The sequence below is a fragment of the Bidens hawaiensis genome, unplaced genomic scaffold, assembly GCF_021521415.1.
Source record: "Bidens hawaiensis isolate Kalapana, Puna unplaced genomic scaffold, B.hawaiensis_p1.1 tig00034587_1, whole genome shotgun sequence".
Classification (NCBI taxonomy): domain Eukaryota; kingdom Viridiplantae; phylum Streptophyta; class Magnoliopsida; order Asterales; family Asteraceae; genus Bidens; species Bidens hawaiensis.
Window position 1 is genome coordinate 1 of NW_027505327.1, and position 72089 is coordinate 72089.

The following is a 72089-nucleotide window of genomic DNA, read 5'->3' on the forward strand; positions in this document are numbered from 1 at the left end:
TAAGAACAATACATGTTGCTTATGTTGCACAAAGTATAAAGGAGCCTGATTGCTAGCTTTACACCGAAGATTGAAGCCCAATAACCCCTGTCAAATAACAACGCAACAAACGTAAGCGTTCCTGTCAAGAACATTCATTCATACAGAGAAATGTGAGCAACTGATCTTAATCATCTTTGAAGATGATTATCTGATTGGTTTAACCAACCCCTATCAGAACAACATAAAATCATCCGGATCACATTATATATGCTCAACTGAACTAATTTAGAAACTATCAGGGTTCGTTTTCAGATTGCTAGCATTAGTAAAGAGAAAGAGATGCAGATTAGTAAATTACCACAACCAACTCTAGCACCTGCATTTCCTGTTGTCTTGCTAAGTTCATGATTGCCTACAGCATCAAAATCACAGTCAAATTCCTAAAAAAACCCTTCACTAGCTTCAATATCATTCTAACTTAAAAACGTATAAAACAAATGAAATATTGCATAATCCATGGGTTGTTACCTCTCCCCAGATCATCAGTGTCAGCATGAATAACAACCGCCCTCCCCAATATCGAATGCTGTCCGCTTAATGGAATCTGGAAAGCATTTCAGATGATGAATACAGTAAAAGAAAACTACGAATTTCCAAAATAAAAATGATTAATTCTGTTATAACTTGTAACTACGATACATACATTTTTATCTTGAATTGATACCTCAGCAACCCCTGCAAAACACATAAAAACTGTTGTAACACTCGAATCGACTCGAGCCTAAATTAGAGAGTTTTAGGGCAATGAAGGAAGGAAGGACAGACCATCATTTCCAGCAAGAATGTTCCCCAAATCGCCTGCGTGGCGTACATCATCCCACGGAGCTCCATGATCTTTGTTAAACGGGTTAAAATGCGGCCCTAACAAATTGAGTAAAAAAGTTAGAAACCCTAGGTAAATTTAATTGATAAGTTAAAGAATACCGGTTGAGTTGCAGCCATTGGTGGTATCACCAAGAGCATGAATATGGAAACCGTGAAGACCTGGTTTCAGCCCTGATATCCTACCTTGCACTTGAGTTACCCCTGTTTTAACAAATGAATTAGGTTAGGGAAATTAAACAGCAAGTGAAACGAGAGAGTAAAGAGAGACCTTTGGTATCCTGAATGAATTGAAGATATCCTTTGACGGAGTTATCGCCGCCGGTGATGACTGCCACCGCTTTCAGACCACCCATTGATCTTATTCTTATTCTTATCTGCTTTCTTCAGTGTTTGCGGAGTATGACCTTAATGTTTTTTTGTCATACTTTCAACATTTACAGTAGGCACCTTATACTTTCAACTTTTACCATATATATATATATATATATATATATATATATATATATATATATATATATATATATATATATATATATAAACCAAAACCCTAAAATCCTACGTGTCGCGATGTGGTCGCTCCCCTCTTTTATGGAGCCACCAGATTGCTTAATTTTTAAATGAAGGTCTCTCATTGATTTAACCCAACTTCATGAGTATGGGTCTTACCAAAACCAGATAGCTCTTAAACGGGTTATAAAATCTCATTAAATTAAAAATTAATCTTACCAATTATTTAATGTGAAAATCCTATAAAATAGGAATATACTAAAATTTAATATCCAATTTAAAAAGAAAAAGATATTATTTATAATTAATAAACTATTTTATACTAAAAAACATAAGCGGGTCATGGGTCACCAAATCCAGATAGCTTTTAAATGGGCTATAACATATCATTTATTACAATTTATGAAAAATATAAAACAACCGTTCTCTCAAGCCATCAGATTGTTTTATTTGTAAATGAAGGCTTCTCACGCATTTGACCCGAATTCACAGGTAAAGGTCTCACCAAACCCAGATAGCTCTTAAACTGGTTATAACATCTCATTATATTAAAAATTAATCTCATAAAATATTTGATATGAAAATCCTATAAAACAGGGATATACTAAAAATTAATATTCTATTTTATTTATAAAAAGATATTATTTATAATTAAGAAATAATTTTATAATAAAGAAAATAAACGGGTAATGAGTATCACCAAACCCAGATAGCTTTTAAACCAGATTATAACATATCATCTATTTGTGAAATCATTTTATCATCAAACCTCAAGTATATTAATTATTAACTTTCTTACGATAAATAAAATTAAAATCCAAATAGACATATAAAATATTGAAAACGAAAATATAAAACAACCCCCGTAATACGAGGGATAAAATCTAGTATATATATATATAGGTTAATTAAGAGAACAGCTCAACCATTTTAAAAGTTTATAGCAAAGTAAAAATCTTTTTCTAAATCCATTGTTATTCTTATAAACACTATTGTTTACAAAAAAAAGTCATAATGCATTTGGAATAATAATAATAATAATAGTTAGATGACTATTCAAATCTCACTAAAGGGGCGTGATGGAATATACTAGGCCTGTAAATGAACCGAACGTTCGGTACACTTTCGTGAATCGTTCGGTGGGAAGTTCGTTTATGCTCGTTTATTTAATAAACGAACGAACATGAACAAAAAAATTGTGTTCATTTAATTAAACGAACGAACATGAACATATGTTCCATTCGTTCATTTATGTTCATGAACGTTCGTTTATGTTCGTTTTATTTAAGTTCGTTCATGTCTGTTTATTTATGTTCATTTATGTATTAATAGAATATAATTAAATATTATCTAGATAGGTCGTCTACTTAAAGGTTTTATATTTGTTAATTTGTGTTCATTTAAGTTCGTTTATGTTTGTTTGTGTTCATTTACATTTGTTCATGTATGTTCGTTTAGATTTTAAGCAAATGAACACAAATATCCCTTTTTAAATAAACGAAATTAACATAAATATTTGTTCGATTAAGTGTCCATGTTCTTTTAAAGTTAAATGAACGAACACGAACATGCCCTTGTTCGTGTTCATTCGATTCGTTTACAAGCTTTCATTATTTACATTGATGAATACATCGCTCTCAATATCTAGGCTCTGCTGATTTTATTTGTGTTTGTTTGTGTTCGTGAACCGTTCGTGAACACATTAATTTCCTTAATGAACGAACACAAACACAAAATCTCGTTCGGCAAGTGTTAGTGAACCGTTCGTGAACACATTATTTTCTTAACGAACAAACTTGAACAAGGCCTTGTTCGTGTTCGTTCGGTTCGTTTATAGCCCTAGAATATACTAATGTGGTAGCCGAAACGGTGGATTCTCCTGCTACATTACAATACCTCATTCCTTATACAGGAGCAGCTCTGGCTGAATATTTTATGTACCGTGAATGACCCACTTTAATCATTTATGATGATCTCTCTAAACAAACGCAAGCTTATCGTCAGATGTCTCTTATATTACAAAGACCGCCTGGGCGCGAGGCTTATCCAGGGGATGTTTTTTATTTACATTCATGCCTTTTGAAAAAAACTGCTAAATTAAGTTCTCTTTTAGGTGAAGGAAGTATGACCGCTTTACCAATAGTTGAAACCCAATTGAAAGACGTTTACTAAATACCTAATCTAGTCTTACCAAATGACCAAGAAGAATCTCAACAAATTCAGTCAATTAACGCTGTCAGGTGTCCCAAAATTGATAACCAAGTCTTGCCAAAAAATAATCAATTCACACAACCATACATTGAGAAATAAATATGATGATTTTTTTACTAACTTTCAAATTATTACTATATAACAAATAAGAAGTTGGGCGCCGCAAGTGTCCTATTGGGCCATTTGGCGGCACCAAACTGGTCCGTAAATTTTTTTTAGTTTAGTCACCGTGACGAACGTAACGAAAACCGACCAAACGCCAATTTTTTTTTAGTTCCAGTATAATAACAAACATGACGGAAACCGACTGAATTCCCGTAGACTCACCACCTCAAGCCCGGGATCGACAACGTTCGGGTTTTACCAGCCCTCTATTTACCGACTGACGCCACCACATTGGTCCACCTCAGTTTTTATAATTTTTCTGGTTTTATTTTTGATTTTAATTCCGGTACAATAACGCACGTCACCGAAACCGACTAAATTCGGGTCGACTTACCGGCTCAACGCTTAGGTTTTACCACCGACTGAGTTTTACCGACCAGTCCGATTAAAAGGTTATCAATAAAAGTTCACCGGCTGATCAGAAAGGTGAATACCTTAATCCTCCAAACTTTTAACAAAGTGATTTACTCTTACAAGACACACAGATCATTTGTCTTAACGAGTTTGAAGGCATTTACATGGGATAATTTTATATATAACTAGTTGGTTAACCCGCCACAATGCGACGGCTGAGTCTGATGTAATTTTTTTGTTTTGTTTGTAGAAAGAAAACAGTCACACCTATGTGGGCTGCATAACCTATGTTTTGCGGCGGATCAAGCATAGTTGATAATAACAAAGTTGTAGGTGCTATTTACCAAAAGAATAACAGTGATTATTTACAAAGATGGCGCTAACCTCCTCAAGAACAAACAATGTTTGTTGTTTTATCAAATCCATCTTCAAATAAATCTGAAGTGCTTCCTTCTTCAAGCTCTTCCACTTCGCCTACAATTTCACCCATTTTGAACCATCAACCAATTCCATTCCAGTGTTCATATTGTCATCCGGAAAAACCGACTAGTATCCATATTCTCAATGGGTTCTCCAAATTATGTGAGGGGGTTCTTCATTTTTTAGAGATGGTTAAAAGTGGTTGTGAGAGTAGGAAAGAGAAAATGTTACTGTTCATGGTTAAATTTGGAAAAACACAGTGTTCACCTCTATAATTTTTTAATGTTTTTTAAAATGGTTGTGAGTGAAGGAGAGAGAAAAGGTAATGATAAAAGTATAAAAAAATTTAATTGGAAATGAAAGAGAAAAGATGGTGTTTTTACTTTTTAGTCTAATTATAAAAATAAAGATAGAGAATCGACTGGGAATACTCTTATTGTCAACCATAATGGTGATCAAATTAGTCAATATAATTTAATAATTTGAATAAAACATATTCACTAATCGAAGTCAAAATCTAAAAATATAAAATACAAAATGACAACATATTGACAAACATTTAGGGGCTGTTTGGTAATTCTCGAACCATTAAGTGCTGAATCAATAAAACGTCTGAATGATTAAGAGACTCTGAATTAGTAAGTGCTGAACCAGTAAGTGTTGTTTGGTTGGACATCTGAATGACTGTGCAGAATGACTATTTTAGCCCTCTCAACTATTTAGTACTGAATGAAATATATCTATTTAGTCAGAGCTCTTAAATGTACTGAATAACCAAACTTTCGTTATAACAAACTAAAATACATCTTAAAACAAACTTTCATTATAACCAACCAATCATATGTCCGAACATACTGTGAGCACAATGAAAAAAAAACTAAACCAAATAAGATTCATGGTGCAACAATGATGAAAGACTTGTAGATGTGTGCCCGTGAACATGTCCGAGCGCTTAATCATCATCCACCTTCTTGTTTATGAACATTACCTAAGGCAAAACACCCATAAGTTAATATTATAACATATAAGAATCATAGTATAAAGGTATACATCAAAACGAAATCAAACACGACAAAAACTAGCCAAAAAAAAAGAGAAGGCTTAGACTTAAGCCCTTTGTAACATCAGCTTTTTCTAAGAATAATAAAAAACAGAAAGTTTATAATTAACCGTGTGTTGTTAGTTTAATTGTGTGCGTGTTTATGTTTGGATAAGGTTTTGGTTGGAAAAGGAAGTGGGTGGTGGGGCCCTTGGACCCCTATATATATACCCCAACCTCTTCTTCATTCAATTTCTTTCCACCATCACACACACTCAAGAACACACACTTTCTTTCCCACAAACCCGAATCTAAATCCGAGCCAAAGAAGGGTGGAATCTCGTGTTTAACATCTTCAAGCAACAAGAAACACTTCCAGATCTTCGGGTTTGTCCAGATCTGAACCGAACCAGAGAACCGAAGGTGAGTTTTGGTTAAAAAGGTTAAGTTTTATGGTCGGTTCCGACAAGCAAACTGATATCTTAGTAGACCGGGTGGTAAGATGTAAGAAAAACATAAAGTTGGTGAGTTATAACCTCACGGGTGTGTTGCATAACAAAAAGGTGATGTTCGGACCTCATAAACACGGGTATACAAAGTTGGTAAGACCCAAAACCCATAAAAAGAGTAGAATCGGTCCTAAAGAAGAAACAAGGAGAAAAAAATGGCTTTAAAATGGTAAAAACGACGAAAGGCAGGAATTTCGCATCGCACAGCCATGCGAAGCGAAATCAATAATTCCGCATCGCACAACCATGCGAAGCGAAATCAATATCTTCGCATCGCACAGCCTTGCAAAGCAAAATCAATAATTTCGCATCGCACAGCCATGCGAAGCGAAATCGATATTTTCGCATCGCACAGTCATGCGAAGCGAAATTCCATGCAAAGCGAAATTCTTCCATGCAAAATTCTTCCATGCGAAATTTCATGAAATTCATTTTTTGATGCATTTTTGTTAGTGAAATTCTTCCAGCTTAACCCAGCCAGGGGCTCTGCCCCTTGGACCCTGCTAGGGGCTGCCGCCCCTAGACCCCGCTTCCAGGGGCGCTGCCCCGGACCCCCGTTAGTTGAGGGTTTCGTTAATCTAGAAGGACGACTTAGAAGTAGTTGATTAATACTTATAATTGTTACACAGTTAGCCAGGCTCAGCTAAGGAAAGGTATTGCACTTAACTCAGAGAGAAACAGGACCCGGGTGAGTTTCTAGCCCAATTTCTGTGTTATGTTTTCGGGGGCTGTGTGCATACTCAATGTGATTAGTTAATACACTTACCTTAAGTGGTAAGTGTATGCCATATGAATGTTTATAAATATACCTGATTGGTATAGAAAGAGTTAAACGTATGTGCGAAAAGGTGTATGAGAATAAATATAACTAATGAAGAAATGATATGTATGATGTGTATAATGTATAAATGGTATGTATGATATGTATAGTTTAATGGATAAAAGGGTTGCATACCCTAATAATATATGCGAAGAATGAAAGGGTTGCAGACCCTAATAATATTTGCGAAGGTTATAGGGCGAAAGACTCTTTAAAATATAGCATGATATGTACGTATAAAAGAACTGAAGTAAGGAAAAGTATGAATGTATGGAAGTAAGAAAGTAAGAACGAATGTAATATGTGTCTTCGGATATGTGTATATAAATGAGTAAGAATGAAATGTATGTTACCTGCTTAACTAGAACTCACTCAGCGTAGCTGACTTTTAGTATGCACACAGGTAAATAGGTTGAAGGAGCTGGCTTGAGGATGGCACATGGCAGGGACTAGAAGACTGGCATCTCGAGATGAAAGTATTTTGAATTATATGATATGTATTAAGACAAGACTTGATGTTTTGTGATGTGATGCATAAAAATTTGAGTATTCCGCGGAAAGTTTTAGTTAACTCTGATTTTAAAACTATGTTTATGAGTAAAATCAACGCCAAAGTAGGGTTACCGGGAACGGGGCCTTACACCCTTGGGCTTTAAGCTTTAAAACTGAGAGGGGTGTAGGGTAGAAGTGTACAAAAAAACCAGTTTGGGACCGGTTTCAGGTAAACCAAACCGAACCGAACCGGTTTGGGTTTAAACCTCATTTTATTTATCTTAAAACTCCCATTCACCCCCGGACGTCTCGGATTTGTTTCTAATCAGCATAATCATAGCCCAATAAAGTTAACCATGATACAAAGTAACAACTTGTCACACCCCGACTCAGGGCCTAGGCATGTGACCTGCAGTTGGTACCTATTTTGTAAATAAATCAGAGTAGTGGGTTTATTTTAGCAGAAGTCTTAAAGATTAAATATTAATTTACATTATCAAAAATTACCCGGGAATTAAATACCCAAGTATCCAGTTTACAAACAGTGTTATATTATTATACAAGGATTTATATTTTCATAATAGAGCCATCTCGAGTAAGCTTCTAACGTCATGACTCCAACCCTTGTATATCCAATACTAACATCTAATTACCTGCATGGGTGGGAAAAACACGTTAGCTATATGCTGGTGAAACGTTGACTCGATAAAACGGTTTATAACTGTCGTTAACTACAAATATAGTTTTCTGTTCACAATCTCAGTAGGAATGCCTGTCCATTCCCGGGATTTGTACCACTGCCCTACACACAAAATTTAAAGGTTCCCTGAGTACATAGCCCCTATTCGGAGACAACCTTCCCCTAGGCTATGTTACTCTGTTGGAGAACTGGTTATGACTGACTTGGTTTTGTATGGCAATTATCAGTTATGTTTGGATCCAGACACATGTGTATTCGGTCTAAGTTGCTTTTTATTATCTATTTTGTATTCTAACGATTTTAGAGATAATATCTCATGTAAACATTTATCAGACTCTTTGCAACAAACAACCTGTCTATTACAAGAGTAGAATTAGTTCAGGCCATAAAAGGTTAACGTGTTCACCTTGTATTATCAGTTGACAATATCAGAACTTCTCTTCTCAGTATGCTATCAACCTATATTTGTAATAGGCATGCATAAGTACTTGGTATATCTTATTCATTCAGCAGTCTTTTAAGTCTGATTCAGTTCAGCAGACTCGAGGTCTGATCAGCAGACTTGAAGTCTGATTCAGTTCAGCAGACTCGAGGTTTGATCAGCAGACTCTTAGGTCTGATCTAACCTTAGTATAGTTATAGTCGTTTTATGAAAATACTTTTAAATTTATATATGACGTTTGGATTAGCACGCTTTGGCCTAATAAAGGATATCACGTTGGTAAACTTCTCCAGGTAAGCAAACGGGTCCCGCGGTTGATTGGGATGTGTACGAATTACTTTCCTTAGGCAAGAAGAGTCTACTAATGATATCCCCTTTCCAATTACTACGTACCCGTCAAAATAATAGTTTTGATAACATTACTTCACATAGAAGTAACGTCTTTGATTTGTAACACATTACTTGGAAAACTTTACAATTTAACGACTATACCTTTAATTAGGTTCTAGTAACTATATAATAAATTAACAAGTAAAGTAACTTAACCTTAATCCTACCTTAGTTGGCTAGACGGAAGTAAAAACAAGAAAACAGCAGCAGTTCAGCCTACGGCGGTTCGCGATACGCGAAGTTGCATGACGGCGCCGCAATTTTGCATGTCAACCCGGTGTTGACACGTGTCGCCACGTCACTGGATAAGCTTTAAATTGTGTGCCAACATCTTCGCGATACGCGAAGATGCATGATGTGTAAATTTTTCATTTTTAGTCCCCCTACTTCCAGACTTGGCATTTTTACCCCTTTAACTTCTAAAATTTACATTTTTGGCCCAAAATTAGATGGGGTATTTTCACGATGTTACATCCTCCCCACCTTTAGAAAAATCTAGTCCTTAAGATTTATGTAAAGAGATGTGGATACTTTCTTTTCATCTCAGATTCAAGTTCCCAAGTAAATTCCGGACCGCGTCGGGAATTCCATCTTACTTTTACCAACTTCAATCTTTTACGCTTAAGGAACTTGGTCTGACTATCTTCAATTCGTATCGGCTCCTCTACAAACTTGAGTTTTTCATTTACTTGTACATCTTTTAAAGGCATAGTGAGTGTTTTGTCGGCTAAACATTTACGTAGGTTTGATACGTGAAACACATCGTGGATTCCTTGCATTTCCTCAGGCAACTCTAATAGATAGGCTACAGGACCTATTCTTTCAATAATCTTAAAGGGTCCAACGAAAAGCGGACTCAATTTACCCTTCTTCCCAAAACGAACCACGCCTTTCCAAGGTGATACTTTAAGTAATACTTTATCTCCTTCTTTAAACTCTAGCGGTTTTCGTCTCACGTCACCATAACTCTTTTGTCTATCACGTGCTGCTTTTAGTCTTTCCCAGATTTGAATTACTTGATCAGTTGTTCGTTACACAATTTCAGGACCAGACAATTGGTTACCACCGATCTTGGACCAACATACAGGCGTTCTACACTTTCGTTCGTATAATGCTTCGTAGGGTGCCATCTGTATGCTTGTGTGATAACTATTATTGTATGAAAATTCCATCAATGATAGGTGAGTGTCCCAACTACCACCTAAATATATAACACAAGCACGAAGCATATCTTCTAAAGTTTGAATCGTCATCTCGCTTTGTCCGTTAGTTTGTGGGTGATAAGCAGTACTTAAATTTAAATGTGTACCCATTGCCTTTTGAAAACTTCTCCAAAAATTAGAGGTAAAACGACTGTCTCGGTCAGAAATAATAGATAATGGTACGCCGTGTAATGATACAATACTTTCCACATACAGTTGTGCCAACTTACCCATGCTAAATGTTTCTTGGATAGGAATGAAATGAGCGGATTTGGTCAATCTATCAACAATAACCCAAATTGCATCATTTTTTCGTGACGTCTTTGGTAATCTCATTATGAAATCCATAGTAATCATGTCCCATTTCCATATCGGTATCTCAGGTTGTGTCAACAAACCTAGCGGCTTTTGATAGGCTTTGACCTTTGAACATGTTAAACATTTGGCCACATACAGTGCAATTTCTTTCTTCATCCCAATCCACCAATAATCGTCCTTAAGATTATGATACATCTTGTCATTTCCCGGATGCATCATATACTTAGATTTGTGAGCTTCTTTCAATATTTTCTCCCGTAAGTTCCCAACCATCTATACCCAGATTCTTTTTCCTAACCTGAGTATTTCATCGTTATCTTTAACTAATTGATCTATTGTTCCATTTTCTTTTTCAGCCTTTATATTATTTTCTTCTATTGCGAACTTCTGAGCTTCTTTAATTTCGGTTAATAGATCAATCTTAAGCTCTAACCTCAGAGCTCGTACTCTTTTCGGCTTATCATGTTCCTTTCTGCTCAAAGCATCAGCCAAAACATTAGCTTTTCCTTCATGATAGATGATTTCACAATCATAATCATTTAATATTTCCATCCATCGCCTTTGCCTCATGTTTAACTCTTTCTGATCAAATATATGCTTTAAACTTTTATGATCAGTATAAACAGTAAACTTTACACCATATAAATAATGTCCCCATAATTTTAACGCGAAAATTATAGCTCCAAGTTCAAGATCATGAGTGGTGTAATTTTTCTCATGAACTTTTAACTGCCTTGAAGCATAAGCTATAACTTTCTTTCCTTGCATCAAAACACACCCCATACCTGTATGTGAAGCATCATAGTATACAGTAAAGTTATCTTGCCCTTCGGGTAAGGCTAAAATAGGTGCATTTGTCAGTTTCTGCTTAAGGGTTTCAAATGCTTCTTTTTGTTTTGGTCCCCATTCAAATTTTACTGATTTTCGGGTTAATGAAGTCAATGGAACTGCTATTCTTGAAAAATTCTGAATAAACCTTCTATAATAACCTGCTAACCCCAGAAAAATTCTAACTTGTGTCGGGGTCTTGGGTTTCTCCCATTTCGTAATGGCTTCAATCTTGGCCAGATCAACTTGAATTCCTTTTTTATTCACAATATGACCAAGGAATTGCACTTCAGATAACCAGAACTCACACTTTAAAAATTTTGCATACAACTTCTCCTTCCTCAATGTTTCAAGTATGGTTCTAAGATGAGTTTGATGATCTTCCTTTGTTTTTGAATAGATAAGATTGTCATCAATAAAGACTATAACAAACTTATCTAAGTACGGTTTGCAAACTCGGTTCATCATATCCATAGAAGCAGCTGGAGCATTAGTGAGTCCGAACGGCATAACGGTGAAATCATAGCGTCTGTATGTTGTTCTGAATGCAGTCTTTGATGTATCATCTTCTTATACCTTCAATTGATGATATCCAGATCTCAAATCAATCTTTGAAAAGTAGTTTGCACCTTGGAGTTGATCGAATAAATCATCTATCTTCGGGAGTGGATATCGATTCTTGATTGTCACCTTGTTCAATTCGCGATAGTCAATGCCCATTCTCATTGACCCATCTTTCTTTTTGACAAACAGAATTGGAGCTCCCCACGGCGAAGAACTCGGTCGTATAAACCCTTTTTCCAATAACTCATCCAACTGCTTCTTCAGTTTTTTCATTTTGGTTGGTGCTAGTCGATAAGGAGACTTAGCAATCGGAGCTGTTCCCAGAATTAAGTCTATTCTGAATTAAACTTCTCGATCAGGTGGGATTCCAGGCAATTCATCAGGGAATACGTCCTTGAATTCAGAAACGATTGGTACTTCTTCCATTTTCTTAGGTTCAAGTTCCTTAGTAACGTATGCCATAAAAGCAAGGCAACCTTTACCTAAACAATGACTCGCCTTGATTTTTGAAATGATTCCAATTCTACCAGATTCTTTGTCTCCAGCTATTCGAATAATCTTTTTATTTGGAGTCAGTATTTCAATGGCTTTCTCATTACATAATACACGGGCTTGGTTGGCGGCTACCCAATCCATTCCTAGTATAACATCAAATCCAGCTAACTCCATAGGCAATAGTTGTACTGGCAACTCATACCCAGCTAAAAAAAGATAACTATTTAATATTTCAGATATTCGGATTAAGTTTCCATTAGCGGTTTCTACTTCATATTGATTATTCAATTTAGCTAGAGGTTCATTTAACAGATTACAGAACTTATAATCTATAAAACTTTGATTGGCTCATGAATCGAATAAAACTCTAGCATAAACATTATTAGTTGGAAACGTACCAGTAATCTTGTCTGGTAATACTCCTGCCTTCTGGGTGTTTAACATGAATGCACGCGCATTCCCTTTCTTTCCATCATTTCTGGCACTACTACCACTGGCGCCTCCAACAACTGGGTTTTTCTTCGTGCACTCGGCACTGAAGTGTCCCCTCTCTCCACAATCAAAACAAACGATCAACTTCTTCCTACAATCTTCCTCCTTGTGTCCTTGCCTCTTACAGAAATTGCAAGTCGAAACGAATCAAACTTGCGTACATCAGTCTTAGGTGTAGGCTTCAAACATATACCCTCGTGCTTCTTACCACAATTTTTACACAACGGCCGATTAAACACACTCGACCTTTCCTTTCCCCGTTCAAACTTCTTCTTCTCATCATTCTCTCTCTTCTTCTCCACCACAACCTTTCTTTCCTCTTCTTTATTCCTGATCATACTCTCCATCAAATAACCAGCAAGCTCGATCGCAGACTCAGTGGTTGCTGGCATGTGTGACCTCACATGATCACGAATCTCCTTTGGCAAACCATAAATATACCTTGTCACTTTGTTATACTCGGGTGTGACCAAGTGTGGTACAAGTCTACAATATTCCAAGAACTTGGTGTTATAGAGGTTGGTGCCAATAACTTTGTGATTCCAAAGCTTTGTTTGAATTTGATCAATTTCGTGAACTGGGCAGAACTTTTGCTTAATCAACTCCTTAAAAGTTTTCCACTCAAGGTTATATAAATTCTTCCTGCCTTTCACTTCAATCAATGTATTCCACAATTCCAGTGCTTCTCCCTTAAACATCTGGGACGAATACTGGATACTTTCCTCCTCAGTACATTTACTGATAATAACGATAGACTCCATTTCTTCCAGTCAACAAAGTGTAACAATCGCGCCTTTATCTCCTTAGAATTCCTTTGGTTTGTATACTTGAAAATCTTTGAACGTACATCCCATGCTAACTTTTACCTTTTTGCTTGGGATTTGCTCAGTAGTGGAGCTTTCATAACCTTCATTTTTCTTTTCATTTTCATCTTTTGGCACCTTTGATTCTTTTCTTTTTGAGTGCACGGACACACTATGACTCGGTTGTACTTGTTTCAAAGATTTTGATTTGGCCAAACTTTTAGAATTTTCTGTGTGTTCTTAAACCATTTTGATTAAAGGAGTTACAGCATCTTTTATTAGTGGTGTAACCGCTTCGTTTATCATCTCGAGGATACCCCCAATGTATTCTTCCGGTATTGATTTAGTATTGTTTTCAGGAGCTTTGCCTTTATCAGCTTGGCTCCCTTGATTTCCAAGTGTTCTTTGTTCAGACATTCTGTAATTCAATAAAATACACAGATTTAATACACAGTACACACGATTCCTTTATTTCTTTCACAATATATTACAAAGGGACGGAAAATAAAACATGCTTAAGACAACAACATTTATATTATCCTAGTCCCTAGACCACTTCTTGACAAGACTTTTAATCTTGTCGCATTTCTTGATAATCTTGTCACCTATCTTTTTCTTTTTAATCATTTCGTTTCTCAACTCATCCATTACCGCATTGGGTTGGTTTGGGTATCCTACGGGTGCGGATGTTGACGGAAAAAGGTAAGCTGTTTCCCTTGGGTACATGTGAGGATTTGCTACATAAGCCTGCATTTCCTCATCGGGTATGTTTGTGGTGTAAAATTCTTCAACTAACCGAGCTGTTTCTCAGATCTCATTGGCTTGTTCAGATTCAGCTGGTATAGGACCTCGGTATGGTGGAAAACCAGGAACTTCAAAGTAATGAATCGGTCCTTGACTTGGTCTTGCTATGATTTGGGCACCTAGTGACGGTGATCCAAAATGCCAGACTCTAGTTGGAATGGCAGTCCATCCAACTAGAGGATTCAGTACTTGTTTCCTGTTTAACTCTACTCTGTACTTCTATATCCCCGTATGGATAGTAATTTGGAGTACCAGTCAGCGGAACACTTTCCGATGTATCACTTGATATTTCAATTGAAATTTCGGGGCTTCCTGGAGCATATATTGGTTGGCTTCCAAAAGCCATATATGGATCTATGTGATCAACAGGGTTCAACTGATTCATCAGGTTTGGATTCATTGGGTTATTAAAGTTATTCAAATCAGCCGGGTTTGTGTACACCGGTTCAGTCGGGTTCACCGATACAGTTGGCCATTTAGGACCAAAATTTGTGCTAGCTCTACAAGACGGCTCAACATCGGGGGCAGGATTCGACCGTCTTGCGACCCGACGTTTTTGTCCGTAATAATTTGTATATGACATCTGCATATATCTAAACTTAGGGATAGGTAGAGTAACAATCATAGCTTATCCCTACTTATCAGATAAATGGTTAAAACTTAGGTACTAATTATATTAATACCTAATTCGCTGAAATCGATGGCTCTGATACCAACCTGTCACACCCCGACTCAGGGCCTAGGCGTGTGACCAACAGTTGGTACCTGTTTTGTAAATAAATCAGAGTAGCGGGTTTATTTTAGCGGAAGTCTTAAAGATTAAATATTAATTTACATTATCAAAAATTACCCAGGAATTAAATACCCAAGTATCCAGTTTACAAAATAGTGTTATATTATTATTACAAGGATTTATATTTTCAAAATAGAGCCATCTCGAGCGAGCTTCTAACGTCATGACTCCAATCCTTGTATATCCAATACTAGCATCTAATTACCTTGATAGGTGGGAAAAACACGTCAGCTATATGCTGGTGAAACGTTGACTCGATAAAACGGTTTATAACAGTCGTTAAATACAAATATAGTTTTCTATTCACAATCTCAGCAGGAATGCCTGTCCATTCCCGGGATTTGTACCACTGCCCTACACACACAATTCAAAGGTTCCCCGAGTACATAGCCCCTGTTCGGAGACAACCTTCCCCTAGGCTATGTTACTCTGTTGGAGAACTGGTTATGACTGACTTGGTTTTGTATGGCAATTATCAGTTATGTTTGGATCCAGACACATGTGTATTCGGTCTGAGTTGCTTTTTATTATCTATTTTGTATTCTAACGATTTTAGAGATAATATCTCATGTAAACATTTATCAGACTCTTTGCAACAAACAACCTGTCTATTACAAGAGTAGAATTAGTTCAGGCCATAAAAGGTTAACGTGTTCACCTTGTATTATCAGTTGACAATATCAGAACTTCTCTTCTCAGTATGCTATCAACCTATATTTGTAATAGGCATGCATAAGTACCTAGTTGGTATATATTATTCATTCAGTAGACTTTTAAGACTGTTTCAGTTTAGCAGACTCGAGGTCTGATCAGCAGACTTGAAGTCTGATTCAGTTCAGCAGACTCGAGGTCTGATCAGCAGACTCTTAGGTCTGACCTAACCTTAGTATAGTTATAGTCGTTTTATGAAATTACTTTTAAATTTATATATGACGTTTGGATTAGCACGCTTTGGCCTAATAAAGGATATCACGTTGGTAAACTTCTCCAGGTAAGCAAACGGTTCCCGCGGTTGATTGGGATGTGTACGAATTACTTTCCTTAGGCAAGAAGAGTCTACTAATGATATCCCCCTTCCAGTTACTACGTGCCCGTCAAAATAATAGTTTTGATAACATTACTTCACATGGAAGTAACGTCTTTGATTTGTAACACATTACTTGGAAAACTTTACAATTTAACGACTATACCTTTAACTAGGTTCTAGTAACTATATAATAAAGTAACTCGTAAAGTAACTTAACCTTAATCCTACCTTAGTTGGCTAGACGGAAGTAAAAACAAGAAAACAGCAGCAGTTCAGCTCGTGTTTCATTTATCAGCACAACAGATCGTTAACAGCACCTCAAAACCTCGTTTCTGCGTGAAATCAAGCTCTCGGAACCTCGGAATACCTTGGCACGTTTCCTTAGGTTAACTATGTGAAAATGGATGTGAAATGGGATGGTTTGGGCTTGAACTCGTGGCTGCCTATTTATAGACGCGATTTATGCATCTTCGCGATAGGCAAAGATGCAGCCTATGGCGGTTTGCGATACGCAAAGTTGCATGATGGCGCCGCAATTTTGCATGTCAACCCGATGTTGACACGTGTTGCCACGTCACTGGATAAGCTTTGAATCGTATGCCAACATCTTCGCGATACACGAAGTTGCTCGGCCTTCATCTTTGCGATACGCGAAGATGCATGATGTTTAAAATTTTCATTTTCAGTCCCCCTACTTCCAGACTTGGCATTTTTACCACTTTAACTTCTAAAATTTACATTTTTGGCCCAAAATCAGATGGGGTATTTTCACGGTGTTAACTTAACTAAAGTTCAACATAAAAACAATTACAATTTAGGAACTAGTTATCAATAATCCATTTAAACAACTTAACGGGTCAGAATCATGTTATTCTAGTTCTTCGATCTAATAAGCTTATAACACACATGTCACACATTTTTCAACTATTATTCGACTATTGTTCAACTGTTGGTCACTTAATTCAGGATAAACGGTTCATTAACATCATATGCAACACTTTCTGTCCAGCTATGTTCACCGACTGATTTGACCCACTAATCGACCTTATTTTTCTATGTTCAAAAATTCTTCATGAACTAGATTGAACAAGCTTTCCAAGGATATAAAGAACACCCAAAACGGACACTCGGTTTATTTTATATGATTTTCACAAAATCAGAATAAAATCTGTCAAAAGTTGCGAAAATCATAGTTGGGATTCTCATTTCGACCCAATCCTTGCAGCCCCTTTTCATGGTTAAAAATCATATTAAACTCTTATAATGATAATCTAATATAATGTATATATAACAATGGATCATAAAACACTATCAAATTACAAGCAATTAACTCCAAACTTTTAGGTTTCCAAAAGCCCCAATTTTGACACATCAACCCTAGAACTCAATTTTTACTAAGATCAGTATAAATAATCAAATTAAGGAGTTTATACACATGCAAACTTGTTATAAGAAGTTTCTAAGCAAATTAGTACAATAACTCTTCCAAATTAGTTCAAATCCCATAACCCACCTACGACTTATGAAAAAATAAAGGAGATGGTTCAAGAATTTCTTACCTTATGTGTTCTTCACCAAGATGATAGGAATCAGAAATCGATTATTGATTAATAATCAATTGAATCAGAAATAGATATCGAACCTAGTTAGGGACGAGGATAGAATCGATGGAGCAGAAATAACATGGTGTTTAGGTCCGGCTGTGAGGGGCGAGGTCCGGTGGCGGTGGCGGGGGCGGTGGTGGTCGATGGTGTAGAAGTGAAGATCGATGATTGAAGATTGGTGATGAAGAAGGGGAGAGCAGATGGTGAAGGGTATTTGTGTCTCTGAATAGTTCAGTAAAAGTTTTAAGATGAGCGATTAAGAGGTTCCATTTTAACAAACCAAACATACATGCATCTGTCCGAATAAGAGGTTTATCTCTGAATGGGCCTATTCAGACCCAACCAAACAACCCCTTAGATTACAAATATGTGATTCACTGGGAAAAATGGATTTACTCTATTAACTGTTCTTTGTATGAGCGATGTGTTCATCTAATCTGTTCCGAATCGTAACAAGGCATCGATAGACGGCCAACAATTCCAATCACAACAGACAACAGCCACAACTCCACCATCACCTAGGGTTCCAAAGCATAACTCGGCAACAATAGACCCTCCACAATTGCCCACGACAACAAACAACTACTACCATCACTCCACCACCACCGTAGACGGCTGGCTACAACATAAACAAATCCCTTACCGCCATAAACAATCACCGTCGTGCGCCTCGCCTACTATAACATAGACAAATCCGGCACCGACATAAACAATCACCATCGCCTAGGGTATCTAAATGGAACCCGCCAACAGCACATGCAAGTTCAAACAACTAAAAAACAATAACAATAATAATAATAAATGATTATAAATATTCTATGCAAAAGTTTTTACCTTCATCTACTTCGGTGACCGGAGTTATTTACATTTAAAGACCCAATAATGAGATAACTTAATCCAAGTGTTTATTGAAGGGAATCGAGGTGGAAAGGAATCGCTAAACATTAATAAGCAGACAGAAGGTTGCCCCCTAGGCGCTAAAGTTGCAGTGGATAATGTGGATTACAACAAAAAGATAGAAAATTTGTGAGTTGTCATGTTAATATTAGAGCGTACTTCATTTTAGCATCACCAGACACCTGAACAAGTGCAATGAACAAGTAGTCGGATAGTATCTTTTTTCTTTTTACATAAAACTAATGTGTTACAATTTATAAACCTTCATTACTAATATTTATTTTAATTAATCTGTATAATAAATATGTTTATAATATAGTAACTCTTAAAAAATGGTATTTGTAATGCTTTATTTTAATTAGATTTTAGAATTTGGTGAAATCTAATAAACATTAATGAATTTTTTTTATCGTTTTTATTATATAAATGTAACTAGAATTTAGACCCGCGCGTTGCGTTGGGTTTTGACGAAGGTAATGTTTAGCCATATGTATAGTCCACTATAAGCTATATTTTTAGTTCTTACAAAAAGAGTTAAGGTTGGCTAATAATGCATTTGTAAGCTGCACTTAGTTAAAAAGTCTAGAAGTTTAGTCTTGTGCTGCCTATTTTAGTAGTTTACAAACTGTAAGTAGCTATTGACTCCTATTCAAAAGCCAAAAGGTTTGCAGCCCATGTTAGTCGGTAGTCAGAAGTCATTAGTCGTTTCATTCTCGGGTCTCCGTCGCTTGAACCTATCCAAGAAGGGTTCTGTTAGATTTCCTTTGTTAAAAATTCCACTCATTACATATAATTAAGTGACACAACCTTATGATGAAAGCGGGTAAGCATAATGCAAGCACAAAGACACAAATGCAACATTTAATTGTTCATCAAATGGAACAATCTAATCAATTAAAAGTACACATAACTGATTTAAACAAAAGTAAAAAATGTAAACACTTACTGTAGGCAATAAGGAATAACCCCTAAAGGCCTAAGCTGCTGACTTTTTAAAGCTTGTATTTAATGAATCTATTATATAATGAGCCACAAATCAGTGAATGAGCAATAAGGGGAGAGCTTTCTGTATTAAGCTAAGCAATCAAAACATGAAAGTTAAGTTGATCATAATAATCACATAGACAAAAAAAAGGCAACAATCTTTCATATTATATATGATAGAATTAATTGAATCGGTAATAAAGCCCTAATTAAGCAAGTTATATGTTCTTGAAATAATCATAATAAGCATTCAAGGTAAGGAGGGTTACCTTTAATCGAGGGGAGCCTGAAAGAGTAAATCACAGTATGAGAAAGGGAAAAGGGGAAATCGCAAACAAAGTCGGTGGGCTCGACATCAATGGTTCTCATAGGGGATTGCTTAACGCCTTTAGCCTCTATCTGCCCATTTCCCTATCTATGTGAAAGCAACACAGAAGTTTAGAAATCATAGTTTCTCAAAAGTGTTGAATTTTAGATATATAAGAACAATAGATGATATTACCTTCCAATGACCAGCATTAATGTATTGCATATTATCTACACGAATATGTTCATTAATAGCTAACAACTACTTTAAGCTCAGATCATATTCATGACTGCAATTCCGGTTGCTTGTTTCCAAGCACCACAGTCACCACAGCAAGTTTCCGTCATCATCACCGCCCTATGTAAACCCAAAAGACGTAACACAGTCGTCAAAGCATTCTGTCAACCACATCATGTGCACCATGCATAGGCTTAGAAAAATATAATAGCCTTTCTAAAACCGAAACGGACACACATGCATTTCATCGAACACCTCATGTGCACCGCCTCTAACGCCACAATAGACATAAGGCACTGCAAGTTTCCACCACTGTCGTATGAGAACCCGTCAACGGTCATAATCGAACCACATGCGGTGAACACTATACCTCTGGAACAACCGAAGGCGTACAATATCAAATGAGCAGTAAAATAGAGAGGAAATTATAAACTTTGTATGACAACAACAATAATAATAATAATAATAATAATAATAATAATATTGCGACAGCCGCTGCCTAGGGTTCCAAACTAGAACCTTGCAACAATGACGGTGGACAACATCACTGGCTAACCTCTGGCACAACCATAGCAGCAGCCGCCATCACCTAGGGTTACAAAATGGAACCCGGTAACAGCCCCATCATCGCCCTTGCCAAGGATTCCAAAATGGAACCCGACACGCCCTGCTTGCGGTGCGCGCATATAATGTATATATGTGTGAACCCTTGGGTGAGCAAAAGTAAAATTGCACTAATTTTGACGTTATTTTACTAATCACGTGAAAATAACGTTAAAAGTGGCGGAAGGTTAATCAGGCATCATGTGGTGGCGTTGATAGCCGAAAGACAAGGGCACATGCACCAATCAGCCGGTGTCCCGATGATTGAGTGTTATGTGCCTTATGTCCAAGGCTTGATGCAAAACTACAATCGAGCCGGGGGTCTCACCGGAAGCAGCCTCTCTATCCCTATGGGATAGAGGTAAGGCTGTCTACATCTTACCCTCCTCAGACCCTACCATAGCATTGCTATTGGTGGGATATACTGAGTACGATGATGATGATGATGATGAACCCGACAATAGACGAATCGGATACTCAACATAGAAAATCAGAGTTTAATGTTTGGTAATAGAGAGAAACCGCTGAGATGATAGGTGAAACAGAGAGAGAAAGTGATATTGTATTGCATGTTTGCCATATATCTTCATTGTTTTTTGCTCCAACTTGAGAGTATGGTTTTCTTCCACACCAACTGCAGGGGAACATTAAATAATATATATTAGTTAATGTTGCAGGTATTAATCCCATCCTAGTTTAATTGATTCTTACTGGTGTGTAGAACATTATTGCAAAAACTGACGGGACGTTTCTTTGTAACAACACTTTGTTAAATTCATTGATGAATGGCATGATGGGTAATGGAAAGGATAATCTTTCTAGTTGGATGTGTGGATCGGGGATATTCCATTGTACTTGAAATTCCCATCACTATCAGTTTAGAAAGGTAGGTATAACGATGCAGGGATAAGTTGGTTGGGACATTTTGGATTTATTACCGGGTACCTTAGTCTTGGGAGAGGGAACCTTCATCACCTCTTGAAGTTCAAGAACTTTGGGACATTTTGGATTTATTATCAGGTACCTTGTTTTTTTGCAACGTTACTTGGAAGTGGGCATTGGATGGTAATCAGGGGCGGACCTACACAGGTCCCATCGGGGACCCGGGACACCAATGTTTTTTAAAAAATACTTAGAAACGGTATACTAAATTTTGTAAGGACCCCATAAAAATTAATACTTGGAACCCATACTATTAAGGCTAAACTGGTCTAGTGGAAATTCCCTTGTTTTTTCTTTGAGATGTTGCAGGTTCAAGCCTCTCCATACTTAGTTTTTGTTGTTTTTTTATATCCTAGTCAATATTAGTTATTTAGTTAGGGTATTTGTGTTTTTTTTAGTTTCTCTCATATGGTCATTATCACCATCTAACATATATAATAACAACATGGGTTTTACATATTCTTTTATTATTTATCATATGTATGTATATTATAATTAATCATTTATTTGTGTAAGAGTTAGTTTTTCATGCCTTGGTTATTTATGTAAGACCATATATATATATATATATATATATATATATATATATATATATATATATATATATATATATATAGCTTACGTTTATGTTTTTCGAGTATGAATATAAATGAATTAAAAATGTATGTTCTATCTAGTTCTAATCTAGATTCTTTCTACTTACTCGTTTCCAATGACACCAAATTTTCGTGTTTTATTATGTTACTCGTCTCGACCCGACCCGAATGACGGCCGACCTGAAAATTTTGTAAACCGAAAAAGTTGGGACCCCGTTGACAAAAAATCCTGGGTCCGCCACTGATGGTAATAAGTGTTTTTCCACAAAGTCATGTCGAATGGTATGTAGGAACCAAAGTAATGTACCCTCATATTTCGTTTAAGAATGGAATAGGTGTTCCTTTGAAAGCTAATCTTTTCGGGTGGAACATGGAGATGGACAAAATAGCAACACTGGATGCTCATATATAAGGAAAGTTATCAGGAAAACAAAGGGGTGCCCATTTTGTGGTGATGAACTGGAATAGTCGGATCATATTATGATATCATGCTATGTGGCTTCAACTCAATGGAAACTAGGATAATAACCCGTGTTACACACGGGTGGAAAACTTATCAAGAAACAATATAAAATGTAAAAAACATATTTAATCAACACAAATATTTAACATAAGTTTGTTATAAGCAGATATTACAAAAGATATTAAACTATGCCTATAACATAAAAAGAAATTACTTTATAAATAAATAATTCAGTAAATAAGAAATAATATAACATAAATTAACCATCTAACTAATATTATACCAAATAAAGGAATGTGTTAAATATAATAAACTAATATTTTAATTATTATAACAGTTAGGTTCCTATCCATATATAATAAAATTTTCAAATTTTAAATTGATAGGTCATAAAAATAAATTAATATTAGTGAAACTTGGAAAAAGGCGTATTAGGAACAAAAATCACAATATATAAACATAATTTTAAGTAACAAACATATTAAACATTATATTGATTAACTGATAATTTAAAAAAAAATCATACCTTTAAACCTTAAATAGATTAAAACATAAATCGATTAATAGGAATAGATTAAATATCAAATCTATTAATCGTTAGTATAAAAAAATCATACAGTTAAACCCTAAATCCAATAACAGTGAATCAAGTTGATGATGTTCTTCATAAAAATCGATTAAACACTAAAATATAAATCATACCCGATAATTGCAAACGACGAATGAACATATTTGATGTTGTTTGGATTATGAAACCGACAAATCATGAAGAACCGATTATAGATGAGGCGAAGAATCTGGTTACAAACGATGGGGAGCGTTATGATTTTTGAACGAAGCATGTGCCTTTTAAATAAGAAACGATGAACAATTTAAACCTAGTAAATTTAATAAGTTTTATAATTCTAACAATAATTAGAATAATTAATATCATAATTACATTAATAAGTTACAAAAATATAAAAGTCAATATCACATTAAAATTTTATTGTGAATATGTGGGAAATAGATTTATAAAAGGTTGATGATATGGAAGCCTATGTGGACAACCTAGGTGAAGGACATATTGACAAAATTGTGTTGCTTTAATATATTAGTTAGATTTGTGAGTAGCAGGTGTGCCATTCATCTAGTGTTTGCTTATGAGGTCCGTGATCTACTCTTAAGATACCTCTCAATACATGTGGATATGATGCCAAAAAGAAAACAATTCAAGCGGTGATCTTTGCAGTTTGTTAGTGCTTGTGGAAATAAAGAATCATATAATCTTTAATCGTAAAAGGGTATCGGACAACCATAAGGCTGTATGCTATGAGCGTGGTGGATGGGGCGTGGAGGGCGCGGAACACCCCCGAGGGGCGCCGTTGAAGCGGGTGCAGAAGGGGGAACGGTGGTTGTGACGATGGGCGCTGTGAGGGCTCTCTCTCTCCTCTCTCACATACACACACACATATATATATGTATATATATATATATATATATATATATATATATATATATATATATATATATATATATATTGGGGCGCCCAATGGGCATTAAACCATAGCGGGACGGGCTTCGATGCCCCGTTTTTTACGAGGTGTTGACGTGACACCATGGAGGGGCTTCGATGCCCCTCACCATAGCATACAGCCTAAAAAGGAAGATATCAAAAGGCAGTCCTTTCTTTGGATTAAGAATATGAGGAAAAACACTAGGTTAGACTGGGAGGGTTGTTCTTTTTTATTTTCGAGTATCTTTTCATTATAATCAGGTTTGCAATGGGGAGTAGTGACGAATCTAGGAATTTTTTCTAGAAGGTTATTATTCGGGTTATTTAGACGGTTCGTTATGGTTAAAATCTTAAGATGGTAATTGATTGTCATGTGTTTGAATTTGAGTACTAGAGTTTAAAGATTTTGCAAAAAAAAGTTTGGAATATGAAAATAACAACTATAGTTCCTTAATGCAAAGAACTACACTTTTTTTTATTGAATTTAAGCATTTATACTAGAAGTATTTTCCTCCTCCTAACAATTAGCGTTTTTTTTTGTTTTGTTGTTGATGGAACAGTGAAGCATGATTATTAATTGAAAATTTTTTGGTGGTGTTTTTTTGTTTTGGGTTGGTTAGCGTCTTGCCATTTTGTGCCTTGATGTTAAATAAAAATATTTGTTAGTCGTTAAAAAAAATTAACCGAAAAGAGTGATTACTGAATTTATTAGGAAAACTTTATCATTAAATCCGTAATCTATTTATGTTTGATTATAGCAAAATGTTTAGCTCTATACTATTCTTAGAAATAAATTTGCATACAAAACTATGACATCAGCTATCGTATACACGGCCCTTAATCTGTAAGAAAAAGAAAAAAAGAACAAAAACTCGCTGAAAGAGGGAATCGAACCCATGTTGTCACAAAAGTATGGTGAGGTGTTAACCACTAGACCGTGGTTCCACTTTGTCTAGTTCACTCAAAATTTATATGTGGGTTCACTTTCATATTTTATATACGCGTTCTATATAAAATTCAAAACTCAGTGGCCGAAGTGGCAAAGCCTGGACAAAACACAAAGGGGGGGGGGGACTCAATGCCTATTAAAAAAAATAAATCATAAACGACGGAAGGCCAGACTCAATACGTATGAAACGCGTAACTTTACACTACTAAGTAAAAAAACGCATCTGTTGGGGGGGGGGGGTATCAGTGGGTTGCAATCAACTCGAACTAGGGTATATACATCCGCCTTTAATTGGGGCGTATTTATTCTACCTAGATTAGTCTTTTGTTGGTCCAGTTATATATTAAAATGAAGGTCACCCATGTGAAGAGAAGTTACCATGGATCTTTGTGTATAACATGTTGCAGCATAATCTTCATCTTTCATATTTTATTTTCTTCCGTGGTACTCATGTTTTCTCTAATACCAACTTGCATTGTCTTCTTTCTTTCCTGGTTAACACGTGTTTTCTTCTTTACCATTAAACTATTATGTGGCTAATATATTGTCATTTCCACTTTGATGGGGGCGGTAAGGTGTAAAACAGGAGGTCACAAGTCCAAACCCTATTAAATGCAAATAATTTAGTCGTTAAATAAAAAAGAGATTAATAATATATTGTGTAAGCCAAATCCAGATAACCAACAACCAAAAATATTGTTGCGTGGGTGGTCAAAAGTTATAGTTATGACATTAAATACCAAGTATATTAAGTTATACACAACATACACACATTAAAAGGATTAAACAGGTATATAGATAACTAGCTTTAAAACCCGTATATTACACGAAATTTGTTAATGTGTAAATTAATACAATGAATTATTTGAAACAAATAATTTCTTTAAAAATTTTAAAGGTAAACCTATTAAAAGTGCATTACAAATACTTTTTTTGTACAAAGCATTTGACATAGTATTAATAACTTCGATTAGAGTCTTCTCACCACTCTGCCTAAACAAATTTTGACGAAAACCAACAAGTTGCCTATTTCAACCTAAACCCATTTTAACCATAACCAAATTCCAACTATGACCTCTACGATTCGATTCATGTGGCTTTAGCAAAACTGTTGATAGGTTTAACCTGAAAGTAAGCATGGGTAAAGTAATTTATAAAATGGGTGGTGAGGGAAGGGAGGGTTTGAAAGAAAAGAAAAGAAATATTGGCGGCAACGAATGGAAATAACGGATTCCGCAGAAGAAACCGTTAGCCCCATTCACTCTCCCTCTTTTCTCGTTACACTTCTCTTTTTTATTAATCTTCCTCCTTCCATTTTCATCTTCTTCAACATTATTCATCAACACATTTTAATTAATTATGAGAGAGATCGTTAGCATACACATCGGCCAGGCCGGCATCCAGGTCGGCAATGCCTGCTGGGAGCTCTATTGCCTTGAGCACGGCATCCAGAACGACGGATTCCTGCAAGGAAGGTATCATTAGATCTGATGATTCTATTTCAATTTCGATAGGTTTTAATTCATGATCATGATGATGAAATAATGCGTTTGCAGCGAAGGCGGTAGCGGATCTACAGATGATTCGTTCAGTACCTTCTTTAGTGAAACCAGCTCCGGTAAACATGTTCCCAGGGCCGTCTTTGTTGATCTGGAGCCTACTGTTATTGATGAAATCCGGACCGGAAGCTACAGGCAACTCTTTCATCCTGAACAACTCATTTCTGGCAAGGAGGATGCAGCTAATAACTTTGCCAGAGGACATTATACAGGTTAAATATTACTATACAAATGTACGACTTTGTTTTGCTATCCAAAAAGGGCTAGTGATGCAGGATGTTACCTGTCTGCCTTCTGTCTTGATGTAAACCGTTATCATGATTTTGATAAAAAAAAATGTGTGTATTTATTGTTTGACAGTGGGAAAAGAAATTGTTGATCTATGTCTTGATCGCGTGAGAAAATTAGCTGATAACTGTACCGGATTGCAAGGATTTATGGTTTTTAATGCTGTTGGTGGTGGCACTGGCTCCGGATTAGGATCCTTGCTTTTGGAACGTTTGTCGGTTGACTATGGGAAAAAGCCTAAACTTGGCTTCAGTATCTTTCCATCTCCACAGGTTATTATAAAAATAATATTTAACACATTATAATCATCATCATCATCATCGTACTCAGTATATCCCACCAATAGCAATGCTATGGTAGGGTCTGAGGAGGGTAAGATGTAGACATCCTTACCTCTATCCCATAGGGATAGAGAGGCTGCTTCCGGTGAGACCCCCGGCTCGATAGTAGTTTTGAATCAAGCCTTGGACATAAGACACATAACACTCAATCATCGGGACACCGGCTGATTGGTGCATGTGCCCTTGTCTTTCGGCTATCAACGCCACCACATGATGCCTGATTAACCTTCCGCCACTTTTAACGTTATTTTCACGTGATTAGTAAAATAACGTCAAAATTAGTGCAATTTTACTTTTGCCCATCCAAGGGTTCACACATATATACATTATATGTGCGCACCGCAAGCAGGGCGTATTTAACACATTATAATTATATTCAAATAGTTATTATATACTCAATGACATGATGGATTTTGTTATGGAATTGAAGGTGTCAACTGCGGTTGTGGAGCCGTATAACAGTGTGCTATCAACTCATTCCCTGTTAGAACACACAGATGTGGTGGTGTTGCTAGACAATGAAGCCATATATGATATATGCAAAAGGGCTTTAGACATTGAACGGCCAACTTACAGAAACTTAAACCGTTTAATATCTCAAACCATCTCTTCTTTAACCACTTCCTTGAGGTTTGATGGAGCCATTAATGTGGATATTAATGAGTTCCAAACGAACCTGGTCCCATACCCTCGAATCCATTTCATGCTTTCATCTTATGCACCCGTAATCTCTGCTGCACGGGCCTTCCATGAGCAGAGCTCGATTGCAGAGATCACAAGTGCCGTGTTTGAGCCTGCTAATATGATGGCTAAGTGTGATCCCAGACATGGAAAGTATATGGCTTGCTGTTTAATGTACCGTGGGGATGCTATTCCAAAGGATGTTAATACTGCAGTCGGTTCTATGAAGACCAAACGAACCGTACAGTTTGTTGATTGGTATGTTATAACATGCAAAATTTATTCTTACATAAGGCCACCCCCATTGGTATGTTAAGGCTGCTTATGTTTTATCTTTAATGGGTCAAATGATTTTAAAAAATTAGGCTAAAAACAGACTGAAAGTTGTCCAAAGTGTATTTTTAGTTGCATAACAGTCAGTAAATAATTTCATGGAAAATTAAATAGAAAAATAGCTTACTTTAGACACATTTCTACTTTGAGTAAAAAGACTTTATTTATAACCATTGAAGCATTAAACTTTCCAAAATCCTAATAAAGGTTTCAACAAATTTGGTTTGGTAACTTATCCTGGTCAAAATGATGATATGGTAGCTGAGGTGGTGATAACTTTGACCTTGTTAACTTTTTATAAAAGACCAAGTCAAATTGAAATTTTTTAAATTTCAATGGTATATATAGCCATATAGGTGAAAAGTTAATTTTTTTAAATGAGATGGATTCTGCCTAATGTATGTTGTTTTTGTGCAAGTTGCCATCATATTATGCAAAAAAATGTAATAATACTTGACAGTTGACACATTAGTTATTTAGACAATATCAGAAAATTCCAGACAAATAGTGTTTCGGGTCAAACCGTCTAACCTAATCATTTTACCACCTCTAATATAGGTGTCCAACTGGTTTCAAGTGTGGAATAAATTACCAACCGCCCACAGTGGTCCCCGGGGGTGACCTTGCGAAGACAAGGCGTGCAGTCTGCATGATAAGCAACAACACAGCTGTTTCTGAGGTTTTCAATAGGATTGACCACAAGTTTGACCTGATGTACGCGAAACGTGCATTTGTACATTGGTATGTGGGTGAAGGCATGGAAGAAGGCGAGTTTTCAGAAGCCCGTGAAGATCTCGCTGCTCTTGAAAAAGATTATGAGGAAGTTGGTCAAGATGCTGAAGAGGAACAAGAAGAAGAAGAAGAGTAACTGGTAAGTTTTTCTAAACATTTTCAACTTAAAAGTGATTATAATATTCATCTCCAACTACCATTGAAGATATCGTTATTCTAATATTCATCTGTCTACACATAGTTGTTTCCATTTGCATTTCATTTTGTGCTAATCCTTAGGAATAATCAAGTCTTTGATAAATGTGGACAATAGTTTAATATAGAGATATGGCCATTGCACCAAACTTTAGAAACTTCCACACTATAATAGATTGAGGTTTGTTAGTTAACACACTTCCTGGTGATCCTTAATCTTGGTCTTTCAGCCTTAAAATCAAAATATATGTTGTTTTCCTAGCAGCCATATGAGACTAGGATATTAGAACATAGAAGCAAATTTAAACATTAAGCTGAACTATTTAAATAGACCTGGTAAACTGGGTGGGTCGGGCGGGTTTGGGTCATGTGTCAAAACAGATTCTCGGTCAGAAGGGATTCTGGTCGATAAGATCAAAACGGGTTAGTTTAAAAATGCATCAATCCGGTTCAATCCAAAACGGGTCGTTTTAAAAAACATAAATTTAGTTTGGGCCAAAACGGAGATGGGTTGAAATGAGTTGTTTTAAAAAAAAGTATCAAAATCAGATCGCATGCTATATTTTCTTATGTTGGCTACTAGTGGCGGTGGTGGTGGGGACGAACAAGGTGGAGACGGTGGTGGTAGAGCGGTGGTGGCAGCAATGGTGGCGATGCGGTGGAGATGGTGTTGATGGCAGCAACGGCGGAGTGGTGGCAGTGGTCACTGTGGTGGAGAGGTCACAGATGGTGCTAACCCATCTGAGCCATTTTAAGTTAGCAAGTTTATAAAAGTTACCCGTTTTGACCCGTTGACTAAGTAGACACAACTTGGCCCGTTGATGGATTTGAGATTATCCAGATGAACCCATAGACAATTTATTTTTGCCCAAATCTAGTAATTTATGGACTTGGGATGAAAATATAACCAACATATATATTAATATTAATAGTTTGATGGGAATTCCTTGCTAATTCATCAGAAAGCTTTCATAGTTTAATGAGCTACTCAAAGTGTAATTCTTTTTTATTAAATAATCAAGAGAAACAAAATAATTCAAACTAAGACATCAATATCTTGATATTCATTATTGCAGATTAAATTAAGTTGAAAATGGCAATGGAAACCTTCATGAAAAGTCAAATGAACAACAACTTGATATTCTTGCTTCTTACATCAGTTCATCTTTCAGAAAGTTCATTGTTTTTATAAATCCGCAACCAAATCCTACAAATATTAAAACTAACAAAACAAAGAACATAAGGGAGGAAGATCCCATATTCCCTCATTAGGATCACTAACTGTTTCAATATACTCTTGAACTCCATTCATGGCATACAACGAAGCCGATATCTGTCTTTCTACTTTCATCCTCTCAAATTCTGAAAGTTCCATTCCCGAGTTAGGCAACTCAAACTCCGGTTGACTCAGTGGATACTTTTGATCAAGTTTCCCTCCAAAACCCCATGAAAAATCACACGCTGCAGACGAGCAGTTGCTCAAATCCGGCTTATAGGCATCATCAAACAATTGAGAAACATTTTCTTCTAGCTTTTCACCACTATTACTCAGTCTACTATTACTACTACTGCTGCTACTATTACTGATACTGCTACTGCTACTGCTACCGATACTGTCGTTGATACATGGAATTGAGGGAATAGAAGAATCTTGAATTTTCTTTTTGGCCATTTTCTTGGAGTTGAGTAAGTTTCTTACCCGTGAAGCAAGTGGGGAGTTATGAGAAACACAGGTTATGAAGTTGGTTCGTGTATTTGAGCCACGAAGAAGACAAGCCGCCTGATCATAAGCTCGAGCCGCTTCTTCTGCAGTCTCAAACGTCCCAAGCCACATGCGGATCTTTTGTGTTGTGTCTTTGATCTCAGCCACCCATCTTCCTGAAGGCCTTTGTCTCACCCCTATAAACTTGTTGTTGTTGTTGTTTCCAAATTTACCCCTTCCCTTGCTCGGTTTTGGAACCGACACTCTATTACCTCCTCGTTGGAATTGGATTTCCATTGGAGTTATAGGATATGGTTAAGAGATGATATATTGATATGAACTCAAAAGTGTTCTTCTATCTTCTTGTTTTGCTTCCTATACGTTACTATATATACATGCATACATATGTAGTATGTTTGTATGTATAGGTCTAGTTGTGATTTCTGAGGTTTCTATGTGTTGGTTTATAGTGTTTGTTGTGTTCTGATTGAACATTCTTTTATTCTCCTATTAAGACAAAACGATTCCTAATCAACATGGCCAATTTGCAATTTTTGTATAAACATTCCATTAAGTTAACTGACTGATTTACCCTTTGATATGGCTTAGATTAGTTGCCAATTGAATCTATCAAGAGGGCAAATATGACACTTTGATCTTTAAATGTTTATAGGTGGACTTGGTCATATAACACCAAACTAAAGGTGGGAAGTAAACTACATTAAGTTATTATAATATACATTTTGATCCCTTAAGTTTTCAATGTGTTAAGTTTTAGCCTAAGTTTTATGTTGTTCTGACAAAAGGACACCGAACCGAACATCAAAAAGTGTTTATGTATTATTTTCTTGTTTTTAGGTGCCTATTTGAGCATACAGGATCTGAAGCTTTGCTTGGAACAAGGCTCGGTTCATGAAAAATTGTCGAGCTTGCAATAAGTTTTTTAAAAGCTCATGCCTTTAGTTTGTACGTATTTGTATAAGTTTTCTTTTTGTTTTGATTTGTTTCAGTATGTATGCAAAAATAAAATCAAACTTTTTAAACATCAAAATAATGTAATTGAAATTCCTAAAAAAGCAATATGAAAGTGTTGTATATTTAAAAGTTTGGTTTTTTAAGGGATCAAAAAGAATATAATGAAAATGAAGGGGGTGTTTTGAAATTGAAGGAAGTCTAATAGCTGAAAATGAAAACCTGATGGCCTAAAATGTTGCCACGTGGAGGACAATTAGCAATAAGTCCCAAATACTAAAGTGTCAGCAACAAAATGTTGGATGAAGAAAATGACAGCAGAAAAAAAGGGTTTAGGTTTAAAAATATCGGACTAGCTTGTCGTAAACGCTGCGTTTTGGTGGATTCAAATTTCCAAGTCATCCAAGCAAAAAGGTCAATAAAGAGTTTGACGTTGAAAATCAAAAGGAATAAACAAGAAAATTACACGATTTATGTGAATGGGACCGATGGATATTTGTTGATATATTATCTTTTGTAAGTTTAATAGTTTTTGATTGGAAACATTAAGCCTTATTTGAAGGACAAATAGAATTCGAAGGACAAACGTAACGGTTTAAGGTAAGAAAAATGATGCATTGGCGTTAAGATGTTTAAAATTTAGCCGTATACATCATTAGTTTTTATGTAAGTAGACACCAAACGTTTAGGGAGGAAACTCGTCTATGATCAAAGCTAGAATAAGATGATAGGCCGGACTTGGTTTTCGAGGGTTGTTATTGATTTTGGGCTGACACATGTCTACCTAAACCAACAAACGGCGATGAAAATTTGCATTTTGTATCGTCTAGTTAGATTAGTTGCTCACTTCAAATTGTGCTTTACAGCATTTAATTGCACACATAAGTTTAACCAAGTGACTAGGGCTGTAAGCGGGCACGGACCAAACCAGGCGAGACCTTGTTCATGTTCGTCGTTAAGCTTTTGTTGGGCTAACGGAGGGTTCATGAGCACCCCTACCAAACGAAAATTCGTGTGTGTGTCCATTCGTTAAGGAATTGAGTTTGTCTATTTCCGTTTGTGTTCGTTCGTTGGTATTATAAACAGATACTAATGGACAGCCAAACACTAAGGGACACCAATGGACAAACAAATACCAGTGGACACTATTGAACAATGGACAGACAAACATAAACATATCAAAATACTTAACATAAACACTAATGAACATTACACCACATGATATTAAAAGATACTTAACAATTAACATAGTAACCAAACACATAATCATATCAAAATAATGTTTTGGTCTTCAAAATCCATAAACTTCTGGTGTTTAACGAGAAACAAGCTTCAAATTCTTCATTCTTCAAGGAATTTCAACATGTACAACACTATTAAACAGGCATTACTGGACGGACGTCCATGAACACTATTGAACGAACGTGACCTTTGCCCGTGTTTGTTCGTTAAGCTAACCGAACAAATTTTTTTTGTCCGTGCGCTGTTCATTTATTAAACGGACAAACATAAACGAAGTTCCCACCAAACAAACAGTCAAACGTCTGGTTCACTTTCAGCCCTACAACTCACAACTGACTAAATATGAAACATGATTATGTCTAAACCTTTGAAGTGTTACGTACTTTAAAAAGTCCATTTGCACTAGATTCAATATGCTCATCACACATATGACAAAACAATAATAGTAAAAGAAAGTGTGTTATCCTTGGGCATTATGTTGGCGATACACAGTGTTATCTAAGTCATTTTGGTTAATTGGGATTTACTTAATACCTAAGAATAAATCTGAATAAACAAATACACGAATTAGCATGTGCGGAGCACACGTTCGTTCGATAGCATGTGTAGGAACCAACACACCGGGGTTCAAGAGACATCGTCCTTTGGCAGGGGTTCCAAAAGGGGGGTTGGGACCAATGCCACAGGCGGGATCCATGGGCAGAGAAGAGGTCAACGAATGATGCTCACGATGGGAAAAAAAATGCTACCTTAATAAAATACTATTTGAAAGTGATGTGGGTCTACATTATGAAAATGATCATAAGTTGTAACTGATGATCAGTAGTATGTTAGTACTAATCATAAGTGGTAGTTATGGTCAAAGCAACTTGGTCCGTTAGTGACAAGTAAGATCCCTGGTAACTAATCATGAAAATTTAGTCTTTAGGTGTAAATAACTACTAATGAGTAGTAAGATCACTAGGAACAATGATAACTTGGTTGAACATTAAGATTAATATTGATAGTTTCTTATTCAACTATCGATACTAATTTATAACCGTCAACCGAAATGTTGTGATAGTTTGTCCCTTATATAAAGAAGGTCCTGGTTTGATTCTAGTCACGAGGAGCAAGGAAATAATTCAATCTGAAAGCTATCTTAACACGGTTAAAAGACATCCATGCCAATACGAAATCTAAAACCTACACATTAAACCTAAATGGTTAGGACTAGAACCAATCGTGGCCAATTATGTGGTCCTTGAATAGCTAAATTGAATTGGGCGTGTATAAACAATCATATTGCATTTAACCCAGAATGATGTCACGTTTACAAAAACTAAGACTAATAATGCAAATGCATGAAAGTTATACATAAGCCATAATTGTACAATCTTATTAGGTACAAACTAATAAGACAAAACTAGTTCTTACCACTAAGTTGGTCTTCTATTAGTCTTCTAACTTCTCTAAGATGTGTATTGCTCATGGATTTCCAAGATGTCACAAATTACTTGTTGCGGTGAAGGAGAAAGAAGCATTTAAACAAAAGTCTAACCAAAAATCGATATAACCAAGGAAGATGGTACACAAGTCTAACCAAAGAAATTCGGATCCAATACTTCGCATACTGATAGTACTTGAGCTTCAAACTTCAAAGTAATTGTCATTTAAACAAGAGAGTTTTATATGTGTCAAAATAAAGCTACGATGAACAGAATATCAATATTTAAAGGGGTGCATTTGAAATAAGAAACTAGGTGTAAAAATGGCCTCACATTGATAGGAGGGCGATTATAAGGAATTCAATATGTTTAGAAGCACTTTTCTCGGGTTTACTCATGCGCCTATGCAAACGGGATTGTTTGTCTTCAAATGGCTTTAAAAAAAACCTTGTAAGCTCGAGACCTATTAACACAAATCCAAATCAAAATTCTTAAGCTCGCACAACTCAGGTTTTTCTATTTGTGAGTTTTGAACCAGATCACCTAGTCTTCCAAATGTAATTGACTACTTAAAGTATTTGTAAGTTATGAAGAATATGATGGAGCGGTTTTTCTTTTTATGTTTTTCCTTATATTTTGAAGATAAAGAAAATTATAGGGACTCCAATATGAATACTTTTAGATGCTAAAACAATAAGTTGTTATCTTAATGAAGTTTTCTTGACAACTTTTTACTAATGATAGATTTATATTGTTATAAACGAAGAGTTCGAACACACATAACAATGGATCTTATAAAGACCTCAATTTTATCTTTTTGAGCTATTTATATTTATTTATTTATTTATTTATTTTAAGTTATGAAGATTAATTATAATATATATGGGATTTGAGTATTTCTCAAAAAATATTGTGGCCTCCCCTTAGTCCTCTCACCACCTCCCATTCAACATTTGGCTCATTAATTTAATTTGCAAGCTTCTTCTTCATCCAAACCATCACCTTTTCTCTTCTTCCAAACATTACTCTAAACGTAACTCTGCTTTCTGCCTCTCTTGCAGAGCTACATCAAAAGCATTATAAAGACACACATAATGGCACCAACCAAAAGGTGTTGGATACTACCTTTTCTTTTTATGAAAGTTCTGTTGCCGGAAGAGGGGGGGGGGGTATCAGAATAGAGAAAACATTTAAGTCAACGTAGAAGAGCCTTCTTGTAGGCCTGAGATTGCTTATGATGTTAATTTAAGGTTTCAAAATTTCTTTACAAACCTATCAATTATTAGTGAGACACATTTTGAGATATTTTAGGGCATTATTACTCATTGCCCGGTTTATAAAAACTGTGCACCAACTATATAGGTGTTAGCGATTACGTCTTTCGCTAACACACAAGCATCTCTAGACCAATTTACATTTGATTCAAGGTATGCTTTTAGCTCAGTCTCTTACGGTTTATTATGTCACCACCACACATTAACTTACAAATATCTTCACCAGAGAACCAAAGAATTGTCCTCTGCTCAATTTGCATCTCACATATTAAATGTTATTAATACTTAGTTTATTATTAATTGTTAGATATTGTAGACACCTCTATAACAGAGGTGTCATGCTTCATTTTGTTATATACAATAGCTTTACATACATTTTTCGCAATTTACTTGTCTACAAATCTCTTAAAATACTTAAGTTATTAGATGCAAATCTTTCAAGTTTAATAATTGTATACAAGTAAGCAAGAGTTAAACATTAAAGAGAACATCTAAATCTTTCCAAGTGTCAATCATGAGATGGAGCATAACACTGAAGAAACAATATGCAACGATCCAGTAACCACAAAAAGACCTGGTCGGTCACTGCCCTTTGATTTAAGTATTGTATCCCCAATCCTCATAGACTCCACTACCGAACCACTGCTGAAAAGTAAAGTACTGTGCTCTACAGATTTACCTGATTGATTTTTGAGCAACTCTTCATATTCTTCACCTCCATACTCGGATAATTTAATACCCAACTCGTTAGAAACTTGGATCCAACTGTCTCTTAACAAGGACAAAGAAGCCGTCCTGTACCGGTCTCCAGCAATGCTAACTTCCGTCAAAATTATAGCATCCAATTGCTGCTTCGCTATAATAACATAAAAATCTCACATTTATTTTAATCGTGCAAATAAATTAATAAATAATATATAGACCATTAAAGAACTGTACCTGCAAGTAATTCTCTTGCAAATGCTTGGTGGTCTTTGTCACTTGCCATAGCAACCACAAAAACTAATTTTGCGTCTGGATACGCTATCTGAATCATGTCAGCCAAAGCCTTGGCAGATTCTTTGGTATGAGCTGCAATACAAGATACCAAAAAGGTTACAACAAGAAAAAATGAATGTTTTGTGTCAACACTTCAGATCACATATGTGTGAACCCGTAAAAGCAGAAATCATTAAACCTCCATCTAGTAGTATTGTAGCACCAGGTAGTCCTAATGCCTCGGCTTCTGCTGATTTTAAAAATTGGCTTCTTCCTAGCAGTTGTGTACTTTCCAGACCGGTACGAATTGATCCATCTGATATTTTCCATCCTGTAATACAAGTGGAAATTACAGCAAAATAACCAGAAAGTTATTGTTATAAGAATATATGTTTTAACCCCGTCAATTTTCCAGATGTACTCTACATATCGAATAGGTGTAACACAGATCAGAGCTGAACCTTGATGACGAAGACAGAGTGCTGCACATGTGGCGGTTGCAGCATTTTGAAGTTGGTGCAATCCCAGCAAACGCAATTTTACGTCATAGAGCTCGATAGACTACATAAGTATACAAGAAATTATGCTGAGTTGACATTTGAACTAATAAATGATAAGATAATGTACTTAGGTGTTGATAATAACTGAAAGGGTATTGTACAAGTAGCATTAGGTGCATACCAATGGCAAGTCTTTCTCAATGTCAATTATAATATCAGACAGTTGGCACGGAATGCCAGAGACATTGTCAATGCCCTTAATGATACTTCTATTTCCAAAATCTGATGCTGAGATTACTGGAGAACACATTGAAGATGCTTTATTGCGAATAATGAGCTCAATGTGTGGAAGATAGGGCCCGCCTAGAACCACCTGATATTTTCAAACTTAGTAACATGCCCATCACCAAATTTAAGTATATAGTTAGTTCAGTAAATATGCCTAAATGTAGATATATTAATAATAATCAATGTATGGGAACTGGGAGAACCACATAACTGGGCAGCCATGTTTAATGATGCCTGATTTTGCAACCGCGATACTTTCCAACGAACCCCCTAGTGCAGCTAAATGTTCTTCACCAATAGTTGTTATAACAGAAGCTGAAAGATCTGAACTAGAGATGATATTTGTTGCGTCACGAGCACCACCTAATCCAGCCTTCAAATGAAAAGATAAAAGTTTTATTTTTGATAAGAGAATTATTAAATGAGGGTGCTTCGAGATGAAAAGAAAGTCAACCTCGATAACTGCAATGTCAACATTCTCTTCAGCAAATAGATTAAAGGCCACAGCAGTGAGTACCTATATCATGAGATACAATGAGAGAAGCAATCAGAAATTTGATTACAAGGTAGCGGTTAGCATCAATTGAAAGGGATACCTCAAAATGACTAAGATGTCCTTGTTCAAATTGCACAGCTTCATCAAGAACAGTTTTTATCCTTTGGAACAAAGAATTAACTGCCTTTGCTGATACCGGATCACCTAGTTTTCCAACTGTTATACGTTCCCTTATGGTCTTAATATGTGGACTGCTTAGAAAAGATGAATCAGATGGTTGCTAGCTAATTCACATATTGTGTAATCATTTTGTAATGATGTATTACAAAAACTAATCATTGTTATCAACAAGTAATACCTCGTGTAGCAACCAACAGAATACCCTTCAGCACGTAAAATATTGGACAGAAATGCAGCGGTTGAACCTTTTCCTTTGGTCCCAGCAATGTGAATGGCCTATATTAATTAACATCAAGTAATTAGCAGGCTCATCTGAAGATAACAAGCAGGTAAGGTAATATTAGATGGTGAAATTTTGAAGGTTCATATAAAACTGCCAACCTTATATTTAGATTGAGGGTTCCCAAGTGATTGCATTAACCGCTTCATCCTTCCAAGATCAAAACCATCCTCAGAGTCGGTTCCAGCACCTTTAGGAACACCAGATTTCTCGTGGTTCTTCAAATTATTCAGATAGTCATTGAATTCCTTCAGTTCTGATATTAATCCTGAAAAGTTACACCTGAGCCCTAGGTGTTTCCTGCCACTAGCAGCAATTAAAGACTTGTGGTGGCAATGGAAGCTGCCAACAACCCTGGAGAATATCATCATCTTGTATTTTATAATCTCCCCACTTGTAGCTAAGCTAAGCCACTGTTAAAGACATGAAGCAGAATCTACAATGAATTCAAAAACTAATCAAGATATAATAATGCAGGATAAAAATACCATACTAACCTAATCAAGTTCCAATCAAACACAGTTGACCAATCTGTCATCCCCTAATTGGTTATTTAAATGAGGCATTTTATCAAACAGTTGGGAGTATGGAGAAGACTTAAATGAGCTACAGAATAGCTTAGCAAAAGCACTTAGGTTGGTCCATAGAAAATAAAATTGTGATAGTTAACACATTAGACAAAGGTTAGAGCCCTAGGCTAGGCCAATTTCAAAATTCATAAGTGAAAGCTAAAGTAATCTCGTAGATCAAATCAAATGCTGTTGTTAATAAAAATCAAAATCTGAAACCCTAGATGATGAAAAGAGAGAGAGACCTGTATTGTATTGTATTGTTGGAGTTTTTTTGCACTATCATCCAATTTCCTTCTTCCTTTTACCAAATAGCAGTTAGACTGATGAATGTCGGTGCCAAGCAGAAGCAAAACACTGACAAATACGTGAAGCCAGACGCCGTCACCGAGAATGAGGTGTGCTTGGCTAGTTTCACCAACTTATATATGTTCTTAACTTTTTGTAGAAGTATGTTTGGATCTTGCGGGACTAAAAGTTTCATAAGTTATGTTTCTTAATGAAAAGTTATGAAGTATTTCCGATTCATTCTTCATCTTCATTTTTATAATTACACTAAAAACACTATCTTTTTTCTCTCATTTTCAATTAAATAATAATTTTTTATACTTTTATCATTACCTTTTCTCTCTTACTCACTCACAACCACTTTTAAAAACATTAAAAAATTATAGAAATGAACAGTGTGTTTCTCCAAATTTAAACATGAACAGTAACATTTTCTCTCTTCTCCTCTCACAATCACTTTTAACCATCTATAAAAAATGAAGGACCCCCTCACATAATTTGGAGAATCCATTGGGAATGCTCTTAAGGAGCCAAAATAAACAATCCCAAACACCCCCAAATCTGAAAATTCTGACAAATATGAACCCAAATTAATCATCGTTAACCAAATTAACCGAAACATGGCTGTCGGTTATTTTTTTTACCCTTCATTAACCAAAATTAGTGGAACTAAACCATTCATATTTGAGATATTGGATTTTAATAATCCGAACTTTGGCATATTGGCCGATATTAATCCCAACATAAGAAATTCCTTAAGAACGCGTTTGTTTCACGGAATGAAATGGAATTAGGATTAGAATTTGCATAAGATTTGGAATTTGAAGTAATTGGATTTGGAATCTGAATATTCCACTGAATTTGAAGAAATTGGAATTGGAAATGGAAGGAATTGAAATCCAATTCCATTCTTGATGTGTTCGTTTGACAAATGAATTGTAATATATTACCACAAATGAATTTGAATTGTTTTTTTTAACGAGGATAACGGATGAAACATTTTAGTTTTTTTAGATTTTTTGTTTTTGTCACACCCCGTTGAGCGATCTACGGAAGCGTAAAACGGAAATGTAACAGATACAACTGGTATCAAATACATTGTTCATAAAGAAACATTACTAACAAATTTACAATATATTACATTGTTCTAACATCTTTTACAGACTAGGTGATACAATCCAAACTAGCTCTTCAACTACTTTACTTCTAACTCAAATGCTCACAGCATCGTTCACAATCCAAACACGAAACACATAAGCAATCTATTTCACCTTTTCGATTACCTGAAAAGCATGTTTAAAAATGGTCAACTACGAATAGTTGGTGAGTTTCATAAGTTTTAACGAAATCAGTTCTGCGTACCACACAGTCATAGTTCGTATGCACGCGCGTATGTAAAAATATGTATTTACGTTTGTATATATATGTACAGCCGTATCCTTGTGTGTACATATGCACACATGTAAGTTTATAATATGAGTTCAAAATCACGATAAAATCGTGACTGTTTGTTCGTATTGCGTGTTTCCATTTTTTTCATGTTTAATCAACCACTGTGGCCCCCTTCCACCCACAACGGTTCCACATGAAATCAACCACTGTGACCCCCCTTCCGCCCACAACGGTTCCTCGTAACATCAACCACTGTGGCCCCCCTTCCGCCCACAATGATTCCACATAAACTTAAACATTACAAAGTGTACACACAATAATTAGTATTTTCCACACATAGTATTTTCTACGCCTATTCACATAGCATGTATATAGACACACGTACATATATAGTATTTTTCACATATCACCAAACACTGTGGCTCCCTATCCACCCACAATATGCATAATCACATTATTTTTTTAACATTCATGTCATAATCAAGTTAGTTTGTTTAGTTGCAGCAAAACTTGGCTCATAGGCCATACTCAACTTGAGTTTATTAAGTTGCAGCAGAACTTGGCCACTGTGGCCCCCCTTCCGCCCACAACGGTTCCTCGTAACATCAACCACTGTGGCCCCCCTTCCGCCCACAATGATTCCACATAAACTTAAACATTACAAAGTGTACACACAATAATTAGTATTTTCCACACGTAGTATTTTCTACGCCTATTCACATAGCATGTATATAGACACACGTACATATATAGTATTTTTCACGTATCACCAAACACTGTGGCTCCCCATCCACCCACAATATGCATAATCACATTATTTTTTTAACATTCATGTCATAATCAAGTTAGTTTGTTTAGTTGCAGCAGAACTTGGCTTATAGGCCATACTCAACTTGAGTTTATTAAGTTGCAGTAGAACTTGCCTCATAGGCCATACTCAACTTTAGTTTATTAAGTTGCCTCATAGGCCATACTCAACTTTAGTTTATTAAGTTGCAGCAGAACTTGGCTCATAGGCCATACTCAACTTTAGTTTGGTACTACTATTATGGCCCCCTTCTGCCCACAATAGCCCATGGTCATCACAGACCACGTTATTCACTCATGGCTGTTACAGACCACGTTATTCACCCATGGCCGTTACAGACCACGTTACTTTTAATAGTACACATTTGTATAAACGTGTTGTCACATGTAATTATGTTTTGGTATTCGTAACATATTCACTTAATTTTTCATTCAAAAATACTATTCACCGTTCATTCGCGCGTAATCAATCATTATGTTTGTAGGGACTTTTTGTATGTAAACGTTCAGACAATTCATATCCTGAACCGTTTCCAGGTAGATAACGTATATAGATACGTTTTTCACCCCAAAAAATTCCGTAAACAGTTTGAAAAGAGGGGTCATGAAACTCACGGTTTTGTAGGCACTCAGTGCGAGGTCAGCTCGGGGTTCGATTCTCTTTCTATCACTTAGTTCCTATAATTAATATTATAATAATATTAATATTTTAATATTATTATAATCCTCATACTAGACTGGGCTGTATAGCTAACCTGGGTATAGCTGTTACACCCAGAAAATGTCAGTAGGTTTAGATTGTGATGTTGTTCAATGTCTAATGTTTAAAATCGAACTTGTCTTAGTTTCCCCGTTTCACCAGCTGGGCCAAGTTGCTTGTTTACGCGTTTGGAAAACAGTTATGGGGATGTAAGCTTGGGTAAATGTGTTGGTTTTTAAAATGATTAAGTTATAAAGAAATATCACAATTTAGGGGTCTGGATTCGCTATGCGGCTCGTTTCCGTTTATTAAGTTTGATTTGGAGAAAAACGCGCACAATCTATCCAAATTGTCCGGCTTTCTCACAAAAAGTTTGTTTTTACTTAATTAATCCGAAATATGCTTCTTGATCGTTGTTGATGTTCTGATATTCCAACAAGTTCGTTTATCACGAACTTGCAGGTTTTCGTCAGAATTGAATTTGTTTAATCTTCAAATTAGCATAATTAATTATCTGTTAATCATTAGATCATGAAAATTTAGAAACTTATCAAATAAAATATCTAGATTTTTATAGAAATATTTCTGTAATTATTTACTAATTTATAAATTTATAAAAAGTCATTTTATATGCTATACTTAGCCCGAAAATCATCCATTTATACCAAATGATTTCCAAAAAATCCGCCAAAATTTCTGAGTGACCAAAACACTTCTCAAAATAACCTGTAGCAATTACAGAAGCTAACAATCTTTCCAAATACCATTTTCGAGCCAAAAACGACTATGAAAATCCGAATAAACGCAATTGCACAAAACATACCTAGGGTTTTCCAAATGATCCCAAAATTCATATGTGATCATAATATATTAAATCTGAGTTTTCCACAAAATTTCATAATTTTTCAAGCATTTTTGGTATTTTTCCTAAATAAACGTCCCTATTTGGTAATAAATTCACCAAATATTATCGGATGGTCGAAAAATTACCAAATTTAGACAGTGTCTCAATGACATGGTACCTGATGTCCCTAAAAAATCTCATAAGCTAACAATATGCACATCATAACCTTAACTTAAACAGCCGGTAACCGAATATTTTGGCATTACCTTTGCGGTTTTCGCCCGTTTTCGCTCTCCTAATCCAATTTCCGGGTTCTCGTGCTTCTATATAATCTAAGTACATATCCTATATTACAAACCAAGCATGTATCATCAAGAGAACAGCCATGAAAATTAGGGTTTTGGTTAGGGTTCTAAACCAAACTTTTGAACCGTAAAAACTTCGTTTAAACCCTCTAATCCATGTTTATGGCCAAATAAGATCATGATTCTGATTTCCAACCAGGTTTAGCATCAATATATATTTTTGGATGATTTTAAAGAGTTTTGCATGGTTAATCATGATTTTCACTAAAACAATCATTTTTATGCATAAACCAAGTTTAATCAATTGTAAAATGATCAAGATCAAGGCTTTACCTCAAGGTTTTTGTGTTGTAAATGAAAGAGCTGCTTGTTTATGTCCAGAATATTGAAGATGAAGATGTGAAAATATCTCACAATACTTAATTATAAAGAAACATAAGTAAAATAAATATCTAGGGTTTTTCTTTTTTCAACTTTGGCGGGCTGGGCTTGTTGGGCCCCTTTTGGGCCCATTTGGCCCAGTTTTCTCAATTACATGCCCGAACATGAAATACCGAGTCCAAATTTACTTCAGTTTTGGTTTTTAGCACAAAAATGTACCGGGTACGACAAATAGTGCGAAAACGAGCGTTTTTCGGCCATTTTTGTGTAAATTTATAAAAACATAGTATTTGTTTGTAAAAATCGAAAATATTTTCATGGATTGCTTAAAACATCCCCAACAAGTGTTTGGTAGATCTTTTTCGGCTTAACGGATGATACAATGCGTGTTTCGGAACTATCTTTCGCGTTTAAGTCTATAGCGGGTAGTTAAACGAGCATGTTTTCGTTTAACTGGTTTACTATCGTACTAAAGCCATAATATCGATATAACGGCTTATATTAAACGTATATCACTTATAGATGCCCCCCGGGATATCTGGGTCATAACCAGACCCGTTTGGTTATACAATTGTTCGTTACGCAATAAGCGGTTAATCGCTTAACATGCAACCGGTTTTGTCACGAATGTCACTGTTTTTTATTTATATTTTGAGTTATGAATTTTTTATTTTTTGAATTTTTTAGGGGTTTTCTATTAAGATCAAAAACCCTTAAAAATATTCAAAAATAATAATAAAAAATTCATAACTCAAAAAATAAATCAAAAACAAAAAAATAAAAAAATAAAAAAACCAAAATATTTTATTCGTTGACCTCGTTAAAAAAAAGGTCAAGAAAATATTCCAATGAATTTCCTTAAAATCCTCCATATTTTGGAATGATTTGGGATCCCTTTGTTTAAAGGAATTTGAAGGAATTGAATTCCAATTCTTTGACAACCGAACATACCATTTTGGATTCTCATGGATTAAGATTTCAATTCCAATGAAATGAACACGTTATGTCATAGGATTTTAATTCCAATTTCTTTGAATTCCCATGAATTCTGTGAAATGAACACACCCTAAGTTAATCTCCACTTTCACCCTATTGGTTTTCATCAAGCCTTTACCTAACAGAGACTAACCCGGTTAGTTTAGGGCAAACAATGTCATTTCTCCAAGTTTGGGAGACAAATAGAAACCTAAGTAAACTTCAAAAACCACTGTCGCCACCGCCACTGCTGCCGCCATCGCCACCACCATCGTCCCGCCACGGATGCCGATGCCATCGTCTCTCCACTACCACTACCGCCATCGTCCCGCTACCGTCGCCACCACCACCACTATATATCAAGTAATAATGATAAAAATTTTCAAACCATCCCTTCATAAAACTATAATCTGCATAGTGGTGGTGATGTCGATGGGGACGGCAATGGCGGTGGTGATGGCCATTAGCGAAGTATACGTAGGAACCTGGGGTATCTCGGCCACCCTGTTTTTTTTGCTCAGCAGTGTAAATTTACGTGTTTCGTTCGAAAATTTTTTACACGCAGGGTGAATTTACCCATTTTCATCTGAAAATTTAAGCATTGCCACCCGTGTTTATGAAACTTTTCTTACGTATTGAATCCGGTCACCCTGGCATTTTGGTCCCAGCTTCGCCAATGGCGATGGCGGCGGTAGAGGCACGGCGGCAGGAAAATAGCGGCGGTGGTGGCGGGACGATGGTGGCGACGATGGCGGTGATGGCGGCGGAGACGGCTGTTGGTTTTGAAGTTTAATTACCTTTTTCATTTGTTCCCCAAACTCGGAGAAATGATATTTTTTGCCCTAAAACTAAGTCTCCGTTAGGAAAATGCTCGGTGAAGGCCAATAGGGTGAAAGTTGGGATTAGCCTAGGGAATTTCTTAAGTTGGGATTAAATCGGCCAATATGCCAAAGTTCGGATTATTAAAATCCAATATCCCTTCATATTTTCATGTATTTCTTGTTTTATTTCATATTTTATACGACCATTTTATATGTCTATATTTTATGTATTTGTAAATTTGATTTAATGTATTTATGCATCCATTTAATGTATATTTAAGTAAAATTTTAACACAAGTTTGATTTTGGTTATTAACTCAAATCAAAACGCTAACTGAATAAACCAAACCAATAAACTAAAAATCAGTTGGTTAACCGAATCGAACCGTGCACACTCCTACCAGACAGGAATCCTAGAAACATCAGGCAAGTATTTGGGTATGTGACCGAGGTACAACATTGATATAAAAAGTTTCATATCCAACCCGATTATCTAAATCTAAGCCATGCATCTAAATCGTATGCCCAAAAATTTTTAATTTTTATTTCCTTTTATACTCGTCTAGTAATGATTTATTCTAATAGCTTCATCATGTGAAAATAATTTTTTTTAATGTAAATATTGATGTTATTTATATTGTGTTATAAAATAGGAAATTGATTTTTATTGGTTTCAACTATCCCATTTTGGTCGGCGCTAGTCCCAACTTTCATTTTGGCTAGCAACGGTCCCAACTTTTACATTCGTTTCTTCAATCAGTCCGCAGCTAACTGAGAGTAACTTCATTATATCCTTGCTAATATGTCCATCTTAGTTGTTAAAAAGCTATGACATGGCAGCCTATGTGGATATAACTCTGTTTATGTTTTTTCTCATCATCCGGAAACCCTAACTCCACTATCTCCCGCCTCACATAATCCGGCAACCGACTTGCCATCGCCTGCTTCTCATCTTCATCAACGCTATAATCGTCAAGAGCATCGTCGAATATTCCATTACCGTCATCATCAACCTGCTCGTCTGTAACATCTCAGATTTTTCGTATTTGTTTACCCGATTCGGGAACGTAATTCGGATCTTTCGTATCAATAAAATCATGAATTTAATTGTATTTAATTGTTTTTAATTTAGTTTATAATTTTGTAATTTTCATTTATGTCAAATAGCCCTTAAAAACTCTTAGAATCGCTTAAAATGGTTTAAAAATGCATTTTTGGAATTACATTGACTAAAACTGCCAAAAATCAAAATATGGTAAAAGACCCCACTTCGCAAGACGCGAAAGAGGAGTCTCTGATCCTGCGCGCGACGCGAAGAACGCCCAGTTCAGCCACTTTTGTGTTCGATTCTCGTTTAATGCTAAATATTTCACTAAACGACCCCAAATCACGAAAATTGAGCTACAAGTTATTTAATATGCTATTGAAAAGTGTCTAGATTTATTCCCTGTAATTTAATCAATCACAAGACCCGATTTTTTCATAAATACGTTATTCGATTACCTAAACGAGTCGATTTCTTGTTCTTCAAGTTGTATCTCTACTTATATAATCACACCACAATAGGGATGGGCAAAATTGGTACTGGTACTGTTACACCCCATAATTTCAAAACATATATTTAAGCATCTTGCGGAAAATAGGCCCATTTTTTTTATAAAATTTTGGCATGACTTGGTAAAATAAACAACCCTTACAATATGTAAACCTGTTTAGACACCCAACGAAAACAATACAAAAGTGACCCAGACATTTGTGGACACTCTGATTCTTAATAAACCAATATGGAGCTTATACTCCAAAACACCAATACAATGACAAAGTAAAGAAAGACTTTACAAAATGACTATGCAAAATCATGCACCACACCAAATCCATGTCCCCATCCCGTTGACCCGGTCCATTGAATTGATTACCAAAGCCTTTCACCATCCAAAACTATCGCATGACATTACCCAATGATTAGTTATCTCACAATTAAATATTTCAATGGTATAATCACCATAAATATACACATAATTATGTGGCTATCATCCAAAACCAAATGAATGGAAATGGCTTATTTATTCACTTATCTTTTAGGTCGGGTTAAGCCACTTCTTTAACCTTCCGTTACTCTAGGATAAATGTCTCCAATTAATTTCCGATAATATATATAATCCAAGCCGACCCGCTTAATTCACATATCATAAACGCCTCCATGTATCAAAGATTCTTTATACCTGCATATCACCACCACCACAACTAATTAGACGAAGCTAAGTGAGGACTCACATTCTACACACAAATATATAAATATGATTCATATAAACACAAAACGTATCAAGCTTCACTCTTGTGGCACGACTCCCACAATGGTTTAAAACTCCATTTTAAACGACCATGTCCCTTACTTCTCCCGACCCTGACAGTGGGTTGTTTCACCTATATGACATCCCTGTAGATACAAATTGAAAACACTACAAAACACCTTTGGTAGATTGATTCGTACCATAAATATTAAACAACATAACACACCGATATTAATTTTATATCATATCACAACTCGCTCGATTAACAACTCATTAGTACCCTTGTCACACACCATTATTAAGTTTGTAAGATTCACCCGCCCTTGGTTTGAAATCACCTTAAAAACCATATACGGTAAAAGTATATTTAAAACGGGCTACAAACTTGTAACACTATGATTATATCAAACCCCACAACTTAACCAAAATCCCACCATTTAGTTTATTATAAGACAACCCATACTTCAACCCTAACTCATGTAAAATGTTTTAGCCACCTTGAAGTTTACAACCATACCAAAGACACCCTCCCCCCCCCCCCCCAACGAGTTCTCGGTTAATCCCCAATAGTTTTATAAATACAATAAAATTCAGTTTCGAAAACAGCCTTGCATGGCTGTGAAAACTCAATGTTTTCAGCCACTTACAGTAGGTATTTCATCTCAACTAAAAGATATTAGTAAAGTAGACTCAAGGGCCTTTCCATCGATATATAAAACGCCTCGATCGAACATCCGGTTAATTTATTATGAATATTTCAAAACAATACAAATTACTGAATATGCTGAATTTTCAGCACTTGTATCACCTGTCCCTTTATCAATTTGCACCATTTATTTATTGGATCAAAACCCCCGATCAACGTCAAGACGATAAGACATTGTTTGGTTAAACCATACAAAAGTTATTATAAGAAAACACCAAAATTATAAGAATCTCAATTCATTATTAAGACTATTCTAATCGAATCCAAATTCAAGTCACTCACCTTTGCCCGTAGGAATGTCTTTGCCTTGTTACTCGTTTGGCCCGTTGTCTTCCTAGCTATACAAAACCTACCTCGACAACAAGTCAGCTTATCAAATCAATTAGAATACACATCATTCATTGACACTTGCTAGTTTATCATAATCTCATGCCTAATAGTTTAACTCTTAAAGTAAATTAGGACACGCAAGTAATCGTTACAACTCGAACACATTTAAACTATTTTAATAGTTAAGGCATTTCATCGAACACCTGGTGGGCATGAACATTCAACAATTTTAACTTCAATATGAACATCTCCAAACCATGCCATCATAAAAATATGGATAGTCTCTTTATTCATAAGACACGCTACTCAGTTTATTTAGCCAAATTCACGTTTTAAATGATAAAATTAGGATAGCATTTTTAACGTTTTAAGGATCTAGCATACATATTTTAAATTATCTGATAAAATTAGGATGTTACAGGTACCGGTACCGGTACCGAAATTGGTACCGATTTGGTACTAAAGTTTTAAGTTTTCAGGACCGGTACGGTACCGGTACCGAACCAATACCGAACCGAACATTTCGGTACCGGTACCAAAATTTTGCGATACTGGGATTTCGGTACCGGTACGGTACCGAGCTTATCCCTACACCACAACTCCAAACCCTAGAATGTTACTGAATGCTTCTCTTCCAGCCGTCACATCCATTAAACCGACGTCTACACCCTTGTGTTTGCTATATTACTCAAAGTTTACACGCTGCCGTTTGACTTTGATGATTTTCTGACCTTACTTCGATTTCTTATCAACTCAAGCATTTTCCAGGTAAGTTGTTAACTGGTGAATTGTTCAATATTACTCACTTGTCAATAACCCTCAATCAATTTCTGAGATTGAGGGTATTGGTGGGTTAATTCGATTTAAATCTGTTTAAGGGCATATTGGTCAATAACATTAACCAATCGATTTCTATTACTTCTGTTAAAGGACGGTTCGTTTGTTTAATCGTGTTTTCATTCTTATTTCTCGCACACTCGCCTAAGCAATAAGGTGAGATATCATTCCCCTTTTATTTTACTGTTTTCAAACGGTTTGGGGACATATGTGTATTTAATTCATATTTTGTATCATATATATACACAAACTCGCAAACGTATATATTGTGCGTATTTTAATTAAATGCTATTTATTTAGGTGTGTATTTTATCGCATTCGGATAGGTTCATCATAATATATCACATAAGCATGATCATACACCGTCTTAGTAGCTAAAGTCCGATTCGCATGGCGATGGTCAACCGACAATCACATTTATATGCTAGACTTAGTAGCCAAAGCCCGTTCACATGGCGATAGTCAACTGACAATCACTTTTGTATGCTAGTCATAGTAGCCAATGCCTACTTCGCAAGGCAACGGTCAACTGACACATTATTTTGCTTACGATTTGATTGATTATTACTCACATTATTTTGTTTGCGTATTTAGCATTTATCATTTATTATATATATTATTATTAGTGTCAAAAATGGTGATTATCTCACTCAACATGTGTTGTTGACAAATCTCTGTTTATTTTATACGCATATACAGGTTATCAGTTGAATTTGAAGCTAAGATGAATAACACATAGAAAGACCTTAGGCAATAAAATAAAGAATAACTGCTCTATTATTTAGTTTTGGGATAATTTATTTGGTTTGAATTATTATTGTCATTTTTGGAAACTTGTGCACTTTATTTGAAGTTTGAAACAAATAAATTAAATAGATGTTGTCATATTTTACATTGTATGATAGTATCTTTTGAGCTATGAACCACGGTTCGCACCTGGCATTTCCGCCTTAGGTTGGCGTGTGACAGATTGGTATCAGAGCCAAAGGTTATAAGATAGGTGGTAAGAAAAGTCCTAGTAATATGCTTAGGACCCTATACGTGCCTACTTGATTGCGTTATGTGCTTATTATTATGTGTTTATAGCTTACTTAGATTATTTATTTATTTTATTATTTTAATGTTGTGCACACACATATTCCGAGGCTATGCCTCACTCTCAGAATCTTTTTAAATTCCTTTATTTAATAAAGTTAGTAGATTGTATTTTTTTTGGGAAATTCCTTAAGAATTCCCTAGTTTTGTTTTTACTCCCGCACCTTAAAGCATGGGAGCATGGCATGTTCTTGTAGTAACCGTAAGGGGGAGAGAACTGTGAATTGGGTCTTGGAAAAAAGGTTCCGAGAGCCCAAGGTAAGACGCTATTCCTTACCTGGAGGATAACCTAACCATAGTACTCAATCTTATAAGCTAAAGCGGAACAAATGTCATACGACCGAAACTTTAGGTGGTTAACGTGACCGGTTAAGCGGTTACATTCCTATTATAAAAACCGAATTCACGGTGGTTCATGGCTAAATTCGGGAAAAATTTTCAATATTTTATTTTTATTTATTTAAAATGTTTAGTTGGGTGAAAAATCCATGTAAACCCATGGGCACTCCAACTATCCATTTCTCAACCTGTTTTGATTTGATATTTGGTTGGAACGTATCACCCGTGGTGGTTCACGAGATACTCTAACTGCTCACATTTGGATTCGTTAATTCGATATTTCGTTATTTTTCAAACCCGAAAACCCGATCCATTTTAAATTTTCGGCTTTGGTTTAAAAACATGTATTATAATCCATCCCATTTGAATCCGTTAACCCGACCCATTGGGTCATTTCGATGTATTATTGTTTGCTTGTTTATCATTAATAAAGTGTTTCCGACGTTCGAAATTCATTGTTCCCACGCTTAATATTTTCTTTCAATCATTTTATTATTTATTTATAGTTAATCAATCCTCAAGTTATCGGGTTTAATAGGAAATTAACACGAATATTATTATACATACTTTTAGCAAATTTTATAACTTGAAGGATCATTAATGTAAATATAAACTTTAATTTAGTTTTGAAAGATCATGTAACTAGAGGGACAGGCGTCGTGATTAACCTAAATAATAATATATTTACAAAAGAAACCTAACCCCTCTCCCACCCAACTATTTTCCCGATCATCATTTCCGGCCGTCGGATTCGGCGCCGGAAATTGGTAAATCACAAATATTAAGCCACTTTGACAATATAATTCATCCTAACTTATTTTGGCGTTTATAATAAACCCATTATAACAAAGTAATTGAGTTTTTAACGACCATACCGTGCACTCAAACCCGTTAAACTCGCCGGATTTTCGGCCAATTTTTAGTATAAATAGGACATAAACTTGCATCTAAACCCGTTTCCAACATCAAAATCAACTAATATACTCTCTGTAATACCATAATCATCCGTCAAGACCCGTTCTCCGGCCAACCTTGCTTCTCCGGCAATTCTTAAAATTAAAAGATAATTTTTATATGTTTCGAATTCGTTTTTCATCAAATTTCAAAACCCCTAATTTAATTCCGAAGAATATAGAAAGGATTTGATGGATTGAAACTAGGGTTCTTGTTAAGAAGATGATGAACGGGAATGTTAATTTATTAATAATCGTTTTTGTGTTATGATCTGAATGTTATCTTGGTTCAGTTGTTAGAGCCCTTGTGTGCAAATGGCCAGACCCAGGTTCGAAACCTCGGGTCAGCCTTTTTGTTATATTAAATAGATTTTGTGTAAAACAGTTACTTTACATAACTAATATAAATCAAACCTATAATGAATAGTTTTCCTAGCTCAACTGGTTAACATGCTTCACATATAACGACCAGACCTGGGTCAAGCCCTATTTTTTTTAAAACAGTTGTATTATTATTATTTATTTATGTATATTAAATCTAATAAATCATTTTAATATCATAATTAAAATTATAAAAATCATTTAAATTAAATAAAAACTATATAAATTAAGTATAAATTATATCTCACTATTTTCATTTAAAAACCAAACTTCCACTCTCATAAAACGTTAATTAAAAATTATTAATAATCTATATCGTAACATTTAAAATATTAAAACTCATTCCGTTAACTCGTTAAATAAATTTCTAACTTATAATTATTAATTTAAGAATCCCGAACTTATTATTTTTCATGTCGTCGACTATAAAATAATAATATAATATTATAATCGCATTCCCGTCAACTAAAATAATAATATAATAATCAAGATTGGTAAAACTCGTATTATAATCTCAAAACCTCAACGTAGCTTATCAATATATAATCCCATTAGATTCTCGATTAAAGTCTCGTATTTATATTTATCTTAGCTAGTGCGGATTGCCCATTTCGGCTTTTGTGACGCTTTTGGTTCTATTGTCGTTTTCAATCGTTTTGACGCTTTCGAATTACCTTATTACATCCATTTATAAGGTGAGTTTTTTATAACCCCTTTTTCGTCTTTTAACGTTTTGGGGTGTAGCACGTTCCAAACTTTTATTTCATGTTTCATGTTGCAAACTAAAATTCACATGTGTGTCTTATATGTGTTTGCTTCGAATCATATTGTTTGTAAACTATGTGGTTATGTGCTAGTTGTTTGTTGTTTTGTTGGTGGAGACTCATATACATACTCAAAGTGGGAGGGTCCGACGGGACGTACCTGCGCCGTCCATTTTTAAATGGCGGTATCATTATCATTATTCTATACTTCAAGTAGCTCGGCAAACGGGGATTCCTTAGTATATTTGACTTATGTCAAAAGAACAGGAATATCATGTATTTACTTTATGATTGAGACGATAAATCTTGACTTGTGAATTTTACACTTTTCGTATTAGATACTATGCAAAACTTTATGAATTCTCACCAACATTATTGTTGACAAAATATATTATTTTAAACGTGCTGCAGGTTAAAGTTTAAGGATTGAAGACTAGAATAGTTGGACCATTAGGTTATTAGAAATATATCATAATTCAAAGTTATTGTATTGTGTATTTGTGATGTAATGAAATGAAATAAATATAACTATTGTCGCTTTAATAGCGTTACGAGCTTATGAGTGATCTGTACGTTACACCCGGGCGTATTTTGCTTAAAGCCAGGGTGTTACACTTACTTAACCCAAACCTACCAAATCCCATACCTACAAGCTCAAGTTTGCCAAACTTAGTCTAATCAAACCCCACTCTTGCAACCTGTTCGAGCTCAACCTATTCAAGCTATTCCTAAATCCATCTACCTCGACTGCTCAAGTTCTTGTGGATCCAACTCCTTCAAGTGCTCCAAGTCGAGTGAATCAAGTCAATCATAACTAAAACTTCTCAAAGACTCTGAAGACTTTTGTTGCTTTCATTATTTCTATCTTAAGTTATTTTGTCTTTCCAAGTTATGCACTATAACGACTCTTTATTTATTTGTGGTATTGGATAGTTTCAAGTTGAAATATTTACTTTTTATGCATTTTATCGCATGAGTATTGGATAATTCCTTAGTACTTGTAAAACAGTTTATAAAATACGTCAGCAACACATGCTGGTGAACATGTTGACACAAAACATTTTAATACCCAATTATCCCCTCGAGACATCGTAAGCCTTGGCCCAACGTGGCTTAGGAAATAACCAAGTTCTGAATTACTATTATAAACTTTAGCTCAGCTCGAAACCACTCAGCGAACACCGCAGCGCTCGAGATCCTAGCCTCTACCTATATACACAAGATTATCCCCACTCGAACATTGTAGGTCCGGCCCAACGTGGCAGAGGCATAATCAGTCGTGGTTCAATGTGCCCATCGTCTACCCACTTATGAAAGTATCCAGACAAATGTTTACGATAGGCTGATGGCCAGTGATTAACTTTGTTTATAAAGTTTTAGGGATACATAATCACGTGTAAACATTTAAAGACTTAATTTATAAAGGTTATAAAAGTTTGAGGTTGTTCACCTTTGTTCTTGATCAATGTATATTTATGCTTTCTTGTTACCTCGAACTATAGTACGAGAATAACGTTTTATAAATACTAGATCAACGATCTAACTTCAGACCTCTAATCTGTTTGCATAGCCTTTACCTTGATATTCATTTCTTTATAAAACATAAAGACCTTTAGTCATTTCTTTGTTTGTCATTTATACACTACGTTTCTTGATATAACGTTTAATATACATCAATCCCGTGTATATTTTATATAATATTTTATTAGTTTATGTTTGGTTTTTGTTAGGATTTGAATACTACTAACATAATTGAATAAATGTAGGTCCCGGAACTTGTTCGTGGTTAAAGAGGGCGAAAAACGATTAAAAACGAGCTAAACCGGCGAACCGAAGGATCAGGAAACGAACCGGACCGAACCAGAAGAGAACCGGACCGGCTAGGTCGGCCGGCCCCCTCCCATCCACGCCGAAGCGCCGCGCGGTGGGGGTGGCCAAGCCCGTTGCGCGGCGTGGCGGCTCCAGTTCCAGAAGCTTCCAGTTATTTAGCCGACTTACGTATTTTTGGACACCTATTTCCTATATCAAGACCCCTAAACTCACCATAAAGCATACCTTGAAGTTCCAGACAAATTTGGTGAGTTCCGAGGAGTCCGAGAGCAGATTTTGGCAGTTTGGGAGTCGAAGAATCAGCTGGTGTTGCGCGTATTAGTTGAAGACGAAGAACACGGGGTTTATCTTTTGTTTCTTTCGTTTTCATTATTTTACACACCATGAATTCTTACTTGTTTGTTTTGCTTAAACCTAAGATGCTAGGCTAAATTGCATGAACTACTTAGGCTTATGATGAACCTACTTTGATGTTTTGATTTGACTTTGGGATTTATTCACGTTATGGTTTTTATGGTTTAGTAAAAGATTTATTTATATTAAATTGATGCCTATGAATGGTTAGGATTGTTTGATGAGTTTTATTCCATAGTTTCCTTGATTATTGTTTGTCATATGATAGGATTGCTATTAGGTCAATTACTTTGTGTTCTTGATTATTTTATGATTTGATTTCGTGATAAGGTCATAGGAATAATATTGTCAAATAAACCTAAGTGTGCTACTAACCTAAAATCTGTAAAGTGCTAGGTTATTGATAAGTCTTCACTATTTAATCTTGCTAGATTTAGTTCTTCGTAAGAAGTCCGTCTAGGGTTGATTATTTATTATTGTTTATCAAAACAATTAAAATAGTAAATTGCCTTTGATTTTCGCGCTGTAAGGTAGGATTTCATTATAAAGGAACTAAGTTATAAATAATTAGGTAACCGTAAGGGAACTTGATTTTCAATACTGGTGTGCGTTAAAACTTGTTAGAAATCCATAGGTGTCTCTTGAAAAGGGTCAGGGGTCCTGTTCGGGTTTTCATATAAGTGTCTATTTTACGATCCCAGTTCCATAACTAAATATTTTCCCGAGTCAATTCATTACTGAAATTTAGGGGATTCTAGCCTAGGTAGTTTTCTCATCATCATCATCTTATTTTTATAACAAACTTTGTTTTCGTTTAAATTACTTGTTTTCTTAATTAGTTTTTAATTATAGTATTAAATTAGTATTTTAAATAAAACCCCCCCAAACAAATATAAATTAATAAGTCGTGTTTGTAGTCGAGTCTAATTAGCTAATAAACGTAATTTAGAGAGTCTCGTGGGTTCGATATCCGGATTTACTTAACTTTACTAGAGTCGATCGGTTCACTTGCTGGTTAATACTTTAGTCGAGTGTTAGAGAGTCTAGAGTATTACTTAGTGTTTATTTTTAGTTAATTTAGTTAATAAATATTAAACTACTTCAAGCACATCATTTCTTCATGAAGAAACGCATATATCGAGTTTCTTCTTTCTTAAGAAACATTTATAAATCTTTATATAAAATAAAGAAACAATATTTTATCTATAGCCTTGTCTTTATAAAATCTATACTTAACTTATTATATGATCAAGGTACGAGCTATATCCTCGACTAGGGTCTATGCCATTTATAATAAAATAATCGGGCAGAGCTCCTACCTTGTATGGCTTGTTTATAAGAAATTCCTAGGCCTCACTCGGGAAGCACTTCTACTTGTCGGCGGGTAATCGAGAGAATAAATGTAGCATCTCGGATTTTCCGTATTCGTATTTGTATTCGTTTTATCAGTTTACGAACATTATTTGGAACCTTTTTATTTAGAAAATCAAACAATTATAAGTATTTAAGATTTGTATTTTCATTTTGTACCATGTATGTTCTTAAAGATGTTCCTTTCTTGTTTAAACTCTAAGTTAATCAAAAAAATTAGCCTTTTTAGGAAGTTCAAGGACTAAAACTGCCAAACAACAAGCATTCCCCTTTCTTGCCCTGGAGCGCCGCGCGACCATGGAGGTCCATGGCCGCCGTGCGGTGCCTTTACACGTCTGCACAGATTGTTTGTTTAATTTGCTCTCCTAGTTCGTTTTTGGTACAAAATCGCTTATTTTTGGACTATATCAAGTGATTTAAGCCCTAAGAAAACTAGTATAGACTAATTACTTGTCCACATACATTACCCCTTCCTCAAGATTGAATTATGGCTGCACTTTCAGTTGATTTGGTCATTAAAACTTGATTCGGTTTCTTAAACGAGTAAACTAACTATATTAGGTTTTTGAGTATTCTATATAAAAAAGACTTATTTCTTCTACCACAAACTTCCCTAAACCCTAATTATGCATTCCCAGCCGTCACACACCTTCATTCTTCATAATCTTCTTCATTTTTGCCATATTACTTGAAGAAACAAGCTTTAGTGTTTTTGACGTTGCTATTGTATTGACCTTGGACTTCATCTTTTGATCGATTTTATATACTTTCCGGGTAAGTTGTTCACTGTAAATCATTCAATAGTATTCCCTAGTCAATAACCTTCAATCAATTTTTGAGATTGAAGGGTGTTAACTGGTCAAATCGATTAAAACCCGTTCAAGGGCATAATAGTTAACAAGTTTGACTACTCGTTTTCTCATGCTTCTGGTTAGAACCTACGTTCGGTCCAGAAGACTTTTATTTTTATAACGAGATTTTAAGGCTACTGACCAAAACCCGACTTCCGACTCGCTTAAACGTTTAATTTAACACAACCGGAGTTCTAGGCATTTGTTTGGAACGATTCCAGCGGCAACGAGTTTGATTTTTCTCATATTTGTTTATCTTAAAGTTTTAGGTTCATTTGATTCACTTTGTTCGACGCGTTAGAGGACAACTTGTTTATTATTTAACCGTTTATTCTTATTCTTAATTACTCGCTTACGCATTATGGTGAGTTTTATCATTCCCCTTTATTTTACTGATTTTCATAAGTTTTGGGGACATATGCGTACTAGTACTAATAGCTAATTCATATTTTCATACTACATATCTACACAAAACTAGCAAACGAATGAGTGTGTGTATTTCGATCAAATGTTATTTGCTTATGTGCTTATGTGTTTAAATTCAATCATTTTTCAGAGAGGTCCATCAGAAGTATAGCAAGTCAGTATGATCATACGCCGTTGTAGTAACCAAAGCCCGATTCGCATGGCGATGGTAAACCGATAATCTCAGTCAGTCATTATGGCCATAGCCCATTTTCGTGAGGCTTGGTTAATTGGCACACTATTTGTTTATGGTATGATTGTTTATTATCGCATTTATTTCGTTTTGCTTATTTATTTACATTATTATTGCATCATGCAAAACTGGTGATAACTTCACTCAACCTAGTGTTGACAAACTCTATCTATTTTCTACGCATATGCAGGTTTTCAGTTGCATTGAAGTTTGACGTGAAAGACATCTAGAAGAGACCTTATGGAAATAATGAAGACTATGTTATTTAAATTTGTTTGGATTATATGTTTGTATTATGAACGTTTGTGCACTGTAATTTGAAATAATTAATTTAATAGATATTGTCCTACTTATTTTATGATAGTACCTTTGAGCTGTGAACAATCGGCTCACGCCCCAGCATTTCCGTCTTAGGTTGGGGTGTGACAATAAACCAGTAGGGTTCTAACACGTACTTCGAGACAACGAGTAAGTCGTTTCACGCGTTACGAGGCAATGTGTGTATAATTAAGTGGAAATGGATGAATGGATCATCACCCCATGGCTGCCTTTTATAGGCAGAAAAAGTGTTCCTTCACATAGCGCAAAGGACAAACACATTGTTAGTTCGCGTAGCGCGAACAACTAATAAACTACCTCAGGTTTCCTTTGCCTTCGCATAGCGTGAAACATCCCTTTGAGGCGCGCGAAGTAGACTTACAGGTTTGGTGATGTTATAACTAGGCTTACAACCTGTCACCATGTGGTGACACGTGTCGCTCAATGACACGGTTACTTCATCGCTACTTCGCGTAGCGCGAAGTAGTTGAATGCAATTTCTTCGCATCGCGCAAAGAAATCGAATTTCAAATTTTTCGTTTTTAGTCCATGGACTTTTGGTAGCTCGTCACGTCTTGTTCTAACTTCCATCGTTCAAAATTACTAATGCGGCTCTCGGCGATGTGAGCGTGCGCCATCAAAGCGCCACATTACGCCCATCGCCCGTGCGCGTGCCCGTGCACGTCGGGTGCTTCGCACCCTTCGCTAGGACCACTGAGAGTTATTAGCCATATAAGAATATTACTGTGGAAACTTTCTTCCTTATAAAGTGCTTCTGTTTTCTTCCTTCCTTCCATGTGGGATGGACTTCCTTCCTAGTTTCCTTAACATAGAAAACTTTTATTTTCTCTTTTTATTTTTCCCATTACTTATTTTATGAATATTTTTGGTCCTGCATCTTTATTAACTTGTCAAAATTGGATCAAAATTTTGAAATGTTACATTCTCCCCACCTTGTCAAAATTGGATCAAAATTTTGAAATGTTACATTCTCCCCACCTTGAAATGAATCTCGTCCTCGAGATTCGTTAAAACAGATGTGGGTATATCTTTCTCATCTCAGATTATAACTCCCAAGTAAACTCTGGTCCTCTTCGGGAGTTCCATCTTATCTTAACTAACTTTATATTTCGCCGTTTAAGTTTCTTAACTTGGAAATCTTCAACTTGTAGAGGTTATTCTAAAAAGTTTAGTTTTTCATTGATTTCGACATCCTTTAAAGGCATGGCTAAAGTTTCGTTAGCCAGACATTTGCATAAGTTAGAAACATGAAATACATCATGCGTTCTTTTCGTCTCTTCTGGCAAACATAAGCGATAAGCTACAGTACTGATTCATTCTAATACTTCGAATGGTCCCACAAAACAAGGACTCAACTTTCCTTTCTTGCCAAATCGTACAACACCTTTCCACGGTGATACTTTCAATAAGACCTTATTGCCTATTTGAAATTTTAACTACTTACGGTGAACATTTTCATAATTCTTTTTTTCGATCTCTTGTCGTCTTAAGGTTCACAGATTTGTAATACTTTATCCGTTGCCTCTTGGACTATTTTAGGTCCAGACATTTGGTTATCTCCAGTTTCAGACCAGCATACAGGCGTTCTACATTTTCGTCCACACAATGCTTCAAATGGTGCAGCCTGAATACTCGTGTGATAACTATTGTTATACGAGATTTACATAAGAGGAAGGTGATCATCCCAACTTCCTCCTAGATCGATCACATAAGCTCGGAGCATATCTTCCAGCATTTGAATTGTTCTTTCAATCTCCCCATTAGTTTGAGGATGATAAGCAGTGCTAAGATTTAATTGAGTTCCTAACGCTTGTTGGAAACTATTCCAGAAATGAGATGTAGAATATGATAGATAATGGCACACCATGCAATAATACGATGTTTTTCGCGTATATTTGTGCCAATCTATCCATAGAGTAAGATTCATTGATAGGTAAGAAATGCACGGATTTAGTTAACCTATCGATGATGACCCAAATAGCATTATGCTATCGGGTAGTCATAGGGAGTTTCGTAATGAACTCCATTGTTATCATCTTCTATTTCCAGACAGGAAGTTCAGGTTGTTGAAGTAAACCTAAAGGTTTTTGATGCTCTGCCTTGACTTGTAAACAAATTAACATTTAGCAACATACAAAGCAATATCTCTTTTCATTCCATTCCACCAGTAGTTCAGCTTAAGATTTTGATACATCTTATCACTACCGGGATGCATCATATACTTTGATTTATGAGCTTCACTCATGATTCTTTCACGTAAATCGTTAACAATCGGTACCAAGATTCTGTTTCCAAGTCTGAGTATATTGTCATCTCCTTTGATTAAAGAATCAATTGTACCATTACGCTTTTCTTTGGAGATTTGGTTTTCTTTGATTGCTTGCTTATGAGCTCTCTTGATTTGTTCAATTAGATCTATTTGTAGCTCTAATCTCAAAGCTCGAACTCTTTTGAGTTTCTCATGTTCTTTTCGACTTAATGCGTCAGCTACCACATTTACCTTTCCCTCAAGATATATGATTTCACAATCATAATCGTTGAAGGTTTCCATCCATCTTCTTTGACGCATGTTAAGTACCTTCTGATAAAAAATGTATCTTAAGTTTTTATGATCAGTGTACACGATAAACTTGACTCTATAAAGATAGTGCCTCTATAACTTCAAGGCAAAAATTATGGTACCCAACTCGAGATCGTGAGTCGTATAATTCTTTTCGTGTACTTTCAATTGACAAGAAGCATAAGCTATTACTTTCTTTCTTTGCAGTTGTACACATCCCAAACCTGAATGAGATGCATCACTAAATACAACGAAATCTTCTGTACCTTTTGGCAAAGCCGATATGGTTGCATTAGTAAGCTTTTGTTTAAGTAAATCATATGCTTCTTATTGTTTAGTTCCCCATTCATACTTAACATTCTTTCGAGTTAAAGAAGTTAAGGTAACTATTATACGGGAGAAATTTTCGATGAATCTTCTATAATATCCAGCCAAACCTAGGAAACTTTGGACTTCGGTTGGCGATCTAGGAATCTCTCATTTAGCTATGCGTCAATTTTTTCAGGGTCTACTTGAATCCCATTTGCGTTAACAACATGACCAAGAAAATGTACCTCATGCGGCCAAAATTCGCATTTGGAAAACTTAGCATACAATTTGTCGTTTCGAAGTAATTCAAGCAAGCTTCTAAGATGAACTTTATGATCTTCTTCTGATTTAGAATAAATGAGTATATCATCGATGAATACGATTACAAATTTATCTAAATAAGGTTGGCAAATTCTATTCATCATGTTCATGAAAGCGGCTAGGGCATTAGTAAGTTCAAATGGCATTACGGTGAACTCATAATGTCCATGCCTTGTTCGAAAAGCCGTCTTCGGAATATCTTCTTCTTGAACTTTCAATTGATGGTATCCAGATCGTAAATCTATTTTCGAAAAGAAACTCGCTCCTTGCAATTGATCGAATAGGTCGTCAATTATAGGTAGCGGATATCGATTCTTCATAGTTACTTTGTTTAAGGCTCTATAGTCGATACACATCCTCATGGATCCGTCTTTCTTCTTAACGAATAATATCGGAGCTCCCCAAGGCGATAACTTGGATGAATATATCCCTTCTCTAACAACTCATCCAATTGTTTCTTCAACTCCTTAATTTTCGTTGGAGCTAATCGGTATGGGGATTTGGCTATTGGAGCGGTTCCAAGCATCAACTCTATTCTAAATTCGACTTCTTGATTGGGTGGTGTATCTAGATGTTCATTTGGAAAGACGTCGGAAAAATCGGATACTACAGGTATGTCTTTGATTTTCTTTGGTTTTGATTCTTCTATCACATAAGCCATGAGTGTTAAATATCCTTGGTCATTTGTTAGCCTTAAGCATAGAGATTATGCTAACTTGACCAGTATCTTTGTCACCCACGGTTTTAATTGTTCGTTTGTCAGGGGCTTGGAGTTCTATGGTTTTCTTATTACAAATGATACATGCATGGTTATCGGATAACTAGTCCATACCTAGAACTATATCAAAGCCAGCTAATGCCATGGGTAATAATTGTACAGGTATGACATAGCCTGCCAACAAGATCTTTCCTTTTTCTAAGGTTTTGGAAATTTTAACTATCTCACCACTAGCCGTCTTGACGTTTATAGTTTTATTCAATTTCCTTAAAGGTTCATTTAATAGACTACAAAACTTATAATCTATAAAACTTTTATTTTCACCAAAACAAATAAAACTCTTGCATAAATGTTATTAACTAGAAACGTGTCGGTGATGGTGTCCGGTATATCTGCAGCCCTTTTGGTGTCGAGTACAAAGACTCGAGAATTCCCCCTTTCCCCTCATTCTTGGTGCCACTTCCTCCAGCTCCATCACCTCCACCAGCGACATTTTTCTTTGGACATTCGAAGCTAAGATGTCCCATCCCTTTGCAATTGAAGCAAGTCATTTTGTTTTTCCAACAATCAACCGCAACATGCCCTGGCTTTTTGCATGTATCACAAACTGCCGAAGTAGATGCTTCAAATTGGCATCGGCCATATGATGTCTTTTGCATATCTTGCACAATGGGTTATTGGAATTATAACTCCTCTTCTTTTTCTTTACCCTTGAAACAGGTACTTCCTCTTCCTTTCTTGTCATTTGTTGTATTTCTTTCTTATCCTTTTCTTTGTTTCGGATAAGACCATTCATCAGATAACCAGCCAGTTCCATTGGATGTTTGTGGCAAATGAGACCTCACCATGTCTCGTATATCTCTCGGTAAACCCCATATGTAGCAGGTCACCTTGCTTGATCCGGGTGTTACCAGTGGTGGCACAAGCCTACAATACTCTCGAAACTTTGTATTATAGTCTTTCAGATTAGTTCCGACTACCTTGTGATTGAGGAACTTGGTTTGAATTAAGTTTGTCTCATGCACCAGACAGAACTTATGCAGAACCAAACTTTTAAATTCTTCCCATGTCAATTGATACATGGTTTTCTTCCCTTCGACATCAACAGAGTGTTCCACCACTCTAACGCTTCCCCTTTGAGCTTTTGAGATGTGTACTGAATCTTTTCTTCTTTAGTATATTTAATTATTATGACAATCGGTTCCATCTCTTCAAGCCATCTTATGGCTACTATAGCGCCTTAGTGGCTATAAAATTCCTTTGGTCCATAAATCTTCTCCATTGGTAGAACTTTGATCACTTTCTTCACCTTGGTGGGTAGGGTTTGGACGAGATTTGGATTTGACATTTTTACTGGACTGTCGGGTTTCACTTTTATGTATAGATCCTTCTTTCTTCATAGCCGGTAGCAATGTATTCATTTCATTTATCATTTCTTGCATTTTTGTCATCAGCTACTCATCGTTCCCTTGAGCAGGCTCGGTTTTCATTCGGTTGCTTCTTGCGTTAGAAGCTTCCTTGTTTTGAGAAGGATTACTTTGATTCAGCATTCTGTAATTTTAAAGAAATTTATTTAGAACCAAATATTTTATTTATGTATCGATGAACATAATACAACCCGGAATATATTACAACAAAACAACTGTAAGGCCCCGAACCCCGGGAACCCCACAGTTGGTAATCATTCAAAACACTCGTAAAAAAATTTAAACTTAAAAACAATTCTTTTCATTAAAATAAGCATCACAGAGTATAATTCGGCGGAAAACGTAAATAATAAAATAAGTTCCCAAAACCCGGGAATTTTGCCCAAAACCAACATAATTATCTTTAAATAAAATTTAAAAAAAAATAAAATAAAATAAATGTTTAATAATAAAATCTTCAAATCCCATATGCCCTTCACCGTCCAAGTAGCTTCGTGCACGTCCAAGCGATAAGGCATCCTTTTCCTAACCTGAAACTCACACTAACATGCACACAAAGTCAGCTTAAGCTGAGTGAGTTCAAGTTTTAAATAAGTAACAAAAGTCTTAATAATCATTCCAACGGTTTTAAAACTGTAAACGGAAATACATCAGTTAGGTCATCACATTTAATAAATAATCATCCTTACGTATGAACATCTCTATACGTGCATTCCTATATATATAAATAAATATATATATATATATATATATATATATATATATAACATTCAGGGCCGAGAAAACGTACAACCCAAACACGTAACATTCAGCGCATGCAAACACAAAGTAGGCATACGCAACATTCAGTAGTCGAGACGACTACAACATTCGCCAAATATTGGCCATTCTATAATATATATATACATACACACATTCTTTAACATTCCAAGGCCTACCAATACTAGCAAGCCTATGTAAAATCGTTTAAAACATTTCATCAAACAAAATCGCTTAGGTGTGCATGCTAGCCCAAAACTTAAAAAGAGTTAAACGGGGCATCAAGAACTCACTTGACACAAGACGCGGATTCACCACGAGCTAGAGAATCCCTAAGAAATCCCAAAACTCAAACACCTGTCGGTTTACATTCAATCAATACTAATGACATCAAGAGGACTCGTTTATCCTACGAGACGTTCTAACATGGTTCGAGTTACCTAAACCCTCGACCTCATCAAACTTAATCACAACAGCCCCTGAGGTCTCACATTCACCAAAACGACCCTTAGGTACTCCCGAGAATAAAGAATTCCCAATTTGCCCCCGGGAGCACTAGGTGACACTAACACGCGCGTTTAGGAGTCGTTTAGGCCGTTAACATCCAACTCAGGCCCGTGTGGACCCATTATGATAAAATCACAGCCAACAAGTCCACACGAGTCAAATGGGTCGGTAACCCGCAAGTACAACGCACCAACTATTCAATAAACACAATTTCGCGTTGTACAGACCCGTTGGAGTAACCGACAACCAATTCAGTCCCATAACTTATAAAAATGAATTTTGAACAGCCCGTACATCAAACCAAGTGTCCCCGAGCTAAATTGGTCATTAATCACTTCAACCCTCGCGTTAAACGCGCCAAACTACAATTCTAGACAACCGAACATAACAATCAAACTACAACTAGTTGATCAACTTAACGAACACCTATGAACACGATCTTTAAGTATGATATACGGGACATACCTAGGAAGATTGTGGTGCAAAAACTCACTTCGAACAGCCCCGACATAAATTATTAAATTTTTGAAATAAATTATATAGGATAACCTTTGAAATAAATTATTAAATTTTTACCAGACTTTAGTAAATGTCTTAGGTTTATAAAAATATTTTTATTATATTTTTCTAGTGGACAAAAAATTCATAAAAATTCCTTCAACACAGAAAGGTATGTGCAGCTATTTAAGTGCACAACAAAATGGTTTTATTTTTATAAAAATCATTACCCAGCCAAATTAAATGATTCCAATTGGGTTTGGTTCCTAACTCAAAATACTAACTTCCAGAAGTGGAACCAACCAATTTGGACCTTTCGAAAAAAGGTTATGACGTCGGGAAGACAGGCCAAAATCCGTCATCCTGCATCAGCTTTGACACTTGATTTTATAAATTCATAAAAACCATTCAAATCTCGTCCAAAAATTACGTATTATACCTTTCTAGAAACTAGACTCGAAGTAGAACACCATGGAATCAAGAATAGATAAAAAAAATGGATTATTATCACGTTACAGACCCTATAATAAACGTATACGAATCTGTCAGCAAACTGTTATCATCAAAACTCAACTTTAACGACCAATAAGCGCGTTAATATGATCAATTAAGGTGTAAAAGACATGGGGAATCATAAAACCGACCTTGAATTGAAGTTTTATGGCTTAAAACTGGCTGGAAAGAGGAAAAATCGAAGGGGATGAGGCTGCCAAAGCTCCGAACGGCTGAGTAGAGAGGGTTAGGGTTAGGATTCTTTTTGTTTTATGATATAAAATAAGAAGTTTCATTCTAGCCCCTCAAGTATAAAGTGTAAGGCAACTTGGATGAAAAGTTACATAATTTTAACGTACCGGGATGACATAAAGGCTCCCGAGAAACGTCGGTTAAATCCCGAGAATAATACATACTTTACAAGCTTTAACTCTTGGAACCGGAATTAACGGGCGTTACAACAACTTCAACCATAAGTACTAAAACGAACTTGGAAATAAACGATGCAAACACAAGCATACTAACTAACGTTGAAACAAACAATATGACTACAACGAGATTGGATTCTTAATCTTTCATATAATTCTTGATCATTTTCTTCATTTTACTACATTTCTGTAGTAACATGCTTCCCATTTTCTTTCTCTTGCTACCCTCAGTAGCAATATTTTTCTTCAACTCATCAGTTTCATGGAGTGCTCAGTCAAGATGTTCCTCTTGGGATTAAGTTATGACATTTGGATACCCATATTGAGGTGGTGATTTCTTGGGTACTGTGGTGGGAGACTTGATTCAAACGGTAAATTATAGAAAGCTTCTGCAACTTCTCCTTGTTTCCTTATTTCATCTGCTTGTTCTGATATGGCAGGAACAACACCGATATAAGGTGGAAAATTATTTGAAAATCCTTGAACATAAGGATCTTGTGAATCGTAACAAGGGGACATGTGAAACATCGGATCTTGACAGCCAATATTTGGTGGACAATCACATCTTGGATTGTCTCAGACATAATGGCTCCCTTCCTCGGTACTCATTTCTTTTGAAGTTTCTTCTTCGGGATCTTCCTCTGAATCAGTTTCCATATCATCCTTATTTAAATCCACTTGTATGGTTACCTTTTCTAAAGGTTTCATCACCCTCATTTTGGGTCTCCTGGATGGACCTGCAATGGAGTCAGTTGAGGAATCTGTGGGGTTATAAATTGGAGTTGCCGTATGCCATCTACTCTGATCGGAGTGACACTACATCCAACTGGAGGTGTCTTTCTCGGGTTCATATTTGATTGGTTCGTCAACTTCCATCTTGTCAAAAAGATGATTCTCTGGAATCGATGGATCGCTCGGTATGAGAATTGACATTTGCTCCGTGCCGGGAAAATGGACGGGTTGACTTTCGTAAGGTATTATAGGCACAACTGGCCGGTCTTGACTAAAGAAATCAGTATAGTAGCTGTCACTTTCATCTCTTGGGGGAATAGTGGGTTCTTGACAATTTGCCATTCTACGTTCTTGACGAAAGGTTTCCATGTACTTCTTGAACGACGACATCTATTAGGATTAGAATAATGTGGGATAAGAAAGAATACCAACCTATCTTATCCCTATAATATGTTATGATAAAATATTGAAACTTATCTCTGATCAAAGCTTAGGTATGATTATATACCTAATTCGCTAAGATCGATGGCTCTGATACCAACTTGTCACATCCAATCTAGGGCTTAGGTGTGTTACCACAAATTGGTACCTGTTTTGTATGTATGTATGTATATATATATATATATATATATATATATATATATATATCAGATTTTAAGGTTGTAAAGCGAAAGACTTAGTTAAAATATTATTATATTCAAAAGACGGGAATTAAACACCCGATGATCGGTACAAAAAGTGTTTGGATGACAAAGCCATAATTTATATTATTTTAATATCAAAATCTCCATCTGAGCCATCAGATCGTCTAACGGCTATTCATCATCTCCAAACACCTATTCTTCATTACCTATAAACCAGTTTATAAAATACATCAGCAACACTTGCTAGTGAACACGTTGACACAAAACATTTTAATACTCAATTATCCCCTCGAGACATCGTAGGCCTCGACCCGACGTGGCTTAAGAAATAACCAAGTTCTGAAAGTTTGAATTACTATTATAACTTCAGCTCAACTCGAAACCACTCAGCGAACACCGCAGAGCTCGAGATCGTAGCCACTACCTATATACACAAAATTATCCTACTCGAACATCGAAGATCCGGCCCAACGTGGCGGAGTTATAATCAGGCGTGGTGCGGTGTGCCTACCGTCTACCCACATATGAAAGGATCCAAACAATCGTATACGATAGCCTGAGGGCCATCGATTACCTTTGTTTATAAAGTTTTAGGGATACATAATCCCATGTAAACATTTAAAGACTTGATTTATAAAAGTTATAAAAGTTTGAGCGTATTCACCTTTGTTCTTGATCAGTGTATCTCACTGATTTATGCTTTCTTGTGAACCTATAGTACGAGAAGAACATTTTATAAATACTTGATCAACGATCTAGCTTCAGACCTTTAGTCTGTTTGCATAGCCTTTACCTTGATATTCATTTCTTTATAAAACATAAGGACCTTTAGTCCTTTCTTTGTTTGTCATTTATACACTACGTTTCTTCCTCATGAAGAGACGTATATATCGAGTTTCTCCTTTCTCCAGAAACATTTATAAAATCTTTATATAAAATAAAGAAACAATATTTTATCTATAACCTTGTCTTTATAAAATCTATATTTCACTTATTATATGATCAAGGTGTGAGCTATATCCTCGACTAGGGTCTAAGCCATTTATAATAAAATAATCGGGCAGAACTTCTACCTTGTATGGCTTGTTTATAAGAAATGCCTAGACCTCACTTGGGTAGCACTTGTCGGCGGGTAATCGAGCGAATAAACCAGTAGGGTTCTAACACGTACTTCGAGACGACGAGTAAGTCGTGGCACGCGTTATGAGGCTATGTGTGTATAATTGAAGTGGAAATGGATGAATGGAGCATCACCCAATGGCTGTCTTTTATAGGCAGAAAAAGTGTTCTTTCGCTTAGCGCGAAGGACAAACATATTGTTAGTTCGCGTAGCGTGAACGGCTAATAAGCCACCTCAGGTTTCATTTGTCTTTTACGTAGCGCGTAACATCCCTTCGCGTCGCGCGAAGTAGACCCATAGGTTTGTTGATTTAACAACTAGGCTTGCCACGTGTCGCTCAACGACATGGTTACTTCATCGTTACTTTGCGTAGCGCGTAGTAGTCGTATGCAATTCCATCACTAGTGCAAAGTGCGCCATCAAAGCGCCACATTGCGCTTATCGCCCTTCGCCCGAATCAGTGCTCGTGTCAGAGCCCCAGCTCGTTCGCATGCTCGTTGGGTGCTTCGCACCCTCCGCTAGGACCACTGAGAGTGGTTAGCCACATAACAATATTACTATGGAAACTTTCTTCCTTATAAAGAGCTTCCATTCTTCCTTCCTTCCATGTAGGATGGACTTCCTTCCTTGTTTTCTTAACATAGAATGCTTTTATTTTCTTATCTTATTTTTCACATTACTTATTTTATGAATATTTTTTGTCCTTCATCTTTATTAACTTGTCAAAATTGAACCAAATTTTTGAGATGTTACAAGATGTGATTAGGGCTTGAGAGAATTTGGGGATTTTGATTGTGGATGAATAGTTAGAGAATTTGGGATTATGTATGTAAAATTGTTAAGTATAAACTAATATCCATGTAAGTTGCATGTCATATGTTTTTGACAGGTAGGATGGGCATGTCAGCAATGACATAACGGAGTTATTACTCAGCTAGTGGCAGACTAATGGAAGAAACGAATGTAAAAGTTGGGACCGTTGCTACTCAAAATTAAAGTTGTGATTGTTGCCAAAATTAAAGTTGTGACCAGCGCCGACCAAAATGAGATTGTTTTAGGAATTTATGTTATCTTAAAAGTCACATATTTTTACATGTTGTGGTGGCAATGATATGTAGAATGTTATTATATGTTATATTGTGCTATTTATAATTTTTTTTTGCTTATAATTATTAATTAGGAGCGTAAAATTATATAAAAAGTAGAATGTTAAGAAAGAAAAATGCACTTGGAAATTCCAATGGGGTCGTTTGTATTCAGTGTTTTATTACAAACCCAACTGATAAACTTATTCATACTAGCATCATAATAACAATAACCTTATCATGTAAAGGAAAAATAAAGTATATATCTTTATTAACTGAAGGATATAAGAAAATAAATAGTACTAAGTACTAACCATGTCTTCGTCTTTTAAAGAAGATAGAGTGAAGAACAAGAATTAAAGTGTAATCATACAAAATGGAGATTAAGCAATTCCTAACACCTCAATTGCCAGACTTTGGCTTTTCCAAAGATGTTTGGTTAATTTGAACATAAAACATAAACGGCATTTAGATTTCTTACAAAGTTATTATTTATTGTAAACATGTTATTGTTGAATATGGCTGGAGACTCACAATTTGGATTTCTGGCGTGATGTGGCCGGAGAAGAAGGTCCACGTTAGCAAATAACTAACGGAGTTAACATTCACTAGTCACGGCCTGTTAAAAACAAATACCATTTTAGTTGGGATCGCTACAAGCCAAGTTTAAAGTTATGACTGTTATTTGCCAATCGAGCATAGTTGGAATTATTTAAAACCAATATTCCTAAAGAATTTAACATATTCAAACAATGTTTACTAAGTTGGTAAAACTCAGGAGTTAGTAAAGCCCGAGCGTTGCAGGGGCGAGTTAACACACACTAGGTTGGTACCGGTTACATTCGCATAATTAAACCTAAAAAATAACTTCATCTAACTAACATATAGAAAGGCTAAAATATAAAAAACAAAAAAATATTTAAAACAACGTTTGTTAGGTCGGTAAAATCTCAGCATTGGTAAAACTCGAGCGTCGGTAAAACCCCGACAAGTAAAAACCGAGCATTACGATGGTGAGTCAACTCGAATTCGGCCAATATCAATTTCGTTCATTACGAGATAATAACATTAGTAAAACCCAAGCGTTAAAATCTAATAAATAAGTTCATGAAATTAATTAATCAACAAATAAAATATTTAAATGGCATTTATTTGGTCGGTAAAGTCTGGACATTGGTAGAACCCAGGCGTTGCGGCAGTGAGGAGGTAAAACCCGAGTGTCTTCTGTCCTGGGTGTCGCGGCGGTAAGTGGACGCAAATTCGGTCGGTTTCAATTACGTTCGTTAAGGTACAAGAACAACAACAATGTCGGTAAAGAACAACAACAACGTCGGGAAAACCACGTTGTTGGTAAAACTCGAGCTTTGTCGTCCCAGACGTTTCATGGGTGAGTCGGTAAACCCGAGCATTGTTGGTCCCAAATGATTAGATAACTCAAATAACCGCTTAATTATTATATTTTAAAACCCAAATAAATAATATAAGTTACTTGCGCTAATCAAGGCCGTCAAATAGACCAAT

General features: G+C 35.8%; 4 protein-coding genes and 1 pseudogene across 5 annotated transcripts; 1 reads left to right on the plus strand and 4 right to left on the minus strand.

Annotated features, from left to right (window-relative positions):
- Positions 1 to 1268, minus strand: LOC143612427 (superoxide dismutase [Cu-Zn] 2-like). Of its 2 annotated transcripts, XM_077086414.1 has the most exons (7): positions 1136 to 1268; positions 967 to 1068; positions 808 to 903; positions 686 to 717; positions 511 to 586; positions 341 to 394; positions 1 to 87 (listed from the first exon to the last, which is right to left on the minus strand). In XM_077086414.1, exons 1-7 carry the CDS (start codon positions 1218 to 1220, stop codon positions 59 to 61), a joined length of 474 nt encoding a protein of 157 aa, XP_076942529.1. In that variant the 5' UTR covers positions 1221 to 1268; the 3' UTR covers positions 1 to 58. The 2 variants fall into 2 exon arrangements, with proteins under 2 accessions (XP_076942529.1, XP_076942528.1); XM_077086413.1 differs by lacking the exon at positions 1 to 87 and having other exon boundaries at positions 167 to 394.
- A 10902-nt stretch (positions 1269 to 12170) lies between these two features.
- LOC143612428 (uncharacterized) lies at positions 12171 to 13576 on the minus strand. The gene is made up of 3 exons (XM_077086415.1): positions 12977 to 13576; positions 12722 to 12935; positions 12171 to 12616 (listed from the first exon to the last, which is right to left on the minus strand). The coding sequence occupies exons 1-3, from the start codon at positions 13574 to 13576 to the stop codon at positions 12171 to 12173; spliced, it is 1260 nt and encodes a 419-aa protein (XP_076942530.1).
- Positions 13577 to 26678: 13102 nt separating this feature from the next.
- Positions 26679 to 32148, plus strand: LOC143612429 (tubulin alpha-5 chain-like). Its single transcript, XM_077086416.1, has 6 exons — positions 26679 to 26794; positions 26876 to 27090; positions 27239 to 27438; positions 27938 to 28446; positions 29080 to 29392; positions 32009 to 32148. Exons 1-5 carry the CDS (start codon positions 26679 to 26681, stop codon positions 29387 to 29389), a joined length of 1350 nt encoding a protein of 449 aa, XP_076942531.1. The 3' UTR covers positions 29390 to 29392; positions 32009 to 32148.
- Positions 30582 to 31462, minus strand: LOC143612431 (ethylene-responsive transcription factor ERN1 pseudogene; annotated as a pseudogene).
- A 4398-nt stretch (positions 32149 to 36546) lies between the features above and the next one.
- LOC143612426 (dihydrofolate synthetase-like) lies at positions 36547 to 39158 on the minus strand. The gene is made up of 10 exons (XM_077086412.1): positions 38889 to 39158; positions 38686 to 38783; positions 38428 to 38578; positions 38286 to 38348; positions 38043 to 38204; positions 37725 to 37916; positions 37505 to 37604; positions 37243 to 37374; positions 37005 to 37136; positions 36547 to 36921 (listed from the first exon to the last, which is right to left on the minus strand). The coding sequence occupies exons 1-10, from the start codon at positions 39156 to 39158 to the stop codon at positions 36578 to 36580; spliced, it is 1644 nt and encodes a 547-aa protein (XP_076942527.1). The 3' UTR covers positions 36547 to 36577.
- Between the last annotated feature and the right edge of the window lie 32931 nt (positions 39159 to 72089).

What these genes read in the sequence shown, in the direction of transcription:
- LOC143612427 (XM_077086413.1), bottom strand. Translation starts at nt 1,220, where the DNA reads ATGGGTGGTCTGAAAGCGGTGGCAGTCATCACCGGCGGCGATAACTCC. An exon ending in CATTCTTGCTGGAAATGATG is followed by an intron (nt 718 to 807) that starts GTCTGTCCTTCC and finishes TGTGTTTTGCAG; the next exon opens with GGGTTGCTGAGGTATCAATT. An exon ending in TATCAATTCAAGATAAAAAT is followed by an intron (nt 587 to 685) that starts GTATGTATCGTA and finishes AATGCTTTCCAG; the next exon opens with ATTCCATTAAGCGGACAGCA.
- LOC143612428 (XM_077086415.1), bottom strand. Translation starts at nt 13,576, where the DNA reads ATGGAGTCTATCGTTATTATCAGTAAATGTACTGAGGAGGAAAGTATC. An exon ending in AGCCTACACCTAAGACTGAT is followed by an intron (nt 12,936 to 12,976) that starts GTACGCAAGTTT and finishes AATTTCTGTAAG; the next exon opens with AGGCAAGGACACAAGGAGGA. An exon ending in ATTACCAGACAAGATTACTG is followed by an intron (nt 12,617 to 12,721) that starts GTACGTTTCCAA and finishes ATGAACCTCTAG; the next exon opens with CTAAATTGAATAATCAATAT.
- LOC143612429 (XM_077086416.1), top strand. Translation starts at nt 26,679, where the DNA reads ATGAGAGAGATCGTTAGCATACACATCGGCCAGGCCGGCATCCAGGTC. An exon ending in TGCCAGAGGACATTATACAG is followed by an intron (nt 27,091 to 27,238) that starts GTTAAATATTAC and finishes ATTGTTTGACAG; the next exon opens with TGGGAAAAGAAATTGTTGAT. An exon ending in GTATCTTTCCATCTCCACAG is followed by an intron (nt 27,439 to 27,937) that starts GTTATTATAAAA and finishes ATGGAATTGAAG; the next exon opens with GTGTCAACTGCGGTTGTGGA.
- LOC143612426 (XM_077086412.1), bottom strand. Translation starts at nt 39,158, where the DNA reads ATGATGATATTCTCCAGGGTTGTTGGCAGCTTCCATTGCCACCACAAG. An exon ending in TACAATACTACTAGATGGAG is followed by an intron (nt 37,137 to 37,242) that starts GTTTAATGATTT and finishes CTTGTATTGCAG; the next exon opens with CTCATACCAAAGAATCTGCC. An exon ending in TGCAAGAGAATTACTTGCAG is followed by an intron (nt 36,922 to 37,004) that starts GTACAGTTCTTT and finishes ATGTTATTATAG; the next exon opens with CGAAGCAGCAATTGGATGCT.